Source organism: Camellia sinensis, chromosome 12, assembly GCF_055761805.1.
Source record: "Camellia sinensis isolate YWXY chromosome 12, ASM5576180v1, whole genome shotgun sequence".
NCBI classification, from domain to species: domain Eukaryota; kingdom Viridiplantae; phylum Streptophyta; class Magnoliopsida; order Ericales; family Theaceae; genus Camellia; species Camellia sinensis.
This window is the reverse complement of record NC_138972.1, coordinates 140,853,192-140,925,280: the sequence shown is the minus strand read 5'-3', so window position 1 is coordinate 140,925,280 and position 72,089 is coordinate 140,853,192. Positions and strand designations below refer to the sequence as shown.

Below are 72,089 nucleotides of genomic sequence, written 5' to 3'. Positions count from 1 at the left end.
CGTGTTTGTCATTACTCAATATGATAAAAACGTTGCTCCTGCAGATGAGCTCACATTCTTCCTTCTTCCTTATGATAATGCCACTTCCAATATCACAACAGGCGCTGCCATTGGTCTTCCAGCCAACCAATTCACGGGCAAAATGATCAGTCCCTCTCTTGCTGTGGAGTTTGATACCTTTCGGAATGACCAGTTCGACCCAACCGGCATTAATTGGGAAACTCATGTAGGTATCAATATCAACTCTCTCAATTCTAGTGCTTATGCAATATGGAACAATGACATGATACATGGGTCAGAAAATGAAGCTTGGATTAGTTATAATTCTAGTTCAAAAAATTTGAGTGTTATTCTCCGTACTGTTTTTGTAAATAATGGCAATGTCGAAAGTGCCCTTAGTTTTCGTGGTTGATCTGAAGAAACACTTACCAAGCAAGGTTGCAATTGGTTTCTCAGCTTCAACAGGATCTAATTTTGAGAGAAATAATGTTAAATCATGGACTTTCAATTCGACTTTACAAATCGATGAGCCAACACAACCAAGTCCTAGTCCAAGCTCCAACACAGTTACTCCTAGCCCTGGAAAGAAGATAGGTGAAAACAACAAAAAGGCACTGATAGTGGAATTGACTGCCAGCTAATTTGTTTTGGTTGGTGGGTTGGTTTTTCTTGGCTTTGCCCTGTGGAAGAAAAGTAGTAGAGCAAAACAAGAAGCTGAGTTTTCCATTGAACTATCCATGGACAATGACTTTGAGGCAGGTACTGGGCCAAAGAAATTTTCATAGGGAGAATTGTTTCGTGCAACAAATTACTTTGCAGACGAACAGAAGCTTCGAGAAGGAGGATTTGGTGGGGTTTTTAAAGGTTTTTTTAGGGAATTGGATTCCTACGTTGCTGCGAAGAGGATATCAAAGGGATCAAAACAAGGAATAAAGGAGTATGCATCCGAAGTGAAAATCATTAGTCGGTTGAGGCACAGAAATTTGGTGCAATTACTTGTTTACGACAAATTAGGTCTTGAATGACGAATTTTTTTTATCTCCAAAGAGCTAATTTCGTCACTATATATATTTGTGAGGAAATATTTTCCTCACCGGTTTCGTCATTGAATATTTGTCACTAAAAATGTCTGTGACGAAAAATAATTTCGTTACCAATAACATTACTTTAGTGACGAAAATTTTTGTCACCAATAAGACAACATTTTATCGTAAAAAATCTTCATTACCATATATAAAACTTTAGTTGACGAATAAATTTGTCACATGTTGATCATTGGTGAGAAAATAATTTCCTCATAGTAAGATGTAAAGTTGACGACATTTTTCGTCTTCAAAAGTTAGACATGGGTGACGAAATATATTTCGTGACAAAAAGATATATACGTGACAAAATTTTGTCACCAAACTACAAAATCAACAAAACTTATCATATATAAGCCGCGATAAATTTCGTCACAAAAATTATTGTTCCATATTTTATAATTTAATTTAAATTATTATTTCACAAATATCGCTGCTCATATCTCAATAGCTTTCAAATATACTAACAAATCCAGTAGCTATTATACACCACTCCACAAAACAATTCAGTAACCAATATATATTATAAATCAAAATATATCCATCAAACAAATTTAATAATAATTCATTAAGTATAATAAAAACACTATCACAGCTAATCTCAAAATGAACTAAGTATCAGTTGACAAAAAAAAAATAACATTTGATCTTGATTTACGAGTAGAACTAAGTATTAGTCCACGAAAAATATCAACACTTGATCTTGATTTGCAAGTGTGCTTCCAAATGTCATCAAAAACCAATCTGCAAAGAAAATAAATAAGGAAAACATTAATATATTATTAATTACAACTAAACTAATATATAAATAATTTTATTTTATAAACCAATTTACCAAAAATGCATTTTTTTAATATTGAACTTTCATCTGTCCTAAATCACAAAAAACAACTGATCTAATTGGGGCAAGTGAATCATGTGAAATAAACACATATGAGCCTACCAATGTTGAAAACGCGAATGAAGTGACAATCAATTTTGATGTGTTTGGAGCGAGAGTGAAACACGGGATTGGTGGCAAGAGAAAGGGCTGAGAGATTATCACAGTAAAGAAGAGGAGCAGAGGACTAAGGAATACCAAACTTAGTAAGCAACATAGTCAACCAAGTAAGCTCAGCAGTAGTATTAGCAAGAGAACGATACTCGGCCTCAGTTGAACTACGGGACACAGTGGGTTGCTTCTTGGAAGACCAATAAATGAGATTAGACCCAAGAAAGACACAATAGCCAGAGGTGGATTTGCGATCCTAAAGGTCACCAGCCCAATTGGAATCAGAATAAGCCTGTAAAGAGAAAGAACCAGGAGAAAAGGAGAGACCATGAGAGAGAGTGCCTTTCACAAACCGAAGAAGACGTTTAAGAGCAGCAAAATGGCCAAGAGAAGGGGCATGCATGTGTTGACAAGCATGATTGACAGCATAGGATAAATCAGGTCTGGTGATAGTCAAGTATTGCAAAGCACCGACAAGGCTGCAGTAAAGAGAAGGCTGAGAGAAGGGCAAAGAATCACTAGGAGACACAGGAGACTTGACAGCAACAAGAGTGGAACAGGGCTTACAAGATTGCATATCAGCCTTGACTAAAATCTCAGAAGCATATTTTTGCTGGGAAAGAAAATACCCCTAAGAAGAAGAGTGAATAGCATCCCAAGAAAGTAAGAAAGATCACCAAGCTCCTTCATAGAGAAAGCAAGATGCATTTGAGCAAGAAGAAACTGAAGCTGAGTGGGATTGTTGCCGGTGAGCAAAATGTCATCAACATATACCAAGAGATAAGTAACAGAACCAGCAGTGCGATGAACAAATAGAGATGTATCACATTTGCTATTGACAAAGTTTTGAGACAACAGAAAAGAGCTAAAAGTAGAATACCAAGCGTGCGGGGTTTGTTTCAAGCCATTGAGAGCCTTATGAAGCCGACAAACATGAGAAGGGAGAGAAGCATCCTCAAAGCCAGGAGGTTGAAGCATAAACACTTCTTCATCTAACCGGCCATGTAAAAAGGCATTAGAAATGTCTAACTGTTTTAGAGGCCACTGATGAGAAAGAGCCATACAAAGAAAAATCCGAATGGTAGGTTGCTTGGAAACGGGACTAAAGGTATCATGGAAATCAAGACCCGCTTCTTGTAAATAACCCTTAGCAACCAAACGAGCCTTGTGTCGGGCAATGGAACCATCAGAATTGTGTTTGATGCGAAAGACCCATTTGCAGCCAATGACATTCTTGTGAGGTGGAAGAGGAACCAATGACCATGTACCTTGTTTTTGTAAGGCAGAGAACTCATCCCTCATGGCTTGGGTCCAAAGAGGACTGGTAAGAGCAACCATGTGAGAAACAGGTTCAATATCAGAAGAAGAAGAAGAAGAAGAAGAAGAAGAAGAAGAAGAAGAAGAAAGGGAAGAAGTAGATAAGAGACAAGTGGAGGCAAGAGTTTTGGACCTGGTTTGCATAGGATGAATATTTGGCAAGGATGGAGAAGAAGATAAGGGAGGCAAATGAATAGGAATGTTGTTAATAGGAATACCAAGAGGAGAAGTGGTAGGAGAAGCGGGAACAGAAGCTGCAGGGGAAGGTAAAATAAAAGATCTATAAAAGTAGCCCGAGATTGTGCTGCAGGATTGCCAAGGACAGGAGCAATAGAAGCTGGAGCAGGAACAGTGGCTGGAATGAGAGTTGAAAAAGAACCAATACCAGGAGAAAGAGGAACAGTAGAAGGAGAGGACCAAGAAAAGGAAGAAGGAGGACGAGAAGTGGAAACAGATAAAGAAGAAGATTCAGCTTTATGAAAAGGAAACACAGTTTCATGAAAGACAACATGTCGAGATATGTAAATACGACCGGTAGATGGATCCAAACAGCGATACCCCTTAATAGAAGGATGATAACCAAGGAACACATAGGGAATTGATTTAGGAATTAGTTTAGAGGGAAAATATGGTTTAAGCCAAAGAAAACACAAACACCTAAACATTTTTAAGATATTATAGTCAGGAGGACGATGATAATGCATGTCAAAAGGAGTGGAGTGAGCAATAGACGGGCTAGGTAAGCGATTAATAAGATAGGTAGCAGCTGCTAAAGCATCAAACCAAAACTCTAGAGGAAGGGAAGAATGATGTAAAAGAGCAGTAGCAGTCTCAGTTAAATGCCTATGTTTGCGTTCAGCGACTCCATTTTAGGATGGAGTATGAGGACAAGTAGACTGATGAAGAATGCCATGGGTAAGAAGAAAATCAGCCATTTTATTACTAAAATATTCACCATCATAATCTTGAAAATACCTTACTCTTGTAATGTAAGGGAAAAAGCCATGTAAATCTGCTATATTCATCAGTGAACAAAACATAGAATCGAAAACCAGATACAGATGGGGTAAAAGGGCCCCAGACATCACTGTGTATTAAGGACAGTGGTTTATTAACAGTAGAAGAAGAAAGGTGAAATGGAAGCCTATGACTTTTAGAAACAGAACAAGAGATACAATGTTTAAGAGAATTAGTAACATGCAAATGAGGATGCAAATGTTGAAATTTGAGATAAGACGGATGCCCCAATATGTGATGCCAAATAGAGGCTGAGCCAGATAAAGTGGTGCTGAGAAGAGGATGAGGAGAAGTCAAAGCTGGATGGAAGGCAAACTGGTACAGACCATTGACATGGAAGCCTCTATGAAGGATAGCTTTCGTGTGTTTGTCCTGGACAATAAAAGCATCATGATCAAATGTAATAGTGCAGTGATTGTCTTTAGTGAAATGATGAACAGACACAAGGTTAGAAGAGATGGAGGGAACATGTAAGAGAGAATTCAATTTAAATGAACACTGAGGTGTAGGAAGGATCCCTTTACCAGTATTGTGAATAGGAATAGAGGAACCATTACCCACAGTAACATGCTCAGGTCCTGAGTAAGGATGGTAGACACTCAGATTGTTGAGATCATTAGTAATATTGTCTGTAGCCGCAAAATCAAGAAACCAAGGAGAGATAGGAGACTGTGAGGAAGCACCATGACCATGCTCAGAAGTAGAAACAAAAGCCCTAGAACCTGGCCCCTGTGACTGTGAAGCAGAGGATGAGAAATCGGGAGGTTGATAGCCAGGATCAAGCTGATGCCAATAGTCAAAGGCACTATGACCAGATTTGCCACAAATTTGACAAGAAGAACCATAGGAAGCTCGACCACGATTGGGAGATCGACCACGGAATGAACCACGACCAGGCTTATAGAAGCGCGATTCACTACGATAAGAAGAACCTCTGCCCCTCTGAGTGGAAGCAAAACGCCCGCCAGTAGATGGAGAAGATGAACTTGGAGAAGGACCTTTGAAAGCAGCATAAGCAACAGTAAGATCAGAGGAAGTTACCTTACTCTCAACATGTATTGCCTCAGACAAGAGCAAGGAAGATAATTCCTCCATGGATATACTCTTCAGAGGGCAAACCGTTTAGGGTAATCAAAACAATGTCCTCATCATCAATCGAAGCAGTTGCCAGATGCAATTGATCAACAATGTCCTTAATGCGATTCAAGTATTGCTCCATTGAATCTGATTTCTTGCTAATGGAGTTCAATTTGTTCTTCAATTGGTGGATATGGGATTGTGAAAGAGAAGTAAACCGTTTATCAAGAGCGTTCCATATTTCGGAGCAAGAATGGAGATGAAGAACTGATGAAAAGATTGAGGGAGATAACGTAGCGGTGATACAGCTGAGAAGGTGAGCATCGATTGATTGCCAATGAAGATACTCAGGATTGAATACCTCATTTCCAGTTGCATCTTGAGCCTTAATTTCTGGACACAACGAAGATCCATCAACAAACCCTAGCAAATTTGTAGCCCTAAGAATGTTTTGAAATTGATTTTTCCAAATCAAAAAATTTGTGGAATCAAGTTTAACAGTGACAAACGAACTGAGATTAGAAATAAAGAGATTCAGATTTGAAGGTAACGAAGAATCAACAGTGGAAGGTAGGTTTGAAGGTAACTCAGCCATGAGAGAGAATCGAAGCTCGTGGGAGCATTCACTGCTCTGATATCATGTAGAAAGAAACTATATTTTCCTTTTATTTTTAAATTCTGAAATCAGTAATACAATTGTTTATGTAGTACAGGACTAGCACTAACTATACCACTAACTGTTAGGATTAACTAACTCTAATATAACTACATACTAACTCAAGCTGAGTTGTAACAGAAAACAGTTACACAAGATCTTTAGGCTCTGTATTCTCTTCACACTACTATGCAAGCATCATACCCAATTGATGAGCAACTAACCAAAAACATAATAAAACAACTACAAATAAACATAGGAAGAAACAAAACCAATATACACCCCCTAAGCTGCCATCCCTTGAACTAGCATACATTCCATTCATACTGTGAGTTTCCAAACCAAAAGTCTCGTGCTTATATTGTGTGTTTCTACAAGTCAGTTTTGTCCTTAATAAGGTGTTCAAACCAATTCCTAGGCATTTTCATGATTATTACACTGTTTTCCATATTTTAAAGCTAAAGAGTTCAAAAAATGCAAGTTTGATACTCACCCAAAAAAAAAAAAAAAAAATGCGAGTTTGAGCTAAATTTTCAAATCGGGATTCTAGTGCTTGTTCAGTGAGTTTGTATAAGTCACTTTGGTCCTCACTAAGGTGTTTGAACTGATCATTGGGTATTTCTATGGCTAATTCAAAATTTTCCCTTTGGATGCCAATTTTCAACCTCAAGTGTACAAAAAATGTACCCAAAAAAAAAAAAGGTGTTCAAAAAATGCAGATTTGAGCTTAATTTTAAAATAGGGAATCCTATGATTGTTCCATGAGTTTCTACAGGTTAGTTTAATCCTTACTAAGTTGTTAGTATTGATTCTTGGGCATTTTCCGTGACTATTTCATGATTTTTCCCTCTAAATGCTTATTTTCAAGCATAAATACTAAAAAAAATATTTTGTTCTTACTTCTATGCTTACTTTTGGTTGGCATGAAGTCAACTACAACAAAAGACAATCAAAACAACAAACACTAACAGAACCTTGCTTCCCCTATTTCAAAGTCGAGCTAAAAGCAACAAACAATACTTAAGACCTAAACTAGCAACATCAAACTTGCCATATAAGCACCACAAATCAACACCCAAACACAACAATCAAACCAAACCCAATATAGTAGCAATCATGCCACCAAGTGTTTAATGCTACTTGGATATTTTTGGTACTGTTGCTGGTAACATCAAGCATTTGGTTTTGTTTATTCCCAGCTAGGTTGCGTCCATACTAAAGGTTGCTATGGACTACACAGGAATAAGGTTAGAGTGACATGTGTTGGGTCATTTGTTAGAGGTGGCTGCTTATGTGTTGTGTCTTGATACACAGTTCTAACTTGGATTCTATTAATTTCCTTTTAGTTTCTTCATTTCTTATTTCTCTTAAATTTTTTTCTTATTTTAATTAACCGTATACATAAGCGATTATGAGATTTTATTAGCAAAAAATCAAGATTAATATTGAACTTGATGTTAGCATAATCTCAATGTCATTGCCCTTGAAGCAGTACTAAAACTAATTTTATTTTAATTTTTTGGTTAATTTCTTCACTAAGTGGATAATATATTGATTCCAAATAATAAAGCTGTAATACTGGAAAACAAAAGGACTAAAAGTGAAGTCAAAGATATAAGATTTGCAAATATGAAAATTTGACCACCATCTGACTAGTAAGCAAATATAATGCTAAAGACATAACTGACTGATTTTAATGGGTTCTAGCAATTGATGGGGCTTGCTTTGGGGGTTGTGTTTAGGTGGTGTGAGTAGGGGTTGCTTTGGGGGTTGTGTTTAGGTGGTGTGAGTAGAGGCTGCTTTGGGGGCTGTGTTTAAGTGGTGTGAGTCTTGTCGTAGTCTAGATTTGTGTCCTATTTTCAAACCTAAAGTGTTATGTTTTACATTGTTATAGAAATGTATTGTGAAAAATCTAGAAATCTCCTATATGTTGATTTGTGATTATGTATCAATTTTAAGTAGTAAACAACAATCCCAATCAAACAATCAAGACAAATCGACACAACAATTTTATCTGGAAAAACCACAATTAGACACCTCCAATTGTGATAAAAAAAAATCACGGGCAACAGTCACAAAACAATCCACTAAGAAGATATAAAGAAATTACACAGGTATACTCTCAATTACCTAGCGAATCCACGTCCGAATTGAACCAACCCCTATGTGTCTCTTCCAACCCCGTCGTCACCTTGGAATTGTCTTGACGATGAGCCACTCCAAAATCCACTAAAGCTTCAGGCTCGTATTCTTCAGAATCCACCGAAGAACAACTCTCTCTTTTGTATAGAATTAAACAAACAATCCTTTGATGTGAACTTCTAAAACCATGAGTTGAATACTCAATCAAAACCTCAAAGAAAACTAGCAAAATAACCCGAGAGATAAACCTTAATATCCAAAAAGAAGATCTGGAGAAGTAATCCTAAAATCTGACAGAAACCCGTACTTATAGAAATCTGGGACTGCGAAGCTCGCTCGAGCAAAGACTCTGTCACTCGAGCGAAGAACCAAAAACGCGTGTTTTCCATAAGTGGCTTCGCTCGAGCCAAACAACTTGCGCTCGAGCGTAAAATCATCATTTTTAGGTTTTTTCCCAGACGCAGCCTTCGCTCGAGTGAGAACTCCTTCGCTTAAGCGAGCAAGGGCAGACATGCAACTTCAAATGCAATTTTTCATTTTGCTTCGGGGGCGCTGCCCCTCGACCCCGCCATGGCGCTGCCCCGGACCCACCAAGGGGCGCTACCCCCTCGACCCCCGCGAGCTGACCGAGCAGCTCGATCCCTGTCATAATCAGCGAAGTGGCAATCTTGAAAGCATTAACATTACAAACTTCTCTGCAAGGTACAATTTGGATTGGATTCGCATCTAAAAACTCATAGCCTCACTAAAATAAAAGTGCAAACAAAATTACAACTCAAAGGAGTTTTGTCAAACGGGATTGCCAATAATAAAACCTAACAATCTCCCCCTTTGGCAATGCCGTGACAAAACACACCTAACACATAAAATCCTAAACACCCCAACCCATTACAGCCAACAAATGCAAACTTCTTTCTCAAGGTCATGATTTGCAAAACAGCTATTAGTGCCACAATCTCCAAAACAACTATTAGTTCCACAAGAGTATATGAAAAAGCAATAAACATATGGCTAGATTATCTTGAAGCATTTGAAGCATGAGATGGAAAATATGAATAGATGCGACTTGGAGATTTTAAGAACATGTAGCATGAAAACCTGAAAACTAAGACACATGCACCTGACACATGCACCATATATCTTGAAGCACTAAGTTTATATAATTTTAGGTTGTTGACACATGTTATTCAAGTTAAATAAAATAAATCAGTTTAATGAGGTGTTAAATTTACTTCTAGTTCAATCGAGAGAAGTTTTATCCTTCCTTACACTCGATGCATCCTCCCCAACACTGTTGCTAGGAACTAACTCCGGAATGCTTGCTAGATCTATCCCTTTGTTTCACTTTCACAAGCATTATAGAATATGAGTAGCCATATAGAAATTGTTGGGTATGTATGCAGACAACCTTCCTTGTGGAGGGATTCAAATATATGGTGGACACTGTAGCTGATTTAAAAAATAAGATAAGAAGTCCAAGAAAATAAACATGATAGTTTTAAGCCAAGTAACTACAAGGAAAATTGTGTACATAAAGCACAATAACATATGTGAAAAGAGAGAAGATTCTAAAGCATACACTACTACAAAAACAGTTAAAGATCACACTTTTTTTGTGTGATGTAAGTTATTTAGGATGCTTTGATCTCTAATGAGGTCTTTCATATACCTCATTACATAAAACCCACATTCAACGTTTGTGGGTTGTTGCGGGGACTATATGAAAGCATTTTCATTATTATTACAAACTACATATAAAGTGTTATGATCAAGCTAAACAACCATTAGCATAAATATAAGAGTGGTAAAATTAGAGAAAAGCATCTTTTAATGACACTCAAAACTAAAATATATACAAACTAAAACAAGAAAAGCATCCACTTTCTATAACATATGTATAACCAGCCGCTTGCATAAAATGAAAAACATTGTGAACCTAAAAGGAAATGAATAATCAATAATTTTCAATTCAAACAATGTCAATGATTTAATTTAACAAATGAGACCAGAAGAGTGCAACAATCAACATAAAGAAAAGAACATACAAAATGAGCCTTATCAAATCAAAATTCTGCATACCCGATGGCTTCTCAGGTTCAAACATTGTGTGCCACAAATCTTACTTCAAACTCCTTATACTTTGAGGACAGAGTTAGATTGAACAATTTTTACAACTAAACTTGCATAAAAGAATGTAAAGTTGCATACCTCAGACTAAACTGTGAGACCGCTTTCTATTTATCTACTTTCAGTAATTGAGGATGAAGTTAATGGCATAGATTCAGCATGTTGAGACTCATCAGAGGAGCCTCGAGAAGCTTACTTTTTCAGCTTGTGGTTGTTATATGCAGCTACACCTGTAATGGCTGCATAGAAAACCATATTTCTTCGCTAGGTCAATAGGCATCTAAGAAACACAGATGTAAAAACAAGATGCAGATGCAACATAATACGGACATACTAAAACTACAATTTTCAAAAAATGGAGACAAAAAAATTGAAAATATAACAGAGAACACCCTAAAGTATATTTTAAGAAGGCATAAGGATTCACAAACAAATTGGAAATTATTAGTCTTTATGGTTTGAAAAATTAAAAAGCCTGAAGGAGTAATTAGTTGGTATAAAAAACTTCTTTTCATTTTACTCTATTTTTTCCCAAACTTGAACCAAGGCCACAGATGTGCCTTACACATGCTAGCATGTCTGTTTTTTTTTTTTTAAAAAAAAAAAGGCTTAATTGGACACATGTTAGACATAGACATGCTGGCCTAGGAGGCATGTCCATGCTTCCTAGATAGCTAATCTCTATTTCATGAAATCACATGTCTAATCAAAAACAAAATTAAATCACATATCTTTTTGTCCTGCACAAAGAGTATTAAAGACAGTAGAAACATTATTGCAGTACATTAAAATTGAAATTTCTTTTCTGAGTGATCAACAGGGTTCTCATCTAGATCCTAAGCACGATCACTATCTGAAATGCAGATGAAATAAACAACAGTATTTTTTTTTTATCAAAGAATGGAAAAAAAATAATACATTAAAAAGCAGAGGAAAAAGAGAAAACCAAATGCAACACACAATATGCTAAGCATTGCCCCAGTGGAAATATGAAAAAAAGGCATATCTCAATGGTTGGATAAGCAACAGTACCCACATCAAGAAAATGTGAATTCCATAACATTGAAAATGCAAATTTTTTATAAAGCTCGAGAAAAATAAATTTTTATGGATAATACAAAGGATAACCACCTATACAATGCCCTTTTTAAAGTATGACAGGCTGCAGTTTTTTGTTGTACTTTCTTGGAATTGATTTCCAATGTGAACAACCTATAATACTAGAATATAAACAGTACAACATTGAGAATATAAAAAGGACATACTGAATATACAAATAAATATCATAATACTAATGTCAAATTTTGAGACAATAAACTATAGTGAAAACCCAAAACAAAAGTACTTGTTATCGAAAAATGACCAATGCCATAACCAAACAGATTTATCATTGTCAGCATTGTATCGGCAAACAGAAGGGCTGATAGTGACCACCCAATCCTTGACAACTCCAGCAAGACGAATTGTCAAAGCACTTGTATGCGAGATCACAAGAAAAACTGATAGATTGAGTGCAAAAGTACAGAGAGAGGTTGAAAGCTCCATGTTCCTTGGGCATCCATCTTTGGCTTCTCTAGAAAATCCACAGAATGAACAAGCAAAGAGCACTACACAAGAACTATGATTCCGTTCACATGGAAAAAAGGTTCTGTATACAAACATCACATGGTGAAAGAAATAATGATAACAATTAAACTTTGGCAGATGAAAATACGTGCCTGCAGGGACTAACGTCGTACATGATAGAAATAGGGTTTAGTTTGAGACCCTTCCTTTTAACAAAAATCTCCATGAATATAAGCCTCAAAGCTTCCCCGACAACACCTCCCATTTGGTAAATCACACCAATCCAGTTAATATCAATCTCCTCATAAACCACTAGAACACCAAAACTTATCACTGACATTATTAAAAGCATTCTACAGCTCAACATTTCAAGTCCAGTTGCAACTCCAAGAATGAAAACAGCTACTGGCACTGCAGATCTTAGTCAGAAATCAAACGTGCTATCACTAACAGAGGTAACAACAATAGTTATATGAATACTCGAGTCAACAATCATTTCTAAGGAGAATGATTAATTAAAAAAGCGGGATAGTCAATACTTACTAATTGCTTTCAACATTTGAGCAAAGGCAACAGATATATAGAGATATGCAGTATTTCCCAGCAAAGAGTCATTGCAAACATTGCACCAATTGGGATGACTGATGTAACATATCTGAATGTTAAAACTTAATTAGATTTATTTTATTGTATATTGAAGGGGGAAGGGTTGTTGAAGAAAATATTAAATATTAAATTCAATTTTTTTAATAAAATAATAACATATTTAAAACTAACTAGCCATTGAATAAAATAATAAAACAAGGGTAAGATTTATTTAAAATAACAAAATAGTAAATTCAATTTTTTTAATAAAATAATAACATATTTAGAACTAACATAGATAAGATTTATTTAATTTTAAATTTGATTTTTTTCCCTTTAGAAATAATTGTAACTAGTATTATTAATCATAGTCCATATACAGTTCATAAATTTGGCAAACAACCATCCATTAATTTCAAATAACACGTCAAATAAATAGGCTTTTCGAGTTTTTGAGGTAAAAACAATCATCTATTAGTTTAAATAATCCACCACATCAACCATTTATTTGTTTTGAATCTTTATCAAATTTTGTCGAGTCCTAAATTTAGGCAGATTATTTTGTGTACTAGTATAATAGCTAAAAATATTTTGGAGCCTTTTTTTTTATAATCAATTTTCGGCACCCGCGACCCTATATTCTTCAAATATAGAATAGCAATTTTGGGCATTTAAAACCCTAGAAATCATTGTCATCTTATATCCTTTTCAATTTACTACATTCTTTTTAATTTTTGTATGATATACAACAAGTTAATCTATTTCCTAAACAGCGGGCCATTAATCCATCTTCATGGGTGATCTCATGCTTAAGGATAAGATAGCACCAAGTCAGTTCCATACAAATTCTTATCAAATCTAGAACTAGACAAACCTGGGTCAATACTAGAATTCCAACCCAAAACTGAGTGGCGGAACAATGTATTAATATAAATAAAACCAAACCAAAATTCCTTGGGTGGGAAACAGAGCAAAGAGGGACCACCTACCGAAGCAGAATGAAGTAGCGAGGTGTAGCACAATGACCGCAACGGCAAACGGCAGAAACCGTGAGAGAGGGAGAACTTCCAATCGTGAGAGAACGAGTGAAAATCGTGGAGAGAGATTAGGGGTTTTTACCTACAAGAAAAAACAAGATAGGGGAATTTGGGAGGGATTGTAAAAGAGGTCCCTGTTTGGTTTTCAATTTTTTTTTTCTTATTTCATTTTTAAATGTTTAAGAATTATTCATATCCTTTCCAAAATTATGTAACAAAATTTTACATATTATTTTTATTTATTTTTTATATGTGACAAAATTTTATTATTTGTCACGGATTATTCTTATCTAGTGATGAAATTTATTTTTTTCACTACTTTTCGTCACCATAAGTTACTTAGAGAGCTAATTAACTTGTGTTTTGTTTTGAGAGAGAGAGAGTGAGAGAGAGATAGAGTGAGAAAGAGGGGAGAGGAAAACTGATAAACAAAAAAAAAAAAAGGGATGGAAGTTAGTAGTCTATTTTTTTCATTACCGCCTAACATGTCAAAATTTTTCCTCCAAAATTAGTGACAAAATAATTTCCTCACTAAAAAGCCTCAAAATATTAAAAATTATTAGTGACAAAAATATATTTCTCACCAAATGGTCTTAAAAAATTTAAAATCAAGTTTCTCAAAAAATATATATATATACAAGTATTTGTGATGAAAATATATTTCTCACTAATAATTTTATAATTGGTGACAAAAAATTTTCTCACCGAAAGTCACAAAATTTTGACGCCACAAAAAAAAAAAAAAAAAAATTAGTGGGAAAATCTTCGGTGACGAAATTTAATCTTTCCTCACCTAAAAAGAAGTATTTGTTGACGAAAATAAATTCCGTCATCTATTATTTTTATTTTTTTATTATATGTGACAAGATTTTATAATTCGTCACGAATTATTCTTATTTAGTGACGAAATTTATTTTCTTCATTACTTTTCGTCACCATAGGTTACTTTTGTTGTAGATTGGTGTCATGACAAAAGAGAACTTCTACTTGTTTATGAGTTCATGGAAAATGGAAGCTTAGATTACCATCTCTTCAAAGAAAAAAGCTTGTTGACATGGGCAATGAGATACAAAATTGCTCAAGGCCTAGCTTCGACATTGCTCTATTTACATGAAGAATGGGAACAATGTGTGGTGCACAGGGATGTAAACATGTTGGATTCTAATTTCAATGCCAAACTTGGGGATTTTGGATTAGCTAGACTTGTCGATCATGGAAAAGACTCTCAAACAACTATTTTGACGGGGACTAGGGGCTACATAGCACCAGAATGCGTAATCACAGGAAAAACGAATAAGGAATCAGATGTTTACAGTTTTAGAGTTGTGGCATTGGAGATAGCTTGTGGAAGAAAACCTATCGATTTGGGTGTTTCAGAAAGTCAGATGAGAATGATAGAGTGGGTTTAGGACCTCTATGGTACCAACAGGGTTCTTGAAGATGCATTAGATCCAAAGATATGCCCAAATTTTGTTAAGGAAGAAATGGAATGCTTGATGATTGTTGGGCTTTGGTGTGCTCACCCTGATCACAATCTTCGACCTTCAATTAGGCAAGCAATACATGTGCTTAATTTTGAAGCTACATTGCCCATTCTCCCAGCAAAAATGCCTGTGCCAACATACTTAGCTCCTCCAGTGAATGCTTCATCCTTGGTCTATGGCTCTACTACTGTTTCTAATAGCAACCAATTCCAATCTTCAAGCTATAGTTACAATACAAATTTCTCAACGTTCAACTCATCATCTGCCACTTCTTCTCCATCTGCATCACTTCTGTATACATGAATACGTTGATTAATAAGTACTATGGTGATCCAATTAGGATACCATATATAAGTTCATTAAAAAAGTTTCTTGTAAAATATTTTAATATATTTAGTGGTTATCAATTCTTCTAGCCAATTTTAATATTGGTACCATGTGTAAGTATGTATTGTACCCATGTATTCCAGTGTTTGTTTTGACTTTATCACCACGTATATATATTTTGTTTATGATTATCAAATGTTAAATACACTTGGAAAGTAATATAATGCTTCTTTTAGTGATAATAACTATATATAACATATATTTGTCAAAAGAGGATTTTTCCCTGACTACACCCGAGGTATGCAAATGGATCAAGTTCACTTTGCCATTCAATCTACATAGATGTAGCTTGCGTAAAATTTAAAACACAAAGATATGACAAAATTAAATAATAAATTTAAATGCTAAGCATGAACATTTGGTCGCAATGTGTTAGGTTTTTGTAATTGGCAATCCCGTTTGACAAAATTTCCTTCAGTTGTAATTTTATTCACTCTTTTGTTTTAGTGAGACTGTGAGTGTTTAGAGGCAAATCTAACCAGAATTGTGCCTGTATAAAGGAGTTTATGCTGACATTTCGTGTCTTGAACAATCATTGTTTGCTATTTTGCTATGCTCGAGCAGTTATGTAGTTCATTCAGTATCTTTGCCTGCAAATTGATCTTCTGGGAAATATGTTTTACCACTCGAGCAATGGATGTTGCGCTTGAGCCGTTGGCCTATATGATTGCGTTGCCTTTTAGTCACATTGCTTGAGAACTAAAGTGTGCGCTCGAGCGGTCTTTGCTACTTCGTTTAGTATAATGTGTCATTTTTAGGGTTGAATCCATCCAGATTCTCCGAAAGGAGAGCTACCAAGATTTTTTACATTAAAGGGTATTTACACATTGGTTTCCTTGATGATTTGAGAGTAATCGATGGATCTACGAGTTTCATATTAGCATCGTCAAAGGGTTTGTTTTCATTATTTCATTCACAAAAAAGAGAAATGTTCTTTGGTGGATTCCAAGAAACTTGGGCCTAAAGTTTTAGTGGATTCCGGAGTGTCTCATTGTTGTGGATTCAATATCGGCGTTGTAGATTATGTTGGCAAAATAGTTTGGTGAAGACAGTGGTAGAAGAGATAAATCGAGTTTGGTTCAATTCGAGCGTGGATTCGCTAGATAATTGAGGATACTCGTGTGTAATTCGTTTTTGTCTTCTTAGTAGATTGTTTTGTGACTTTGGCTTGTTGTTTTTTTATCACAATTGGGAGTGCTTCAATTGTAGTTTTTTTTCATGTTAAATCGTTTTGCTAATTTATTATTGATTGTTTGATTGAGATTGATATTGATATTTATTGTTTACAAATTGAAACATAATCACTAATCAATAGCTCAAAAGTTTTTAAGTTTTTTCAAAATGTTTTAAGATTCATGTGATTCAAGTTGTCCCTTTTTGTTTTTAATATTCTTTAACTGTATATATGCAAAATATCTAAAAAGAATGTATTAACCTATATTTCAATTACGTTATCATTCAAGCAATTGCTTCATGAATTTTCTAAACATATTTACAAAATAACTATTAATCAAGCTGTCTAATTTAAATATACTTTGTGTATCTACAGAACATCTTAAGTACATAATTAATTGGAAAAATTTTATGTTGATTAACCGAATAATGACATTTTCATACTGTATTGTTTCTTCTATGGCTCTTCACCAAATCCTTGATGCGAAAAATTTATCAACATACAGTCACGCAATAGCATCACGGGCGGGTTTCATACGAGAAGAATTAACATTTGGGTTTATTTTTTATGCCAACAAACTGGCTTTGCAAATATTATTTTTTTGTCATTACAAATACTAATTTTTTTATCAGTAAAAATGAAAATTGTATTGATGCAATATGCAAGGATTAAATCAATAAAAACACCAAGGTGCAGAACAGCATCATGGTGAAGTTAACATATCACAACTAGGTCAAGACATGAACACACACAAATCATATGCAAGGACTAAGAAATGACAGCCATTGGCGAGAAACCAACCAAATTAAATACGAACCGAATACAAAGGAACACCACAGAGCAAACCCAATGGAAAAAATCAAGCTCCAATGCCAATAATCATCACAAGTACTTATGTAGTGTGGGTCCACGTGTTGCACTGGAAATCAAATTGATAAGATTTTGTTATTTACAACTTGACCCAATACATTCTCTAATAAAATTTGGACCCTCAATTTTATTTTGTTTTTTTGAGAGGGGGGTCTTTATGTGTTATGTTGTGAAATTAATGGATATTTGGCCAGGCTTCAATTTTGAGTTACTTATATTACACGAATTTAAAAAAAAAAAATGTAGCCCTCGAAGTGTCAGTAAAAATCTTTAGCATTCATGTTGTAGTAGCACTTAAAAGTGTTACTGAAGTGCCAAGCAGTGGCGGAGGGAGTGAAATCCCAGGGGAGGGGTCACGTGCCCCCCCTGGATTTTGGGATTTTTTTTTTCAAACATAAAAAAAATATTTTAAATAAAAAAATTTACAAAAATATTATTAGAGTGAAATGTCAATGACATTTTAAAAATTATGAGAACAATAATGGTTGTTTTAATTGAAAATGAAAAGACTATTATAAACCATACTATCTATGAAAATTTTTGAATGTAACGGTGATGTCATTGACATGCAAGTATAAGTAATCTCACTATAAAGATATGAAATTTATTAGATTGTTAGTTACATTTGACATGTGAGGTTCACTTTCTATGTGTTTATGTACCATTTGAATGGTAGTTGACCAGTTGACCAAGTCTGCGCACTTCTTACCTATGTGCGTGAGTGATTCGGTAGACTGTCTTGCCGACTTGTATATTAGGGACATAGTGAGGTTGCACAGGGTCTCTGTGACGATTGTTTCAGATAGAGATCCGCATTTTACAACTCGGTTGTGACAGAGCTTGCAGAGTGCCTTGGGCACTAGATTGACCTTTAGTACTGTGTATCATCCTTAGACTGACGGGCAGTCCGAGCGTACTATTTAGATCCTTAAGGATGTGCTTCGAGGCTGTGTCCTTAATTTTAAAGGGTCATGAGAGAGACACTTAATGTTAGTGGAGTTTGCTTATAATAACAACTTCCAATCGAATATTGGTATGGCACCATTTGAGACCTAGTATGGCACCATTTCAGGCCTTGTATGGTTGACCGTGTAGATCTCCAGTGTGTTGGGCCGAGGTGGGTGATGCACCTTTGTTGGGTCTAAAGTTGGTTCGGGAAATGATGGAAAATGTGGCACTTATCCATAAGAGGTTGGTTACGGTTCAAAGTCGCCAGAAAAGTTATGCCGATCGTAGGAGGATACCCTTGTCTTTTAAAGTGGGAGACCATGTGTTTTTGAAAATATCACCTAGATAGGATTTGATGAGATTTGGGAAGAGTGAGAAGTTATCCCCTCGATTTATTGGGCCTTTTGAAATCCTTGAGCGGATTGGAGAGATTGCCTATCGTTTGGTGTTGCCACCACAACTTTTCGGAGCGCATGACGTGTTTCATATTAGCATGCTTCGGAAGTATAAGCCGGATCCATCACACATGTTGGATTGGACTGACTTGGAGGTAGACCAAGATGCCTCGTATAAGGAGAGACCGGTGAGGATCTTGGATACTCGGGACCAAGTTTTGTGAAGCAAGACGATTCCCTTGGTTAAAGTATTGTGGAAACACTACGGAGTTGAGGCAACTTGGGAACGTGAATTGGAAGTCCGAGTGAAGTATCCGAACTTATTTGTTGATGTTTGAACATGTATTGTATTGCGATTATGATTGGTAGAATGTAAGGACATTGTATATGTTGTTTACATTTTGGAAACATGAGTTTATAATAAACATTGCATATGTTTGAGAATATGGAATATCATATGTATTATATCACTCTTGGAAGCATTGCCTATGCGGCGTAAATTTCTTGAAAACTCGAATTTTGGTTAAACATTGTAAATGTTTTGGGAAATTGTAAATTTCATTTTAATATGGGACTTGTGTATCGAGTTGATGAGAATGAATGACTGGAGAATGGGTCATGGTGATGGACTTATAAGAATAACATTGTTATGGATGATCTAATGTTGATTTTCGAACTTAATTTGTAATTTCGGGGACGAAATTCTTTAAGGGAGGGAGGTTATAGCAATTCCAGTTTTGACCCGTCACTTGTTGTACTCCAGATTCGGGTTTATGGTTTCTGAATGTTGTTCATTGTCTTTTGCTCTTTATTCTTCCTTAAATTTGGTTATTTGGGCATTTTGAGCGTGTTTGGAACAGGTTGGTTACTTAGTTTTCAAACCTTGTGTTGCCTAGAATTTTGGCCTTCCACTCAAGCGAGCCTTCTTGCGCTCAAGCAGGGTTTGCAAACACTCAGTACTTTGCACGTCTGCAAAATACTAAAGGAGTGTTTTCCACGCTCGAGCGACGTTTCCTACGCTCGAGTGGGTGGGCGTTCAAGCATCCCTTCTTACGCTCGAGCGGTTTGTCTGTTGTCTGCAAAAGTACTAAAGGTATGTATTCCGTGCTCAAGTGTGTCTCTTTTTGCGCTCGAGTGGAACAAATTTTTGTGTCTGACGCTCGAGCGTTGCGTATATCAGATCGCAAAAGTAACATTTTATATCACTTTTTCACCCATCTCTCTCTCTCTCTCTCTCTCTCTCTCTAAAACTTTCTAAAAACCTAGATTAAGACTCTCTCTCTCTCTCTAAACTTACATTCCCTCTACATTTCTACATAGATTTAATGATTTCTCCACCCTACTCCCTTTTGATAAAGAGGTAGGGCTTCTTAAGATCTTCACTTTGATCTGACTATAATTGATTTTCGGCATCTTTGGGGTTTCTCTCTTGCTTGGCTCATATTTTCTCTTTGAGGTAGGGATTTTTTACACTTTGTTGTGATTTTTAATTTAGTTATTTGTGATTGTGTAACAATGGTGGGGTTTGGGAGTATTTTGAGCCAAACCTAGGGTTTGGGTGAAATGTAAAAGAGGGGTTTTTGGTAGAAATGAAATAAATGAACATGGGGTTGGAAAATGAAGTCATGTTGTGTCAAAATGGGTGATTTTGGTATTTGGATTGGTGTTTTGAAAAGAGGGATTTTTGCCCTAAATTGATTGTCATATCTATTTTGTATAAATAGTTGAAATTGGTGTTGCAAACATAGAATTGAGTGAGTATTGAAATAGATGATGAAATTGAGTATATAATGCTTCACATCCTTGGAAATGTTGGACAAATTATCTATCTTGAGATTGTATAACTGTTTAGAAATATCTGTATTGGGCTATTGGTGGAGTTTTGCTTGTTGTAGAAATTGTATGTGGATTATGTGAATTGAAACTAGTCCATGGTTGATTATCATTAGATATAATTATGTTATGAATACATTGTATATGTATGATTATTTGAGAGAAGAAAGGGGATGTACTCCATGTATGATTATGCGTTTAAATACATTGTATATGTGTAATTATTTGGGAGTGGAAAGGGGATGTGCTCCATTGTTTAGGAGGAGAAAGAGGATGGACTCCATTATAATTAAGTTGACCGGAGTGTCCTGGGTGAAAGTCCCGAAATTATACATGGGTGCCGATCCCGCGGACGAAATATCCGTAAAATGACAGTTGGAAGTGTGTGTGTTAATTGTCAAATTGTTGAACCATTGAGTTGTAGTCTCATTTGGGTTAGTAAGAAAGAATGAAATTAGCTCATGTAACGAAATGAATTGAAGAAAAGTGAAATGGAATATGAATTTGTTGTCCTTATGAACATGTATAAAGTGTAAATGTTTTATCCCGGGCATTGTACATGCACAATGCATTTATACCTTTGTTAAATTTCATATATTGTGTTAGATTATTCCCACTAGATTGTGGCTCACCCTATTTGGAAAAAATATTTTCAGGTAATGATGGCATGCCTCCACCAAGGCAATAGCATTGGAGGGACCTTTGGGAAGCAAGAGCTTCTTGTTTTGTTTTATTTTTTTGTATAGCCTAAGGCTAAAATTGTATGAGCTAGTCTAATTTTTGTTGTAACTAAGCTAAGACTTGGAAAGGTGTAAGCCTAAAGGACATTTATTTATGTTAAACTCTTTTGTAATATTAACTTTGTAACGCCCTCAAAAAAATAACAATAAACCCATCAGATAAGACATGCATTTACATTTAAACTAACTGCATTCCTTTCATTCATTAGAATTCCAAGACATAAGTATTACATGTTAACCTCATAACAAAATGCCCTACGGGCTTACAGCTTTCCAAGTTAACACTTGGTTACAACAAAGAGTTCTAAGTCGTTTACACATTAAGCCCTTGGCTTGAAATTACATGTAATACATCAAAAGAAAAACGACAAAACTATGCCCGCCACTAGCCTTCCAGCTATGTCCTTGGAGGTGGCATGCTTCCTGCACCTGAAAATGATATTCCCATATAGGGTGAGCCACAGCCCAGTAGAAATACACTAAACCAACCATGGACAATGACTAAAACATTAGCAATTGATAGTTGGTCAACACTGATTCAATCACATAAATTACATATTTATGTCAACGACTTACAAGTCCCAATTACTTTTCATTTTCCCTTTTTCAACAGATAAGCATGCTAGCTCTATCATCATTTCCACAGATATGTATAAAAACTATATCTCACATTCAGATAAGCATAAAAGCTATATCCACATTCTCAACAGATATGTATATCAACAATATCCACAGATAAGCATACAAGCTGTATCCACACTCTACAACAGATATGTATATCAACAATATCCACAGATAAGCATACAAGCTGTATCCACATTCTACAACAGATATGTATATCAACAATATCCACAGATAAGCATACAAGCTGTATCCACACTTCACAAAGATAAGCATATGAGCTCTATCTTCACTTCTCTAGACAAGCATATGAGCTCTGTCTACGGAGTTCATCCCCTATCTCCTCCCAATACCTATCCGGTTTAGAGGTACATCCCCTATCTTCCCCTAAACCGCGGAGTACATCCCCTATCTCCTCCTCTACACATAACGTATATAAACACATTGGTTCTATATACAATCACACAATACAAACAATTAATGTATTCTAGCAACTGTCAAGTTCCATAACACATTCCATTGATTAGTTTCAGTTTGCCTAATCAACATACATTGTCTACAACAATCTCGACTATCCTCCACCGATAGCCCCAAGCAGTTATTTCTAAAACAGAAAATAAATGCGCAAATGGATATTCAATCAACATTTCATTTCCTCATTTCTCACCAATTAATTATCCCAATTAATTAAACAATGTAATTAGGCCATTTTCCATAATTACCATTTCAACCCTTAGGTCCCATTTTCATCAATGATTCAACAATCATTCTATTTTTCTATGCCAAACATGCATCTAGGTTTATTATAAATAAAACCCCAACTTTTGTAAAATTACACAAAAGCCCCAAACTTTCACAAATTTACCAAACCAAGCCCAACATCTCAAAATACCAAAATTTAAAGACAAAACCCATAGAGAGGAGTAGGTTATCCCTACCTCAAATTCGGAGTCCCAAAGGAGAAGACGACAAAACCCAATGTGCTCCAAAACCCGAGATTTTCAGATTAAAATGAAGCCCTCGACGATCAACAACTTTTTTGTAAAGGCCAAAGGTGAGTAAATCACTCCTACTAGATCAAAACCTAGAGAGAAGGTAGAGTCTAGAGTGAGAGGCTCAACAATGGTGACTTTGGAAAAGTAAGAGAGAGAAGAGAAAGTGAAAAAGTGATTTGAAAAGTCACAATTTCGGGATTTAAACCCAGGTCTCCGCTCGAGCGTAAAACACCCCGCTCGAGCGGCCACTCACAGACTTCCGCTCGAGCGGCCAACCTCCCGCTCGAGCGCAGAATGCTCTCGCCCAGCACTTTTGCAGAACCAGGCCTCCGCTCGAGCTCACAACACTGCACAACAAGATACTGGATGGATGTATTCCCCGCTCGAGCGCCAACACCTCCGCTCGAGCGGACAGGCCAAAAATCTGGGCAACTAGTTTTGGTTTCTAAACTCAACCAACCTGTAACCAACCCGCCCAACACATCCTATAACTCAAATACAAAGTAAGAAAGGATGTAAACAAGATAATAAACAACTACCAACATCCACGGACACATGTCCGGATCACTGTACAACAAGTGTAAACCCGGGATCGCTATAACCTCCCCCCCTTAAAGAATTTCGTCCCTGAAATTAAGCACAAGTTTTCAAAACAAGTTTTCCTTCATTTTAGACAATGTTACAATTTAACATTCAACAATTCGACCCATTACCGGTCATCCCATCCCTTTAACAAGAGACATATCACAATATGTAAACAACATATGTATTTTCAACATGCATTAACATTATGCACTATCTTTCCAATTTCAACAATATACTTAACACATATAATGTTACATTCAACTTCCATATGAGGCAAGTTCCAAAACATACTTCCGATAATCAAAACGTTTTCAATGTTTCACAACTTAAGACATATATAAAAGCTCTTAAGTTCAACAAAAATGTAAAATTGAAATATAAGATTACATATCAACAAACAAGTCCGGATATTTCTCTCGGACTTCCAACTCACGTTCCCAAGTGGCTTCCTCCACTCCGTGATGTTTCCACAAGACTTTCACCAAAGGAATGGTCTTACCACGCAGGACCTGATCCCGCCTATCCAAGACCCGAACCGGTCTCTCCTCATACGAGGCATCCTCATCTACCTCTAAATCAGTCCAATCCAACACATGTGATGGATCTGGCTCATACTTCCGAAGCATACTCACATGAAACACGTCATGCACTCCGGACAACTGCGGCGGTAAGGCTAACCGATAAGCAACCTCACCTATCTTCTCAAGGATCTCAAAAGGACCAATAAACCGAGGGGATAATTTCCCACTCTTCCCAAACCTCATTAGGCCTCGCCTAGGTGATATCTTCAGAAAGACATGATCACCTACCTCAAACGCCAAAGGCCTCCTCCTGCGGTCGGCATAACTCTTTTGTCGACTCTGGGCTGTAACAAGCCTCCTACGGATAAGCTCAACTTTTTCCGTCGTCTCCCTAACCAACTCCGGACCCAACAAAGGTGCATCACCCACCTCGGCCCAACACACTGGAGACCTACACGGTCGGCCATACAAGGCCTCAAACGGTGCCATACCGATGCTAGACTGAAAACTGTTGTTGTAGGCAAACTCTACCAATGGCAAGTGCCTCTCCCACGTCCCGCTGAAGTCCAGGACACAACCCCGAAGCATATCCTCGAGGATCTGAATAGTACGCTCGGACTGCCCGTCAGTCTGAGGATGATAAGCCGTACTAAAGGTCAACTTAGTGCCCAAGGCACTCTGCAAACTCTGCCACAACCTAGCAGTAAAACGAGGATCTCTATCTGAGACGATCGTCACTGGGACCCCGTGCAATCTCACTATGTCCCGAATATACAAATCGGCAAGATGATCTATCGAATCTCTCACGCGCATAGGAATAAAGTGCGCCGACTTAGTCAACCGGTCTACAACCACCCAAATAGCATCACTACCCCGCTGAGTCCTCGGAAGACCCACAACGAAGTCCATAGTGACATGCTCCCACTTCCACTCGGCAATAGGCAAGGGTTGCAACAAACCCGCTGGCCTCTGATGCTCGGCCTTCACTTGCTGGCAAGTAAGGCACCTTGATACGAAAACAGCCACATCTCTCTTCATACCCCGCCACCAAAACTGGCGACCCAAATCCTGATACATCTTAGTACCTCCCGGATGCACCGCAAGGCGCGAATGGTGAAACTCTCGGAGTACTTCCTCTCGGCAAGACTCCGGTACAAACAAACGGTTTCGGTATCTCACACTCAGGTCGGGATACACCGTCAAACCCTTCTCAACTTTCCCACTGGAGATCTTCTCTCGGAGGGATTCTACCTCAAGGTCACCTCTCTGTGCCTCTAACACTCTAATCACAAGTGTAGGCTGCGCAACAACAGAAAACAAGGCCGCAGCCTCGACAGATTCGCCCAGTAGCAAATCAAACTCGCCAAGTGCTCCCAACATCACCCATTCCCGGATGGCTATACAAGCTACATCACTAATGGTTTTCCTACTAAGGGCATCGGCCACAACATTGGCCTTTCCCGGATGATAATGTAACTCAAAATCATAGTCTTCGATGAACTCCATCCATCTCCTCTGCCTCAGATTCAAGTCTCTCTGTGTAAACAGATACTTCAAACTCTTGTGATCCGAGAATACCTCGAACCTCTCACCATAAAGGTAGTGCCTCCAGATTTTCAAGGCAAAGATCACAGCTGCTAACTCTAGGTCATGGGTGGGGTAATTCTTCTCGTGTATTTTCAACTGACGTGAGCCATAAGCTACCACTTTCCCCTCTTGCATCAACACACAACCCAAACCCTCTCGTGAGGCATCACAGTAAACCGCATAACCCAACCCTCTCTCCGGAATAATCAACACCGGAGCGGTAGTCAATCTAACTTTCAGCTCTTGAAACGACTTTTCACAAGTCTCACTCCACACAAACTTGACTCCCTTCCGAGTCAGTCTAGTCAACGGTGACGCTAACCTGGAGAAATCTTTCACAAACCGACGGTAATACCCAGCTAATCCCAGAAAACTGCGGATCTCAAACACACTCTTAGGCTGTGCCCAATCTTGCACTGCCTCAACCTTGGATGTATCAACAGACACCCCTTCCCCGGATACCACGTGGCCTAAGAATTTGACTTCCCTCAGCCAGAACTCACACTTCCCAAACTTGGCATACAGCCTATGGGCTCTAAGTAACTCAAGCACCACTCTCAAGTGTGCCTCGTGCTCCTCCTCAGAAGACGAATAGATAAGGATGTCGTCCACGAAGACAACCACAAATCGGTCTAAGAACTCCCGGAAAATCCGGTTCATCAAGTCCATAAAGACTGCCGGTGCATTGGTAAGCCCGAATGGCATCACCAGAAACTCGTAATGGCCATACCGCGTACGGAATGCCGTCTTAGGAATATCTTCCTCCCTGACCCTCAACTGATGGTAACCCGATCTCAAGTCTATCTTAGAGAAACAACGGGAACCCTTCAACTGGTCAAACAAATCATCTATACGGGGCATAGGATACTTATTCTTAACCGTAGCCCGATTCAACTTCCGATAGTCTATACACAATCTCAAGGCACCATCTTTCTTTTTAACAAAGAGGGCCGGTGCTCCCCACGGTGAAACACTAGGGCGAACAAAGCCCTTATCTAGCAATTCCTGGAGCTGAACTTTCAACTCAACCAACTCTGCTGGAGCAAAACGGTAAGGTGCCATAGAAATCGGCGCCGTACCAGGCACTAAATCAATAGAGAACTCTATCTCTCGGTGAGGTGGCAAACTAACAAGATCTTCGGGAAAAACATCCGAATACTCACAAACCACCCTCGGCAATACATGCTGGGTCTCACCACTCTCACCACTCTCAAAGCTAGCAAGTAGACTACTAAGCTCACTTCGCCCTCGCGAATCATACCCCGGTGGCAAAACACTACCAACCCGGTCTCCCAAGAAATGGAACCACTCCCCGCTCAAGGTACACAATGTAACCCTCTGGCGGTAGCAATCAATAACAGCCCGGTATGACGATAACCAGTCCATACCCAAAATAACATCAAAACCCTTCATGGGCATGACAACAAACGGAAAAGGAAGCCTATAGTCGGCGACCTCTATATCACATCCTCTAACACCCTGTTTCAGAATCAACTCACCACCCAAAGGCGATACCACACAAATAGGAGATGCTAACTGTGCTAACTCCAATTCCAAAACAGATGCAAATGCAGCAGATACAAAAGAATGAGATGCACCCGTGTCTATCAACACATTAGCAACTGAGTTGCAAAACAGAAAAGTACCTCTCACTACTGATGGAGCCGGTACTAAATCCTGCGCGGTAACAGCATACACGCGCCCCGTAGGCCCCTGGTCTACCTGCTCACCTCTCGGAGCAAAAGACTGCTGCACAGACTGGGATGACGAAGCCCCCGGATTGGCCCTCGAGGCCTGCACAGACTGAGCTGGCTGAAAACCCTGCGTCTGCCTAGAACCAGACGCTCCCGAAGTGGCACTCAACTGTGGGCAAAACCTCTTCATGTGCCCAGGTTGTCCACACTGATAACAAGTCAAGAGCTGCCCCCTGCCCAAACTCTGACTCTGCGGTCTAGCTGAAGAAGAAGCAGCTTTCTGACCCCCACCCTTCTGCGGGCAAACAGATACCTTGTGACCCAGCTGGCCACACTTGTAACAGGTGAAATCCCCCTGACCACCTCTCCCGGAGCCTGCACTCGGCACTGGGAAGGTCGATCTAGCAACACCACCCTGCGACTGCTGAGGGTTATAACCCTTCTGTCTCCTGCCATCACTCTGACTATCCTGGCTCCTCTTGGAGCCTCTCTGGCCCTCATCCTCCTCCTGCATCATAAGCTCCATATGAGCTGCAGCGTCCACTAGGTGTCTATACTCTCGAATATAAGACCCACCAATTCTCAACTTGAGGCCCCGCCTCAACTTCCGCTCAAACTCATAGCAACGGCGTTCCTCAGACGCCACCAGTTCAGGTGCAAACCTAGACAGACTGGTAAAAGTAGCCTCAAACTCGGCCACTGACAAGCCCTGCTGATTAAGCCGGCTAAACTGATCCCTCAGCTTCTCCCTAGCTGCTGCTGATAAAAACCTCTCCTGAAAAGCATTCACAAACGCCTCCCAAGTACCACCAACACGAGCTTTCTCGTACTTCCACCATTGACCCGCATCTCCCTTCAGTTGAAAGGATGCCAAGGTCACTTTCAGTGCTCCGTCCTCGATGCCAAGCATCTCAAACGTCTTCGTTGTCTGTTCGAGCCATTCATCTGCCTTAAGCGGCTCTTTAGGATCCCCGATAAACTCGTCCGGATTACACCGGAAGAACTCCCTCTTCAAGAAGGAAGGCCCTGCCTCAGCTGCCTGATTCCCAGCTCTAAGAATACCCAAAGCTCCTGCTATCTCTCTGGCCAAGGCACCCATAGCCTGCTGACCCACTGGCTCGGCCACATTGGCCTGCCCAACTCCCTCCTGCACTGCCGGAATCTCACCCTGTAACGGTACTTCCTGCCTCGCAGGTCTACCACGCCTAGCACCTCTTCCTCGTCCTGACATCCTAATAAAGGCAACACAGAACGTTAGCACATTCATAACTGTGCCGACACTAAACACTCACGTCCTAATGCCTGGACAACTGTAATTCACTCCACATAAGCACATAAACACATAAGCACTTACGAATTTCATTTCCGGATAATGATAGTCCCGAGGCGTTACTAGAGTTCCGGTTAGAAACAGCATTGATCAAGTGCTTTTCCAACAAGACTCCCAGAAACTCAAGGATCCAATCAACATCCTAGAAATTAAATCCCATACCCACATAGTCACATAAGCATGTTATCAAATGAACACATAGCATATGGTACTACATCTACGTCTCTATCAAGCGAGACAAACCCATTGTGATCCTAATCACTTCCCACGTACCCAAAGTATTCGAACCCGGTACGCTCTGATACCAAGTTGTAACGCCCTCAAAAAAATAACAATAAACCCATCAGATAAGACATGCATTTACATTTAAACTAACTGCATTCCTTTCATTCATTAGAATTCCAAGACATAAGTATTACATGTTAACCTCATAACAAAATGCCCTACGGGCTTACAGCTTTCCAAGTTAACACTTGGTTACAACAAAGAGTTCTAACTCGTTTACACATTAAGCCCTTGGCTTGAAATTACATGTAATACATCAAAAGAAAAACGACAAAACTATGCCCGCCACTAGCCTTCCAGCTATGTCCTTGGAGGTGGCATGCTTCCTGCACCTGAAAATGATATTCCCATATAGGGTGAGCCACAGCCCAGTAGAAATACACTAAACCAACCATGGACAATGACTAAAACATTAGCAATTGATAGTTGGTCAACACTGATTCAATCACATAAATTACATATTTATGTCAACGACTTACAAGTCCCAATTACTTTTCATTTTCCCTTTTTCAACAGATAAGCATGCTAGCTCTATCATCATTTCCACAGATATGTATAAAAACTATATCTCACATTCAGATAAGCATAAAAGCTATATCCACATTCTCAACAGATATGTATATCAACAATATCCACAGATAAGCATACAAGCTGTATCCACACTCTACAACAGATATGTATATCAACAATATCCACAGATAAGCATACAAGCTGTATCCACATTCTACAACAGATATGTATATCAACAATATCCACAGATAAGCATACAAGCTGTATCCACACTTCACAAAGATAAGCATATGAGCTCTATCTTCACTTCTCTAGACAAGCATATGAGCTCTGTCTACGGAGTTCATCCCCTATCTCCTCCCAATACCTATCCGGTTTAGAGGTACATCCCCTATCTTCCCCTAAACCGCGGAGTACATCCCCTATCTCCTCCTCTACACATAACGTATATAAACACATTGGTTCTATATACAATCACACAATACAAACAATTAATGTATTCTAGCAACTGTCAAGTTCCATAACACATTCCATTGATTAGTTTCAGTTTGCCTAATCAACATACATTGTCTACAACAATCTCGACTATCCTCCACCGATAGCCCCAAGCAGTTATTTCTAAAACAGAAAATAAATGCGCAAATGGATATTCAATCAACATTTCATTTCCTCATTTCTCACCAATTAATTATCCCAATTAATTAAACAATGTAATTAGGCCATTTTCCATAATTACCATTTCAACCCTTAGGTCCCATTTTCATCAATGATTCAACAATCATTCTATTTTTCTATGCCAAACATGCATCTAGGTTTATTATAAATAAAACCCCAACTTTTGTAAAATTACACAAAAGCCCCAAACTTTCACAAATTTACCAAACCAAGCCCAACATCTCAAAATACCAAAATTTAAAGACAAAACCCATAGAGAGGAGTAGGTTATCCCTACCTCAAATTCGGAGTCCCAAAGGAGAAGACGACAAAACCCAATGTGCTCCAAAACCCGAGATTTTCAGATTAAAATGAAGCCCTCGACGATCAACAACTTTTTTGTAAAGGCCAAAGGTGAGTAAATCACTCCTACTAGATCAAAACCTAGAGAGAAGGTAGAGTCTAGAGTGAGAGGCTCAACAATGGTGACTTTGGAAAAGTAAGAGAGAGAAGAGAAAGTGAAAAAGTGATTTGAAAAGTCACAATTTCGGGATTTAAACCCAGGTCTCCGCTCGAGCGTAAAACACCCCGCTCGAGCGGCCACTCACAGACTTCCGCTCGAGCGGCCAACCTCCCGCTCGAGCGCAGAATGCTCTCGCCCAGCACTTTTGCAGAACCAGGCCTCCGCTCGAGCTCCCAACCCTACGCTCGAGCTCACAACACTGCACAACAAGATACTGGATGGATGTATTCCCCGCTCGAGCGCCAACACCTCCGCTCGAGCGGACAGGCCAAAAATCTGGGCAACTAGTTTTGGTTTCTAAACTCAACCAACCTGTAACCAACCCGCCCAACACATCCTATAACTCAAATACAAAGTAAGAAAGGATGTAAACAAGATAATAAACAACTACCAACATCCACGGACACATGTCCGGATCACTGTACAACAAGTGTAAACCCGGGATCGCTATAAACTTCATGTAATGAAAGGACTATTTACTCTGAATTATATAGTTACCAATGAATGTTTTGGATGGTATTTACTATATTATTTTGGGGGCGTGACAAAAAAAAAAAAAAAAATTTTAAACTCATTGGGTCAATTACAAATGTTTACAATTGAAATGAATATTTAAATTTTTTGGTTGGGCTTCTCTCATGTTAAGATCTCTACACGACAGAACTTGAGGGGCTCATAAGGCCCAACACAGGTCTCGTTTCGATAATCCAAACCATTCATTTTGTAGGGTTCGCAATGTGTAATATCCATGAAAAGTTTTAGAGCGATCCGATAATCATAAAATTTTTATTTTATCACATTTATTTCTAAAAAAATGAATGGTCTATTTCAAAAGTATATTTGTCGTCCATTTTTTCGAACATAAATATAACAAATTAAAAAAGTTATGAATATTAAATCAAACTAGTTTTTTTTTGAATAATATATATTGAGAGCTCTACAAATAAATAGTTCAGATCATTAAAATAGAACCCATAATGAGCCCTATAGACCCCTTAAATTGTGTCATGTTGAGATCTCAACCTGAGATAATTCTAACCCTAAATTTTTATACTTAACATTACCTCAAGAAATTATTATTACTATATATCTTCTTATTGTTGACTAGAGGAAGAAAAAAATTGTGCTTCGAATTGATAAGCCCAAATGTTACTGGTTCTTCGGTTACGAAACTGGCCCGTGATGTCACTACCAATCGCTTCCTTTCTGATGTAACTTAAAAAAAAAAAAAAAGATGTCACTACCAATAGGAGTGTAAAAATGGCCCGCGACCTGTGGATGGCCTGAAGCCCGCCCGTTGCCCGGGATGGGCCTGGCTCGTTTAGGCTCGCTTGGGCCCAAGCCTGAACCCAGCTCGACCCCTTGGGCCAAGGCCTAGACCATCGTTTTGAAGCCTGACTCAGGTCGTGGGACCAGCCCGCTTGGCCTAGCCTATTGGCCACTTAAGGCCCACTTAGGGCCCGCCCCGTCCGGGCCGCCCGAGGCCCAGTGTATTTTTTAATGGAAAATAATAAAATTTTGGTAGAAAAAATATTAAAAAATAAAAAAAAGATCAAGCCCAGCCCAAGCCCGAGCCCATTGGGCCGGCTGGCCCAAGGCCCGAATACCCCTAGGCCTGGGCTTAATTTTTTTGGCCTGTGGATTGGCCCAGCCCGACCCGAATTTTGGCGGGAGCTCACAAGGCCTGACATGGGCCGGGCGGGGCCACATTTACACCCCTCACTACCAATCATAGTTGTGCAGCTATAGGTTCAATTAGCAATTTAGGTAAGCTCAACTGGAGCAATTCGAATCTAATTCATTTTTTTTTACAATTTGAACTATATATTTTTAATTTGATATGGACTTAAGTAAGAATTTAAAATTTTGTGCACTCCTAGCAAAAGCCAAATTTTAATGTCAGAACAAGTATGGGGCAATGTCATTATGTCTCCAAATGAGTAGTGTGAGATCTGATCTTGTTTTTCACTCAAGCAATTCATTTAAATCTATTCATTAGTTAATGATAAAAATTTTCCTCGAGTCCTCAAAACTAAAAGGATCCAAAAAAAAATTATCAGGACTACGGGTATAACTTGCTTCTTATACCGGTAGTCAGACCCGATCCTAAACACAGACGATATAAAAGGGGTGTTTTGGGAAGTGGCTTTTTTGGCTTATTTTCGTCTTTAATGATTTTTTTAAAAAAGTTTTAGTGATTTTTTTTAAACAATCCAAAAAAAAATATATATATATAGAAAAGACAAAAAAAAAAAAAACAATATTTTTGGCTTATTTTTGTCTTTAGTATATTTTTTCTCAGATTTTTTTTTATAAAAAAACATACTTTTTAGATTCATCTCGACAAGACAGACTGGAAATATAAAAAATTTTGACATAATGTTTATAAAAAAAATCACTAAAAACAAAAAAATTCAGAAAAAAAAAATGTGACTTTTTTTTTTTTATTGCCCAAATAGGCCTAAGGCTCTTGTGCCTTGGGCCCTCAATTTTTGATGCCAAAGACAAAGGCCCAAACTAATAAAGAGGCCCAATATGAGGGACCCAAAAAGAAATTTCAGACCTATATCTATTCTATTATTAAAAGCCAACACCAATTTTGGTGTCATGAAGCCATCCCTAAAAAACTTTTCTCAAATTTTCCTAAAATGACCTTAACTTTTTACACTTACATCAATTTTAATTAGGGGTAAAATGATAAATTCAAACACCAATTCCACCTCCCACTTCCCTTACCTCCACGTCTGAAGCAGTTACAACATCTTCCTTCAATATTTTGCATCTTCCTTGGTATGTTCTCTGCTGAAAGTTCACCCGTCTCCCAATGCTGAAAGTTCACCCGTCTCCCAATCAGCCCAAGAATCAGCCTTATCCTTCTCACCATCTTCTGTGAATATCGCATCTTCTGTGAATATCGTGATCTCTGCAGTGTTCCTCTGCCTCACTTCCTCTCCCCAACACCAGCACACCTCCACCACCACCGCCGCAACAACAACAACAACCACCCACATTATCTTCCCTTTTTAATTTGGTAAGCATTTCTATATCCAAACCTGATAGTAGAATGGTTTTGTTTGGAAGGTTTTGTTTGGATCACAATTAAAGATTCAAATCCTTCCCCTGCACCCTCTCTGTTTTTCTTTGTTCAGTTCACTGTCATCCACTCAAAACACTTCATCTTCATTGAGTAGGCATTTTAATATGACAATATTTTAAAGAATCATTATTTCAAACCAAACTTACTAGAAATGTATGGGTGTGAATGTATATATTTGTCTTTTTCATGAAGAATCATTATTTCATATTTTTCCAGGTTCATATTTTTTCAGTTCATGTTGGGTCTGAATAGAATAGATATAGATCTGTTTGTTGATATTTTTTTTCCCAATTTTCAGTTCATGTTGGTGTGTTAAAATTTTCTGAAATTTATTTACGATTGGAATTTGATAAGTGATTGTGCATTGTTGATTTTTCCCCATTTGTTCAGTTCACTGTCATCCACTCAAAACACTTCACCTTCATTGAGTAGGCATTTTAATATGACAATATTTTAAAGATTCATTATTTCAAACCAAACTTACTAGAAATGTATGGGTGTCAATGTATATATTTGTCTGTAAATTTTTTTTCATAGAAACCGCCATGTTAATGTAAATTGTAAAAGTAAATGTAAACTACTTCACTCCCACTCCACCTACCACCTCCACTACCACCTTCACCTACTCCCAAATCCTCTCCTATATAAATCCTTGTAATATACACAATTCAATATATCAATCAATATACAATCAATCAATAATACATAATTCATTTGCTCTGTAATTCTCTCTCTATCAATTTATCTTACATGGTATCAGAGCTATAGGTTAAGCTCTTGGTGCTCTTCGCCTTCTGGCGGGCGGCAACCTTGCCTTAGCCGCCCGCCGGACCTCTACACATACCTTCACTCCGCTGCCACACATTCCATAACTAAACTGAACTCTTGTCTCTCTGAGGGAATAATCAACACCTTCACACCAGTGAGGTCTCCACCACCGGCCACTCCACACATCACACACACACAGACAGCACAGCTCAACCCACTGCTGCAACTCCACGACTGAGCTACCATACAGCTTCCAGCCGTGACCGAGCACTGCCGAGCCACCACCACCAGCACCACCAACAAGCCGCCTCTCCCACCACGGCCGCCAGCTCCGCCGCCGTCATGGACGACTTTCAGACCCTCAAGACCCGCCTCTGCATCATCGGCAGTGGCCCCGCCGCCCACACAGCCGCCATCTACGCGGCCCGGGCCGAACTGAAGCCCGTTCTCTTCGAGGGTTGGATGGCCAACAACATCGCCCCCGGCGGCCAGCTCACCACCACCACCGACGTCGAGAACTTCCCCGGCTTCCCAGAAGGAATCCTCGGCTTGGACCTAATGGCAAAGTGCCGAAACCAATCCCTCAAATTCGGCACCGAGATCTTCACCGAAACCGTGACGAAAGTCGATTTCTCCACTCGTCCCTTCAAGGTCTTCGCCGATTCCAAGGCCGTCCTCGCCAATTCGGTGATCGTCGCCACCGGTGCCGTTGCGAAACGGTTGAACTTCCCCGGCGCCGAAGACGGTCCCGGAGGGTTCTGGAACAAGGGAATTTCGGTTGATTGGTTCTCATGTATTTGTGTGTGCCCATTGGAGCTGGAACTCTGATTCCCAAACACTAATGATAGACAGACTACACCACACATAAAGCTACACACCATTCACACTGCCACATACACACACATGTGATGAAAACATTTTTTTTTTCTTTTTAAATCCACCCACTCCCTCTCTCTCTCTCCCTTTAAATCCTCTCTTTTTCTTTCTTTTTCTTTTACTGTTGCCATCCACTACCTTTTGTTTTTCAAATCACGCCACCACTTTTTTTTTTATTCGTTTTCTTCTTCTCCTCATCCTCCTCATGTCCCCCACTTTCTCTCTTTATTTATTTATTTATTTATTTTTACTTTCCACCCACCGAGTCACATGCTTTCGCCATTACTATCTTATTATTCTTATTATTTTATCAAAACAAAAAAAAAAAAAAACAAAAACAAAAACAACAACAAAAAAAACAACAAAAACAGAAGAAGAAGACGACCTGCACACCGCTGTTTTTCTTATCACCCATCCACCAATATATATATATATATTTTTTTTTCTCTCTTTTCTTTATCCATTGTTTTCTTTTATTTTATTTTTTCTTATTCAACAAAACAACACCACCAACTCACACCAACCACATTTCACAACCTTGTCCTTTTATTCATATCAGGGGATCAACCCCGATCACACTTTTACATTAAAAAAAAAAAAAAAAAAAAAAAAAAAAAAAAAAAACAAAAACACACAAAAACAAAACAACCTCATCCACAGGCGAGATTTTTCTTCTCTACTCTGCCGCCGGTCTTTTCTTCTTGCCTCCGTCCTGGGCGGCCCTTGCCGGTGTTGCCTCCGTGTTTCCCACTCCATTGGGCACGATCACTCCACCCTGCTCCTCCGCTGCAGCATATGGCGGACCTCCAAATCGGAACATCACGGTGGCCTTCCGCTTCAGTTCCTTGTTTTCCGCCTTTAGCACACTTATCTCTGCTCGCGCATCCTTATACATGCGTTGGAGCAGAGCCAGCTGGGCGTTTAGCTGCTGCACCTCATTTGTCCTACTCTGCAGCCGGTGCGACAAGTTTGTGACCGCCGTCATGGACTCCACACATGCCTTCAAAGTATACTGATTCGCCTCCACATCCGTTTGCACTGCCATTTTTTGCTCCACCGACTGCATCGGAAAGTTCAACGGAGCAAACCCAGTGGTGTTTGGTTGAGGTTCACGGGACACCGCACCCGTTATCTCTCTTGTTGACTCGTTGAGATCGGGAAAGAGAGTCAGCAGACCACGGGACGACGAAGCCATCTCTCGCCACAAAGTGTTACAGACTATCTCTCTCAGCACAACGAAGCATTTTTCAGAAGTTTTTCTTCGCAAGTTGTTTGTCTTCTGCCTCGGCCTCAGGCTCCGTCTTGGTTAAATAGCCGCGGCAGCCACGCGCATCGCGCGCCTCTTGACGCCCGACAACCTGGCACGCCTTTTTATGGCACGCCTTTTGATGCATTTGGGCACGCCTTTTGAGGGTGCGGGCACACCTTTTGAGGGCACGACTTTTGAGGGCTCGATATCTATATCCATGTATATCTTTTGGGCAGCCTATATACACACTCATACAGTGTCTTCTACACCGGTCAGCTTTATCAATCCCTTTGTTTCAACCTCAAATAGGTTTCTATCTTCACACCTATTTGAGTTTGAGGGGGGGTTATACACAGTATCATGTTCAAGTCACCTCATGGCGCACTCCCTAAGTCGCCCCCTAGGTGCACCACCACAATCTTCTACAACGGTCTGACACGACCACACAGTGTCTTCTACAAGCGGTCCGACATGACCCCGTAAACTGTCTGCTACATCGGTCCGACATGACCCCATAAACTGTCTTCTACACCGGTCCGACATGACCCCATAAACTGTCTTCTACAACGGCCCGACATGACCACATAAACTGTCTCGACATTGATTCCGGTCAGCTTCTACAACGGTCCGACATGACCCCGTAAACTGTCCCGACATTTATTCCGGTTAGCTTCTACAACAACGGTCTGACACGACCACACAGTATCTGCTACAACGGTCCGACATGACCTCGTAAACTGTCATGCTACAACGGTCCGACATGACCCCATAAACTGTCTGCTACAACGGTCTGACACGACCACACAGTGTCTGCTACAACGGTCCGACATGACCCTGTAAACTGTCTGCTACAACGGTCCGACATGACCCCATAAACTGTCTGCTACATCGGTCTGACATAACCATACAGTGTCTCCTATCCCATTTTTAATTTGTCAACTTATTTTTCTGTTTTGTTACTCTCTCCAAACTCAAGTTGGCTAGTATCTATCCTCCTTGAGTTTGAGGGGGGCTGTTAATGTAAATTGTAAAAGTAAATGTAAACTACTTCACTCCCACTCCACCTACCACTTCCACTACCACCTTCACCTACTCCCAAATCCTCTCCTATATAAATCCTTGTAATATACACAATTCAATATATCAATCAATATACAATCAATCAATAATACATAATTCATTTTCTTTGTAATTCTCTCTCTATCAATTTATCTTACAATATCAAAATCTTCATGTTTATAATGTGATTTTTTTTTTTAAGTTTTGTTGATGGAAACATGTAGACATTATGATTTGAAATTTTCCAACAGTAACATATATCCAAGAAGCTTGCTCACGGGGATACTTTCCAACAGCCCAATCAGCCCAAGAATTGGCCCTACCCTCCTCAGCATCTTCTGTGAATATCATGCACTACTGTGTATGTGATCTTCCCTATTTAATTTGGTAAGCATTTCCCCTGCACCCTCTTTCTTTTTCTTTTCCCACTGAATTTCTAAATCACCGGTTGATATGTGTGTATGTGATCTTCCCTATTTAATTTGGTAATCTTTGCTTTTCTTTTCCCACTGAATTTCTAAATCACCGGTTGATATGTATATCAAAATGAGGAATTGTCAGTTGGGTTTCTCCTTCGGGTTATCGTCGTCTTTCGGGGAAGAAGAAATCTCAATTTCGGTCTGCTAATTACGGCCTACAAAACTCAAACATTCCAAGCGGGAAACAATCTTCGTTTGGGTTTTCATTGGGTCTCTCTTTGCAATGAAATGCAGTTTCTGGGGAATTATATTTCAGAGTTGTTGTGATGTTTATAGGTTCTCTGTTGCAAAAAAAGAAAAATGGGTTTTGTGCCATTTTCTTCATTTTCCCAGAAGAGACGATGGAGAAGACACTGTAACAAAAAAAAAAGTGGAGAAGACATGGGAGTAAAGTCCCTTTTCATATTTGTAACTATTCTTAAAAAAAAACCTTCGTTTTTTCATATGGTTGTTTTCAACTGTACGAGGAAAGAAGCACCGCCACCTCTTTTAAATTTCTAATTTTAATTAATTATGTTTTTTTGTGGTTTTATCTATGATTTGTTGATCTGTGAGTAACTATCAACTATATATCCTCAACAATGTATGTGAATTTGTGTTGTTTGGGTTGAGTTTATGTTTGTGTTTCTTTGATTACTGGGTCTCTTTTACAGTACGTCATGGTGCCAAATTATTGAAACAAGCCTGCATAAATATGAATTAAGAACCTAAAAATTAATTTAATGAAAATACAAAAAACACTGCTTTTTTTCCCCCAAAAAATACACACACACACAAAATTAAGAACACTGAATTTTTTTTTTCCCCCAAATCACACACACAATGAAACCTTTTAATGAAGAATAAAAATACCTAATAGTGTTCATAATCAATATATTTTTTTCGCCACAGAACCTAATTACACATAGGTGTCAAACTGTTTAATTAAAAACCTAAAAATTAAGAACCTAAAAATTAATTTAATGAAAATACAGAAAATACCGATTTTTTTTTCAAAAACAGACACACACAAAATTATGAGCACTGATATATTTTATTTTTTTTCTCCAAAAACACAGACAATGAAAGTTTTAAATGCAGAAAAAAAAATACATAATAGTGTTCTGAATCAATATTTTTTTTCTCCACAGAACCTAATTACATAATGAAACTTTTTATTGGAAGCCTGCATAAATATGAATTAAGTACCTAAAAATTAATTTAATGAAGCTACAAAAAACAGTACTTTTTTTCCCCCAAAAAATACACACACACACAAAATTAAGAACACTTAATTTTTTTAGTTTTTAATTTATTTTTCAAAACACACACACAATGAAACTTTTTAATGAAGAAAAAAAATACATAATAGTGTTCTGAATCAATATTTTTTTTTCTCCACATAACCTAATTACACATAGGTGTCGAACTGTTTAATTAAAAACCTAAAAATTAAGAACCTAAAATTTAATTTAATGAAAATACAAAAAATACCGAAATTTTTTTCAAAAACAGACACACACAAAATTATGAGCACTGAAATATTTTTTTTCTCCAAAAACACACACAATGAAAGTTTTTAATGAAGAAAAAAATTACATAATAGTGTTCTCAGTCAATATATTTTTTTCTCCACAGAACCTAATTACATAATGAAACTTTTTATTGAAGAAAATAAAAATCTATACTATTATTAAAAGCCAACAGGAGCTTACAATTTATGTTTTCAAAAAATTAGGTTGTCTGATTGCTTAATTTTGTATGTGTGTTTTTCTTAAAAACAATTCAATGTTCATAAAAATTGTTTTATTTCAAATAAATTAAAAACAAATAAGTCTTTTTTTTTTGTGGTTTATTATTTATTTTTTACTGCAAGTGTTCCAAGAATATGGGTTCCTGTTTTGTTATTTTGTGTGTACCATTTTTACTTACACTTTTTATTTTCTTCAATAAAAAGTAAAAGAAAACAAAAGTATGTTAATCGATTTGTGTGAAAGAAAAACTGACTATTATTTTCCTTCGTTTATATTTTTGGCAGGTTGCTTTATAACTTTGTGTTGTTCAGAAAAAACTTCTCGGATTTTTCTCTATCGACACCTATGTGCTCTGACTGTAAGTATTATATACGAATGTTCAGTTTGTAATGCTTGAAACTTGAATAATTCTAAACAAATTCTATTGCATATTGTAATGCTTGAGTTTGTAATGCTTAAAATATATAATTTCTTTTTCTATGCTTCAAAAAATCAAATATGTAATTTTCTTATTCAATCTTTATTTTTATTTTTATTTTTATGTAATTTTTTTTATATTTATTTATATGAATTTTTGTTGTATATTTTTTTAGTTAACATTCATGAAAGTTTGGCCAAATCTCATGCAATTTGGAAAAATCCATGGGTGGCCAAAATTCAAAGAAAGTTGTAGGTGTCTAATCTTTTTTATTGTAACTTTTCTAAAAAATCATTTGTTTATTCATATGTTTGTTTTGAAGTGTATTTTTTTGATAAGAAAGAATTCAGTGATCCAAAAATTTCATATGATTTTTTTATATTTATTACGTAATCAGTTTGTGATTGTCATAACAAATAACTTCTACAGTCGTGTTTTATTAATACTTATCTTCTACTTCTCTTTTGATTGTAAGTATTTTTAATTCTATTTTTTATTTTTTTTATATTTAATCGAATGTTTTAAAAAATTATATTCAGTTTGTTTTTAAATCATATCTCAAGTTGCACACGCTTTGGCTCATCATTGCTAGGTAATCTCTTTCACTTGCAATTTTATTTAATTCTCCACAAAATGAGATTAGTACTTAAAATAATATGCATTATAAAAATATAAAAATATAAAAACAAACATATGTAAACACTTACATAAAAATATAAAGCTTATTATATTGTGAGTATACGAGTCACATTGTGAATATACTATTACTGCCTCTTACATAATTTTATATAATGTAGGTACATTTTAAAGATAGCCGGATTTCATCTACGTGAGTGTTAGTTTGTTAACAATCTTAGGAAAAATGAATCACGATTACCCTGACACATCAAATTTGAGACATGTACAACAACAAAACCGTGAACGACGTCGTTTATACCTACAACAGAGGAGGCAACGCTCAACTTCGGAACCAAATGCTCAAACTGAACAACCGCAAAGAGAATTCGAACAGTTACGCCTTCAAAGCTTAAGCACTGAACAACGCTCAGCAAGATTGGAGCAACGTCGTCTTGCTCAGTGCAGGCGAAGATTGTTTATTCGCGAAGAAAGTGCGACCTCTAATGTGCAACAAAGAGAAATTCAAAGGGAAAGTTGGCGTAATTATGCTAGACAAAGGAGGGCTGCTTTGACTATTGAACAACGCGAACAACAACTTGCAAGGCGACAAACAAATTATCGACAAAGAAGGCAAATATCTGAAAATCTCGAACAAACTACTCATCCAAATCAAGTACATAATATGACCAATGCACAAACAAGTAGTAAGTATTCAAATGTTATAAACATTATTTTTTTTTTGTAAGCTTTTACACTTTTGACATTAATATTCATTTAATTTATTATTTATAATTTTAACTGCTAGGATGCATGTTAAACTTTTTCGATGCAATCCCAAGAAGAAATAGAACAGGATGGCGTAGGCCGCGAGCAACAGTTTTGCCAACCATTCACGAAGAAGGCAATTTGGTTGCGACTAATGTTTTTAGACGGGAAAGTAGAATGACTGCACTCGCACGTATCGACTTACCCCGATTTGCACCTACTAATTCGACTTATGAGCATGGAAGCACAAGTGGTAACAGACAAGATCCTCGCGAAGTTCAGATGGAAGGTACAAATAATTTATTTAGTTGAAGTACTTTTACAAAATAAACAACCTTTACAATAAATGTAAAAAATATGATTATGCAAATATGATATGCAGTACAATTACATTTAATATTGAACATGAAACTCAAACACTTTCAAATAAAGACTATTGTGTTAATAATAAACCCATACATCATACATGTATTGTCATAGGAAATATCCCTCATGTCGACCACAATCAGGATGCTTTGAGTGATGAAGATATTCCAGATAATCGATCATTTATCCATAGGAGATATCATAATTGTGCAAGAAATTTTCATGAAAGTGAAAGGTTCCAAAGAATGCAGTTCCCTGCTCCAACTACATGTAGACATTGCAATGCAAGATTGTTCCACCGTGAAACATCTACCATGTGTTGTAATAACGGAACAATTATTTTGCCACCAGTAACAGCTCCAAATGAGATGATTGATATTTTCTCTGACCAAACAGTGGAAGGTCATCATTTCAGACAACATATTCGAGCCTATAATCATGTTTTCTCATTCACTTCAATGGGTGTTCATGTTGATGAAAACTTAGCAACAAGAACTCGAGGTGTGTACACGTTTCGTGCACAAGGAGCAATATATCATAAGATTGGGAGTCTCTTACCAAATTCTAGCGACAGACCGAGATATTTGCAACTGTATGTTTATGACACTGACCACGAGAATGAGAATCGAATGTCCGAAAATGAAGAATTGCACTTGGATTTGCTTGACAAGATAAAGAATATTTTAAATACTCATAATCCATTTGTACACACGTTTCGCCAATTGGCTCAGCGTCCAGACATATATGAATGTAGACTTCAAATCAAAGAGCAACCACGTAATATGCCCCAATACAACCTTCCTACTGCTCCTGAAGTTGCTGCAGTTTTAGTAGGTGGCGAAGAAGCTGGAAATTTAAAACCGAGAGATATCATTGTCCAATCAACCAGTGGTCACCTCCTAAATATTTCTGATATTGTCGGATACTATGATCCATTACAGTATCCTCTGTTGTTACCCTACGGTTCATATGGATGGGATGCAAATACCAGAAGTAATGATGGCAGAAAAGTAACATGTTGTGATTTCTATTCTTATATGTTACAGGTAACGACGTATACATAATATTAAAAAATTATGTCGTCGAAGTTATTCAATCTATAATTATTTCATATAAAATCTTTACTTTTAATTATTTATAAGTATTGAAATACTATCAATTCAGATTCGCCCTGGTGATCAAGCTCTTTTTCTTCGAGGAGGTCGTCTCTTACAGCAGTATGTCGTAGATAATTACGTGAAGATTGAGTCCAACAAATTAAGATGGATACGTACTCATCAGAATCACATTCGAGCGGATTTTTATCAAGGTCTTCTAGATGCAGTACATGCTGGTGAAAATTATGGAGGTACAAATTGTCACGTACAACATTACAATTACATGTACGCATGTTTGTTTATATTCATACATACAATTTTTTTTTTTCCTTTTGTGAAATATTTGTTTAGGTAATATTGGTCGTAGAACAATATTGCCATCGTCATTTGTTGGTAGCCCACGAGACATGTATCAGCGATATCAAGATGCAATGGCTCTGGTCCAAAAGTATGGAAAACCTGATCTTTTCCTTACAATGACCTGCAATCCAAATTGGCCTGAAATTAAAGCTGAGTTGTTACCTGGACAGTCACCACATGATCGTCCTGATTTGCTAACAAGAATATTTCATTCAAAATTTGATGAGATGAAGACCGACATTCTTACAAAACATGTACTCGGGAAGGTTCTGGCATACGCATATGTTATTGAGTACCAAAAAAGAGGCTTACCACATGCCCACATGGTCATTATTTTGGATGAAAATGATAAGTTACGCACTCCTGATGATTATGATAACATTCTCAGAGCTGAAATTCCAGACAAGAGATTAGAGCCTAGATTATACAGTGCAGTTCTGAAACACATGATACATGGCCCATGTGGAATGTACAATGAACGGTCCCCGTGTATGACAAATGGTCGGTGCAAAAGACGTTTCCCAAAGCCATTTTCTTCAATTACTACACTTGGCAACGATTCATATCCTGTTTATCGAAGAAGAGAAGGGGAGTCAGTTCCTTTAGAGAGTAATCCAAGCGTCTTGGTGGATAATAGTTGGGTTATTCCATACAACCCATGGTTGCTCTTGAAATATGATTGTCATATCAATCTTGAAATTTGCAGTAGTGTTACAAGTGTGAAGTATTTATACAAATATGTTTATAAAGGGCCTGACCGTGTTGCACTAGAAGTTCGTCAAGGTCCTAATTATGACGAAGTACAACAGTTCATAGATGGAAGATGGGTTTGTGCTCCAGAAGCATTGTGGAAAATATTCAAATTCCCAATGACCAAAATGACTCCTAGCGTAGAACGCCTCCAAATACACTTACCAAATAAGCAGCAAGTGAGGTTTTATACGTTCCAAGACATCACAAATGTTTTAGGCGATGAGTATTATTCCAGAACAATGCTTACCCAATTCTTTCAATTAAATGTTGATGATGAAACTGCAAATCGATACTTATATCGAGAGATACCGCAACACTATAGATGGTGCAATAGCGCAAAGATTTGGCAGTTGAGACTGAACCATCAAAGAGTAATTGGTAGAATTTACACAGTTTCGCCATCAGAAGGGGAAAGATTTTACTTGAGAATTTTACTCAATCATATCCGAGGACCAAAGTCATTCGATCATTTGTTAATGGTTAATGGAATTGCGTACCCAACTTTTAAACAAGCAGCTGAACATCATGGTTTGTTAGAGCATGATGATAGCATACGACAATGTTTGTTAGAAGCTGCAACCATGCACATGCCATCAGCTTTAAGGAGATTGTTCGTTACAATTTTGGTTTGCAGCTACACTTTTACCTGGTGGAAGGACAGCTCATTCAAGATTCAAGATCCCCTTAAATCCAGAGGCTTCGTCCGTGTGTTCCATTACTAAACAATCAGATTTGGCAGAACTGATTAGACGTGCAACAGTCATCATTTGGGATGAAGCTACAATGACAAATCGTTATGCTTTTGAAGCCTTGAATCGAACACTCATAGACATCACCGGTGTTGATTATCCATTTGGTGGCAAAATTATGGTGTTTGGTGGTGATTTTCGACAAGTACTTCCAGTTGTTCCTAAAGGTACAAAAGCTGAAACTATTGCTGCATCGATAGTCAAATCACCTCTTTGGAGTCACATTCAAATACTTCGTTTAAAGCAAAACATGCGCTCTATAAATGACCAACAGTTTGGTGAATTTCTTTTATCTGTTGGAAATGGTGTACAACCTACCATTATAGATGAAATGATCAAAGTACCAACATCGATGGCAATACCATGGAATGGCGAAGAATCAATAGTTCAACTATTAGAAGAAATTTATCCTGCTGTCATAAACCATTCTTTTGACGCCGAGTATATGGTTAGTAGGGGCATAATAACTCCTCGCAATGAAGATGTCGACAAGCTCAATGAGAAAATCATTCAGATATTTCCAGGAGAATCAAGAGTGTACCACTCATTTGATAAGGTTGAAAATGATACCCAAAATTTGTATCAACAAGAGTTTTTAAATTCCATTTCACCAGGAGGAATGCCCCCACATGCATTGCATTTGAAAGTTGGAGCCCCAATTATGCTTTTGAGGAATCTTGACCCTTCTTCTGGTTTGTGCAATGGCACAAGGCTACTGTGTCGAGCTTTGAACGATAATTTCATAGATTCAGAGATTTTAACAGGACATTTCAAAGGCACGAGAGTTTTCCTACATCGCATTCCATTAAAGGCTCCGGAAAACTTAAAACTTCCATTTGAAATGACTCGCACGCAATTTCCAGTTCGCCTTAGTTTTGCTTTGACGATAAATAAATCACAAGGTCAAACAATTCCACATGTGGGAATTTACCTTCCGGATCATGTATTTAGTCATGGACAACTATATGTTGCTTTATCTCGAGGGGTGTCAGATCAAACAACAAAAGTCTTGGTTAAAAAGGGTTCAGTTAATAATGAAGAAGGAGTGTATACCCGCAATGTGGTCTACAAAGATGTTTTGTTACCAAATTATTGATACATGAGGTATGTACTAAATATGTTCTTATTGAGCTTATATTATGTCATTTTATAATTTATATACAATTAATATACATATAATATATCTTCATATAATTATTGATTGTAGGATTACTTGAAAAAATAAAGCTACTTCAGCTTTGGGAGAATTATCAAGAGGAAGCAAATATGGTTGCAGATAAGAAAGTTCAAAATCAGGTATTGGCTTCACTTATGTTCAAAAAATAATGTTTGTAAAATTTTTGATATTTAATCTGACAATATTCGCATATATTTTGAGTTTGACTATACCTTTTAAATTAATGTAGGTCAAACAGTTCTCCATATACAGTCTTGGATGGAAGGTCTCTATTAAAGTTGATAAAAAACAATTGGGAAAATTAATTGTGCGAAAGCTTTTGAGGCAACGACAACATCGGTATGATAATGTGTTTGTGGCATTTTATATGAATAATTTCAATATGTTACATTTGCTAATAGTTATTGTAATCTTTTTATAGAAATCCTATCATATCTGATAGAGCAAGTATATGCAGCAAAGACAATATGGACATATATGTGGTAAAAGATCAAGTCTTTTGAACGTTACTACTACGATCCAAATATTCATATTTGTGAATTTACAAATTAATTTTAGATTTAATAAATTTGTCGAACAATCAACTTACAAGGACGTGAGATATTTTTCCTCAGTTTTATAGGCAACGAATGATACAAAAATTGAAAGCTTACAAATATATGTGCAACATTGTTACAAGGTAATCTACTTATAGGTTTGTATGTATACTAACTAAAGTTACGTCCTTCATTTTCGGTCTATTCCATCTTATTTTTGGTAGTTTAATGTTGTCATAGATCTATGGCAAAAATTGCATCAAAACAATTTGATGAGATCATTGAACGTGACATTTGATATGAACGATGCCAATCTATGTCGATATGTAAGTTTTTAATTTTTAGATTTTGTTTACAACAAATTAACACAAATAATTACCTTTTGTGCCTTTATACATAATAAGCCAATTATAAAACCAAACTTATGTATAATTATGCCTCATAACGTAAAATATAATTTCAATCAATGTATACTATTACCAATCTTATGATAAATATATCTTATATATATATATATATATATATATATATATTTTTGCAGGATTTGCAAGATCTCCGGTCTCATGTTACCAAATTTAGATTTTATATGAATTTTTATTGTAGAGTTTTTTTAGTTAAGATTAGTAAATATTTCAATTTTTAAAACACGTGTACATATTGTAATGTGCATATGCTTTAAACATCAAATACGTTAATATCAAATGTTACATTGTACATAATTATTCATATAGTTTATATGTATATTATTAAAAAAAATAATATCAAAATTATATTATAATTTTAAACGAGTTTGCACACGCATCGCGTGTGCCCCACCGCTAGTATATATATATAGCAATTCATATTGTCGACGGCGAGAATACAAACATTGGTCTGGTTCTGGCGACGAGAATCAGCCGTGTATTGGTCGGCGCGAAATCAATCTGTGACTTCTTCTTCTTCTTCTTCTTCTTCTTCTTCTTCTTCTTCTTCTTCTTCTTCTTATGTCTCTGTTTCTGTTTATCAAATTTTAATGGAAGACTATAGTTGTTGCCCTAATTTTTTCAATTAGCCCCAATCTTTGTTCTCTAATTTGTGAGATATAAAATTGTTTGGCCCTAATTATCACTTAGGACTATAATTGTTTAAGCTACTAGTACTGTTAATTATGGCTTTTTGCTTGCCCTCAGTGGGCCCTAATTATAGTTGTTGCCCTAATTTGTGTTGTGTTATATATGGGTATGCAATAAATCAATTATAATTCTATGCTTGTTGCTATTTTTAATTGGTTTGGTGCTTCAATGGAAATCTCTAATCTTTGTTGTGCTCTAATTTGTGAAAACATATTATTTGGCACATATAAGTCATTGTGAATTTGTGTGGATTTTTTTTATTATATAACCATGCCTCTTAGAAAGTATATTTCAGGATCTGAAAAAAAAAAAAAAAAAAAAGTAACAAAAAGTGGAAAAATTTAAAACTCTAAGGACTAAAGTTACATTTTGGAATAATAGTGCAATTAAAAATTTTTTTTGGCAAGTGTTATAGGAGGCTTGCAACTTCTAAGTCAACAAGGCTCACAAAAATAGACAATTATCTTAGTTAATAATGTCTTTGTAAGATTGATATTTAAGTCTATAGAATCAGATTGTAATGAATTTTCAAGTCGGTTTATGAAATAGACTGTCGTTAGGAATGTTACTTGTGGTTGGCCTGTCCCAGTGCCATTACTTAATATATATAATAAAAATTATATATTTTGTATGTATATATATTAGATACATATATAATTTACTTAGTATAAGAAAAACATGTATTGAGCAAACAATTACCACCGGGGGTAGTGGTCTCGTGGACAATGCATTATGTTCCATAGGGATCAGTCAGGGTTGAATCTTGGGGGGCGCGCTCTCGTTGTGGAGAATTTGTACTCTGATTGATACTTGGCTCATTTTGTGGTGCGGGGATGAGGTCCATTGGGTGTTTCGGTGGGAGATCCCTTCTTATGGGTTAAGTTAAATCTGACTGACACTCGGTTACTCTGGAGCCAGGGCCCGTGGATACCATAATGTCCCCACAGGGCATCCTTTTTTGATGTCACAAAATATTTAATTTGATTATAACATTTTTGTTATATTAAATTATGACGAGATTATATATTTTATGGTTAATGTTATAAAATTATATAATAAAATTATATATTTCTGTGGTAGATTGCATATGATGTGGAGGATTTTCCTCTATGGAGTTGTAGGCAGCTCGTGTTATGACCTTAGGTACCTTACAACTGTCTGTTATCATTTTTTGTTTTAGTTTTTTGTTTTTATGTTTTGAAAAATCAAATACATATTGTTCGAATTCTTAGTGGAAGGTTTCCACTTCATTAACTAATTTGCTGGACTTTTGTGCACATCCACATATCAATGTAGAAATTGGCCAGGGCAAGAACTCTTACTCATTTCCAATTCTCTTTTTATTCCTCCAACCCTTTTTATTAATTTTTTTTTTTTTTAAAATATGGAAAAGTATGTAGGTGCAATAATGTGGCCAACATTGTAAATGAAAAGGAAAAAATGCATGCTTTTGGCTTATTTTAAAAAAATCAAAAGGCAGCTTATTTGAGTAAAAAGCCATTTGAAAAGTTAAAAATAAGTCAACAAGTGAAATTACCAAAATATTCTTGTGTGAATAAGCCAAAAAAAAAAAAAAAGAGTAAAATTGCATAAGGGTAATATGGTCAATTTATAATTTTGCAAGTGATGTAACATCATATTAAAATAATTTTGAAAAAAAGTAAAAAAGTTACTTATTTCCATCTTTCCAAATGATTTTGTGAATAAACCAAAAAATAAGAAAATAAGTATATATAAAAAAAAGCTGCTTATTTCCATCTTTCCAAAATAGGTCTATATAACATTCAATTATTTATTTGGAAAATCAAAAAACTCTTTTTATGTGATCCAATTTCGGATATTAACTTGACTAATCTAACGATATGTTTCTTCCCTATTGCAAACGAAAGGTAACTAAATACATACATTCTAGATGTAGCAACCGTTCTTAATTTTTGAACTGCACTGTTTAGTAATTAAAATAATAATAATATTTTCTATTGGATTTGGAATATATAACAATCAGTGTGATTGGTTTGAGTTTTTTGAATTAAGTTTTTTGACAATTGAATTTTTTATTTTTCATGTATTTTTGTTTTTAATAAATATTTTTAAAATTTTAAGCATTTTTTTTAAACTTTTTTAGATACATCTTACTTAGATGTGTCTAAAAATTAAAATATTCACAAATATTTTAAAAAATTAATAAATATATAAAATATGAAAAATGTACTGAATTTTTGTATTTTTTTGTATTTTTGGTATTTAGTGAACTTTGTAAAGATTTTTTTCACAAAAAGTATACTTTTTAAGTGTATTTATGTTAAGTGTGTCTAAAAATTAAAAAAATTTAGTAAAAACAAAAAATACAAAAAACAAGAAAGTAAAATTTTCTGAAAAGTGTTTTTAGCAAACTCAAACCAAGGTAAAGTTTGAATTACTTATATTAGCACTTCTCTTTCATTATAATTTTACTTTGATCTATTTATTTTTAATTTTAATGTTCAACTCTTTATATTTTAATTCAAGTTCTAATGTCATCCTTTCATATATTTACCATTAATACGGCTGACGGAATTTGTCATATGAGCTCAAAGTGCCAATGTTTTCTTTGGGGTCTTATTAGAGTTCTTACACTCATAAAAAAACTCGCTTTAATCCTCGCAGTTTCAGAGTTAGGGAAATAAATCAAATAGGGCACTTATTAATTATAATATTAAAATTTTTTACAAAAACATTTCACATAAATTTTTTACGATTGACTTTGAGAAAAATCAAAAAAATAATGTTATTTGTAACTAGTGTATCATGGATAATACGAAAAAAGACATGGATATAAGTCTTAAAATAAATTATATAATGATAAAGTAATTTTTTTTATACAAAATTTGAGTAAAAATGCAATATAATAGTAATATTACGTCACCATTGGCATGTTATATCATCAACCAATAATAAAGAAACATACATGGAGGGTAAACCCTACATGTCAAATGTAATTAACAATCGAATAAATTATATATCTTTATAGTGAGATTAATTATGCTCGTATGTCAATAATGATAGACATCACCGTTACATTGAAATTTTTTCATAAATTTTTTATAGATAATATTATGGTTTATCGTAATCTCTTTATTTTCAATCAAAACAACTATTATTGTTCTCATAATTTTAAAAATATCGTTGAAATTTCACTTTAAATAATATTTTTGTAATTTTTTATTTAAAATATTTTCTTTATGTTTGTTAAAATAAAATAAAAATCCAAAACCCAACCCCTGGCCCCTCTATACCTCCACCCTGAATACTTAAATTTTTATTAAAATCTCATTTTAGTCCCTTTATTTTTAATTTTTATTAACGGTAGACAGGCGGAAAAGTAATATTACAATTTGACTTAAAATGTAAAAAATTAACTGTTGCAATTAAAAGTGAAGAGTTCAAATTATTATTTCCTTTGTTGATATATAAGTATATTTTACCTTTGATTCCCTCTATAAATCTCACATTTTCAATTGCGGTTTCAATATGATCTCTCTGTTAATTGTTGCTAATAGTTTTTACAAGAAAACATGTGGTCTTTCTACTTTCGTAGGTGTTGCTTTTTTGTCTATAATGCTAACGGCAATTGACAATATTAAAACATAATTGAAAATATAAAATTTAAATCAATGCAATTGCATTTCGCTAAAATTAGAAAAAGCAACGGTGTAATATATGCTTATTTTTGTTATTTCTATGGAAGAGTTAACAAATATTATTGTGAACAGATATGAGTATTTCTAGAGTTGTAGGTGGCTCGTGTTATGACAATTAAATGCCTTACAGTTAGGGATGAGCAGCAGATATATCGATCCGCCCAAACCGATCCGCCGCATTTTAGACGGATGTGTGATGACGAGCGGACGGTTGCAGATTGATTTTTTCCAATCTGCCTAGTTTTGGACGGATGGTGGATTTAAGGTACCTTTGACCGCAACTGAACCGCCAAATTGCAAGCACCCCTAGTAATTTGTAAGATTTTGTGTTTTTAATCTGTTTAGATATTATGTTTGTGTTTTTAATTGAAAAAGAGTCTAAAATTTCTGTTGAATATATTCTGTTGAAAAAGAGTTTTTAACTTGTATATATATTTTGAATTGAAAAAAAATAAATGTATTATTTATCTATATTTTTTTTGTTTTTAAATCTAACTCTAAAAATAATAAATAAAAAAGATGATATATGTTGGTTGATTTTTGTTTTCAAAAATAGATATTAATGTAATAATACAGAGGCATACAATCTCTACTACCGCTCTGTTAATAATTTTGGTGGTTTGAATTGTTTTTATATTTTAAGAATTACCGATTGTAATACTTTATGTGGATGAGGTATGTAGTAATTGTAATATTCTAAAATTTCAAACTTTCTTTCTTTGGATAAGGCGTGCAGTAATTGCAATACTTTTTTATGTCGTTGATTGTAATTTATTTTTTTTCTTTTTTTTTAAGGAAGTGCACAAGTTGAATTATGTTGAAAGTTTATAAAATTTTAAACCGCCAAATTGATTCGCATCCGTCCACCAATCCACCAATTTGCTCAATCCACATCCGCCGGATTGACAGACGAATGCGAATTGATTTTCTCTAATCTGTCAATTTGGCGGACGAATGGCAGATTAGAGGTTCTGTGACCGCAACCGACCCGCGCCCATCTGTAAGTTACAGTTTTCTTTTTTGTTTTTATGTTTTGAAAAATACAAATGGTTCCAATTCTTTTTATCTTTTTTTTTTTAGGACAAAACATCACCTAGCTATATGTATTATATCACATTACACTTAGTTACATCTTTTGCCAGTTTATGAGCTAGTTGAACTACATCTCTTTCCTCTTTCTCAATGGAAATGTAATCAAAACATTCACTATAATACTTAATATCACCAATAATAGGCTGAAGTTGCCAATCATTTGGTTTTCCATTAGTTTGCAACAACCTAAGCAAAACTTGATAATCAGTCTGCAAAATAAGATGTCTGATCCCCTGATTCATTGCCCAACACAAAGCCTTCAAGCTAGCTGCAGCCTCAGTTAGCAATGGAGAAGGGAATGGTGGCCCTGCAAATGCCATGTGAGCAACTTCTTGATTATGCTCATCAAAACAGACCTAGGCTAGTCCCCGTTTGATCTTTTGTTGACTTCCAAGACCCATACACCATTAGTCGCCATTTACCTGAGTCCTCTCGAGTGGGTGCCTTGTTTTGCAAAACATATTGATTAGAAAACAAATTATGTTCAGAATAAGTATCTTGATCTATTGCATGTGGATTGTTGTGTTGTTTTTGAATGACTGCCGCATATAATTTATTTGCCTCCTCTATTGTGTTTTTAATGGTTTTGGCAGTATGCTTAAAGTCAATACAATTCCTTTGCAGCCAAATTGCCCACAATATTGCCACGGATTGAATTACGATGTCTCTTTCCTTTACTTGCGTAACCTAACCCTTAAACCCAGGGTCAGCCCTAAGGGTAGGCAAGAGAGGCCTATGCCTTAGACTCCAAAATTTGGGCTAAAAATAGGGGCCCCTAAATATAATTTTGTGTTTTAGATATAAAAAAAATAATCCGAATACTATAGGCCCAATAGAACATGGGGCTCAAAAAAAAGCAACAAGACTAGATTTTTATTTTTTTTTAAGTATTTGTAATGATTGTTTCCTATCTTAATATATGAAAGTAAATTTTTATTTATAATTTTAATGATTATACGTGTAAGTAATTTTTTTGTGGCTACAAACAAATCGAAAAATTGTAACTTATCGTTTTATTTATGAATTTTTTTTTCAATGTAAGAGGGTCCTATTTCTAAAGTTCGCCTTAAACCCCCTAAATCTCAGGGCTGACCCTGCTTAAACCACATGAAGAATGACAATGGGTTACCCAAGCTAAAATCAAGACCCAGCGCTGACCCTCTCCAAACCCTTCGGGACACGGGACAATCAAAGAACAAATGTTCGAGGGTTCCATCATGAGTGTGACATCGCGCACATAATGGATCAACAGCCACTCCCATTTTTTTTTTTTAGTTCCCACTTTACTGGAAGAATATTGTAGAGACATTTCCAAACAAACAAAACCCACTTAGGAGGAATCTTGGGTTGCCACAACGTTTTCCACACCAACAAGTTCGAATCTGGCCTACAGTGATCTGTGAATTGCCTAATCAAAGCTTGCTTGTATCCAGATTTCATGGAATACTCTCCACTCTTAGTCGGTCCCCAAACAACCCTATCTTCTGTAATAACAGTCAGAATGTGGATGGCCATTACATGAGATATAATGGACTTAGGGTAAAAAATACGAAGCAATTGCTCTCTCGCCAAGATTTATGTTCTTGATCAATATAATGCTCAACTCGCATGTCTGGAAAGAACCTAGTCAATCCCCTGCCTTTCTAGGGATTTGAAACAACAGGAATCAATTGATCCTCAAATGGATTAATGCGGCTTCCATTCCCTACCAGACATTGAAGACTTGAGTTTAATAACTCCCAATCCTATTGAATGCTACGCTAACCCCATGAAGTTGAACGAGACTGTTTGATGGCTAGAAAAGTTTGTCTCAGACAATATTTACCCATCAAAACTCTAGATAATAGTAAAGTGGGAAGAGACAGAATTTGCCAGGCCTGTTTCGTTAATAAAGCTTAGTTGAAACACAGAAGATCTCTAAACCCCAACCTGCCCCATTCTTTAGGAAAGAAAACAAATTTCCACTTTTTCCAAAATAACCCACAACCCAGTTAGATGCCCAAAGAAATTCTCGAAGGATAGCTATAAATTTTTTCAAGAAAGATGAGGGTATTCAAAAAACAAACATTAAGTGTACAGGAATAGACTGTAGAACATGTTTAATCAAAATCCCCCGTCCTGCAAAATTCAATAGGTCACATTTCCACCCTTGCAGTTTGGATTGTACTTTGTCCAATATGGAATTAAAAATCTCCGATTTGGATCGCCCCAAAAATCCTAAATTGGCACCTAAATATAACCCCGGCTTCGTTACAACTTTAACACCCAATAGGGATACAAGTCAATCCCTATCTGACCTTGAAAAATTGGGACTGGTAAATAACTCAGATTTTTTAAAGTTAATACGCAAGCCTGAATAGAAACAGAAGGCATTCAAAAACCAATGAAGGCATCAAATCGCCTCCATCTTGTAATTTTGAAAAATAAAATAGTCATTCGCAAATAACAAATGTGATATTGGAGGAGCCTCTTATTCATGGAAAATTATTAAGTATTCTTGGAGTATTACGTAATCATACTTTCTCATTAACTATCATTCATTATGCCTTTCACGTTTCTCCATTATTTAACACAAATAATTAATACCCCACTTTTTCCACAAATTGTACTATCATAAAGTACCACGTGACCACACTCTCGGACTATTGAATAATCACTCGTCATGCATTTTCAATTCTCTTTTTAATAATTCCTCCATTTCTATTTTAAAAAAAATTAAATAAAGTAAAATTCACTTAACTCTTATGGTATAGTCTCAGAGAAGACAGGGTTGGGCCTTGAGTTTTTCAGCACCCAAAACAAATTTAAGCATTGATTACGTTCTTTATTTTGATTAGGTTCTTCATTCACAAAATCTTTAAATTCTTCATTAATATGTTCTTTATTATCAATTGAATTTGAACTCTCATCAATTTATTTTTGTTACGAAAAAAAATTGTTTAGAGCTCTCGCTCGAGACTGAATTAATTTTTATACTTTTTACTTCTTTTTCTTTAGTATACTTTTTAGGAACCATGATTGTAAAATTCAACCCATAGTGATTATCTAAAATTCAACAGAAATTCAATTCATAATCCAAAGTAGGGGTGAGTATGGTCCGGATTGGTCTGGATTGAGGTAAAATCAAGACCAATCCGTTATCTATGGTTTCTAAAAAATTGAAACCAATCTAATCTATTTAAATCATGGAACCAATCCGTTTAAACACGGATTGGATCGGTTTAGGACCACAGATCCACATAATTAAATATAAAAAAAATATAGAATATTTTAATTTTACAAAAACATAAATATAGTATTAAACAAAAGCAATAAACAAAAATAACAAACAAAAGCAATAAAACTAGATACACATTACACAAAGCAGAGTTCTCATCCGTATTAAAACTAAACATCATTGTATTCCTTAAGAGCTAATTCGGAAAAAGCTTTGAGGTCGTCGGCAATCTCATCGAAATTATAAAGAGGGGTCGTTGTACCGCAAGCAAAGGAGCGTGGGAGCGACATCACATCAAAGCCCTGTATGTATGTACGTATGTATGTATGTATGTATGTAGTAATTTAATATATGATTTAGAAGAAAATTGAGATAAATGAATCAAAGCGCGCAAAAACAAAAACAAACACACACTTACATCGCTTTGGGTGATCTATCGATTATATTCTTGGTATTCCCTATCAGTAAACTCATGCATTCCATCACTGTCATCTTCTACATCTAAATCATCGTAGTTATAGAATACAACTTTTGATCTAGGGTCTTCTTTTTCTTTTTCTTCTTCTTCTTCTGCTGATGAACAAAGCAGTGGTGATGAACCGTAATCCTCGCACCTTTGCCTCTTTGTCGGTGAATCTCTAATCTCCCGTTTGGAATCGTTCCTTTCGATGCACAAATCGGAAGCTATACCTTTCTTCAGCACAACAGATAATAATGAAAATGAACCACAACGGACAGGGGAACCCAACCCAACCTAAAATACAAACACCAGATACAAAATAAAATAGGGTCGTCGGCTCATCTTCTCTTAAATAGAATTGGAGTTAAAAAATAAATATATTTATTTAGATTATATTAAATATCTTTTAAAGTTGGGACTTTTTCCCTCTATAGACTCTCAAAAAATTATTTACACTTACAAATCATAGGGAATGCATACTCTCATATCTCACATCTAGATCTAGGAGTGTAAATTTGGCCCGCGGCCCGTGGGCGGCCCGAAGCCAGTTTAGGCCCGTTTGGGCCCGAGCTCGAGCCTAACCCGAGGCCTTTGGCCAGGGCCTGGGCCATCGTTTTGAGACCCGGCCTAACCTGTGGGCGCGGCCCGCTTGGCTCGGCCCGTCGGCCCACTCAAGTCTCACTCAAAAGCCCGGCCCGCGCCGAGGCCTAGTGTTATTTTTAATGGAAAACAATTAAATTTGTATGGAAAAAATAAAATAAAAAAAATTTAAAAATTGTTTAGGCCAGCCTAAGCCCGCCCAAAGCTCGAGCCCAAGCCTAAGCCCAGGGGCCCGCCCCACTGGCCCATCCAAAAGCCCAAATACCCTTGGGCCTGGGCCTAGTTTTTTGGCCTGTGGCCCGGCCCGGCCCGATTTTTGGTAAGAGCCCACAAGGCCTGACATGGGTCGAGTCCGACCCGAGCTCATATGGACCGGGCCGGGTTGGGCCAGGCCAAAATTACACCTCTATCTAGATCACCATACCAATCTTTTCAAAATTTTATTTTACCCTCTCATGATTTAAGGATACAGTATAATTAAGGATGGATCTAAAATATAAAATATAATTAAATTAAAGGAGAATTTAGTGAAAAAAAAAATCTTTTTATATACTTGTATCTTAATTAATCCATAAGATATTCTTAGTCAATGAAATTTCACTATGAAAAGTTTCAACGTAAATGTAAAGATATTTAAATTATATATTAACCTTTAATTGAATTAGTTAGTGAAATTTCACTAACATAATGAAAATTTCATAGGCGTTAAGGTTGTTTGGGGTTTGCTTATGTAGTACATTTTTAGACTTCTTAAGAAAAAATGTATTGAACAATAGGGAATTGGGGATGCTGCTGTGCGGGCTACGCAGTAGCAGCTGCTGTGCAGCCAAATGGGCCTATTTCAGGGTCCATTTCAATAATCCGAATTGTTCATATTTTAGAATACATCAAGTAAAACATGTCTGTAAAAAATCAAGTTAATCGGATATCATTTACTTATTTATCCACTCACATTTGTATCTACAAAAATAAAAAATAATTGTGATTTAAAGTATTAAAATGAATACAAATATGAGTGGATAAATGGATAAACGATATCCAATTAACTTGATATTTTACATGCATGTGCCACTTGATGTATTCTAAAACATGAATGGTTCGAATTATCGAAATGTGTCCCAAAATAAGCCCATTTCGCTGCACAGCATTCGCTGCTACGTAGTCCACACAACAGCATCTCCAATTCTAAAAAATAGAGAGGTAATGTGACTAAAATAAATGCACTTATCAAATAAATACCCTTATTTAATACATTTCCAAATAATGAAATTGTTCCAATCTTTTGCAATTTTAGTGGTATTAGTTAAAGAAATTTCACTAATTCAAAATCGGTGAAATTTCAAACTTTGTGCAATTTCATTGATGTTGGTTTGACAATCAATGAAATTTCACTTTACTATAAAGTTGCATTGGAAAGAGGTCACCAGTAATTGGTAGTCAAAGGTGTAATTGGTAGTCAAAGGGGGATGAAATTTTACTTTACTATAAACTTTACGGACAACAGCCGATGGTTGTTAATGGTAGTCAAAGGTGGATGATTAATAAAACTGCATTAAGGATAATTTTATCCCCAATAAAATTGTGTCCTCAAACTAACATGTATGTTTTAATTGTCCTTAAACTAATAAAATATAATCTATTATAAAAAAAAAATTTAAGGTTTTAAGGACTAAAATTTAGGGATAAAATTATTTTTTAAGAACTAAATATTTTTATTATGAAAAGTGTCTTTATTATATTTTTAGTAACGAAAATTGGATATTAGTAACGTATTATTATCTATTTGGGATCAAATTTTTTGTCTAAAAAAATTAACCATTTTGAGACCAAATTATTTTATCCCTAGAAGTCTATTTATTAGTGAAAATTTTAAAAGTTTGTTGCTAAAAGCCTTATTTTTCACTTTTCGGAACAACTTTTTAATGATTATTCTCATGATGATAGAAATTGATTCCTAAATATTTTTTGTAACAAAATTTTTAATTTTAAAGACCAAAATATTTAAAACTCTTATATGTTATAGTGATTAGTTATGTAACTTGAAAATAAGCCATTTTTTATTGGGGATTTTTTTTCCTAAGTCCTTGTTAATAGCTTTTATTAGTTTCAGGAGAACTAAAAAAAACTTTGCTAGTTTTAAGACGCAAAATATTATTTGGATAAAATTATTCTTAGGGTGTGTTTGATTGGACGAACTGGATAAGGAGGATTAGAATCTATGGTACTTAAATCTTGAGACTGTGAATCCCTAGATTATTTGGTTGTATTGAATGTGTATCCTGTATTTGTTTTCTCATTAGATTAGATATCTAGAAAGGACTATTTTTAGTAAATATAATGTAGTCGGACGGACTGGATAAAGATAAATATTTAAAAAACTATTTTACGCTTGCAATTTATAATTTATATTTTTTATTTAATATATAATTTTAAATTTGTAATCTATAATTTATAATTTAACAACACTAAAAAATTTTAATTTAAGGCCATAATTTTTAATTAAATTAAATTTATAATTTATATTTTTTATTTAATATATAATTTTAAATTAACAACACTAAAAAAATAATTTTATTTAACATATAAATTTAATTTTTTAACAACACTAAAAAAAAAATTTATAATGCCATAATTTTTAATTTATTATTTTTAATTAAATTAAATTTATAATTTATATTTTTTATTTTTTATTTAATATATAATTTTAAATTAAATCCACTAAAAAAATAATTTATAAATGTTCAAAAGACTATTTTACCCTCTTCCAATTGTTTACTAAGTAATAGCATGATAGTAAAATGGACATTTCATACATTAATCCTATGGGATACCAATGCCATGGAAATAATCCCACCCCATCCCACCCCACCCCCCCTAGGATTGTTTAGTCCCTCATATGACGGACTCCATGTCCAACGGATTGAAAATCCAATCAAACGATGGACATCTCCCTCTTGAATAAGCAATCCGAACAGTGAATAATCCCCAATCCCCCCAATCAAACAAACCCTTAGTTCACTACATCAACTACTATCACCTTTGGATGTTGTTGATAAACTTCAATTGCCAGCAATGATTTTTTGGTGACCTTCACCAATCGTCGATATTTCTTTTGGGGAATATCTAGCAAGGTTTTTAGCAACAATTAGATGATTTTTTTGGCGAAGTAGAAGTTTTTCAGATGCTGACGGTATGCCTCCGTCGAGATGAAAGCCATGAAGAATTTTGGGAGCCAAGGCTCTATTTTTGTGGATTTTTGTAAAGCCTAGGGCTTAAATTTATTTGGGGTGGAAATCCACTTTTGTTGTAATAGGGCTTCAGCCTGGAAAATTTGTAAGCCTATAGGACATATATTTTGATGTTATTTACTTTTGTAGTTATCACATTACATGCTATACATTCAAATCTTAGGGATTATGAATGTATACTTGCATGTAATTTACCTTTTGTAATCCTATAATGGAACATTGAATGAAATTTAATCGAAAGGGGAGACTTACTAAAATATGATTAACAATGTGTTTGAGATAATTTATCACTTCCCTATGTTTAATACAATTGATACTTGGAGTGTATGATGAATATGGACAAGTCGGGTCTTATGAAATTGAAGGCGTTACAGTTACTATTAATTTTTGTGTCCAAACTAACAGAAGTATCATACACATCATTTTTTAGGGTAAGTTTAGTTTCTTGAAAAAATAAAGGGTAATTCTTCTTACACCACTAATTCAACTCATAAAATTACTAAAATATCTTTCCACCTTAAAATTTGAAAACTTGAATTTTTCATTACACCCCATCACCACCACCTCAACCAGCCTACTATTGCCATTACCTTTCGCCGCTACCCAGTCCCTCACCGTCTTACCTCACCACCTCATTTCACCGCCATTCTCTTCATTCTCCATCTTTTTCTTCTTATTCATCTTCTAGATTTGAAAACCTCACCCTAGGTTTTCATCTGTCTATCGCTCTCACACTGGATGGGAAGGTGTTGAGTATACCTCCTTATTGGAGTGTGGGACCCAATTGATTTATTAAAAGAGTTTCAATTTGGCTTGGTTTAGGTATAATATATTTTTATATATTATATTTGTGGAGACCTAATTCAATTAAGATACAATTAGGGTTTGATTCCAAAACCCAAGATTTAATAATATATATATCCAATATATATATTATTTTGTTTGAACAAAAAAGAAAGGACGGCGGCTGCTATATGCCATACTATTGCACTACTTCGGTAACAGTGCCGAAGCTTGGCAGATTGGTTCAATTTCAGTTATTGAAGCTTGGTTTGGGGCATCTTCGGTTAGTGCTGGGTTTATTGTTTTGGGTCTTCTACAACTCTGGTTCTGAAGATTTTGGTTCTTCTATTTGGTGAGGTCTTTCCTCTTTGTTTATTTGTGATTATTTGGAATTCACCTAATGGTGGTTTTGTGAGACCATTAGTGTCTCGTTTGTAATCGTTTGGAACTTATTTGGTTGATAGTGGAATCGGATTTCGATTCCGTGGACGTACCTCACATTGAGGGAACCACGTAAAAATTCTTGTGTTGCTTTTGATTTAATTTTTCCGCATTAGTTTTTATTCCCATTGATTGATTTACTTGTGGGGGAATCACATCGATTTTCCCTAACAACTGGTATCAGAGCTTACGGTCTATTTGAATTTATTTATTTGTATAAATCAATGGATGGGAATGTGGGTCGCATGTCTAGCTTCAATGGAAGTAATTGGGTAACTTGGAAAACTAAAATGGAGGACCTATTATTTTGTAAAGATTTATATGGACCCATTGAGGGTGATTTTGGCAAACCCGAGGGTATGAAAGATGATGAATGGAATAGGCTTAATCGAAAAGCCGTTGGTGTTATCCGTCAATGGATTGATGACAGTGTGTTTCATCACGTTGCTACTGAAACTTCAGCACATGATTTATGGAAAAAATTAGAGGGTCTTTATGATAGGAAATCAGCCACAAATAAAGCTTTTCTGTTTCGTAAGTTGGTTAATTTAAAATATAAAGAGGGTAGCCCTATTTCAGAACATCTAAATGAAATAAAGAGTATTGTTAACCAATTTGCTTCTATGAAAATTGTTTTTAATGATGAGTTGCAGGCTTTGATGCTACTTAGTTCCTTGCCCGAAAGTTGGGAAACTTTGGTTGTGACTGTCAGTAATTCGGCACCTGATGGAGTTGTCATAATGGGCCAAGTCACTAGTAGCCTGTTGAATGAAGAAACTAGAAGAAAATCAGCGGGTTCCTCTCATTCAGAAGCATTTGTTGTGAGAGGCCGAAGCAAAACAAGGGGGAGGAGTAAGACTCCTCATGGTCGTGATCAAAGCCGTGACAAATCGAAAGATGGTTCTTTTTCAAAGAAAGACATTGAGTGCTATTATTGCCATGAGAAAGGGCACATGAAGCGAGAATGTCGAAAACTCAAGAATAAGGAGAAAATGCGTGATAAAAGTGTGGATAAGAAGCAAGAAGACACAACAGCAGTTACTACCAATGGTGATCTCATGGTCGTTTGTGAAGATGATTGTATCAATTTTGTGGGCCAAGAGAGCAATTGGGTGATTGATTCCGGTGCTTCTTTTTATGTGACTTCTCGAGTTGATTTCTTCACTACCTACACCAAAGGAGACTATGGTTTTGTTCGAATGGGTAATGAAGGTTTGTCCAAGATTATTGGCATGGGTGATGTTTGCTTGGAAACAAATTTGGGCTGCAAGTTGTTGCTTAAAGATGTGAGGTATGTTCCCGACATTCGCCTCAATTTGATCTCTACTGGGAAGCTAGATGATGAAGGCTTCAACAACAAATATGGTGATGGAATATGGAAGCTCACGAAGGGTTCTTTGGTGGTGGCTAAGTGCAAGAAGACTCATACACTTTATTCGATGCAAGGAAAAATTTGTAAAGGTGTTGTCAATGCACTTGAAGACGATACTTCTACCGAATTGTGGCACAAGCGGCTTGGCCACATGAGTGAAAAGGGGCTGCAAGTTTTGTTCAAGAAAGAGCTTCTACCCGGTTTGAAAGGTACACATCTTAAAACTTGTGTTCATTGTTTGGCAGGTAAACAACATAGAGTTTCTTTTCATAAAAATATTACCTCTAGAAAAGAAAATGTTTTGGAGTTGATTCATTCGGATGTTTGTGATCCTTTAAAAGTTAGAACACATGGTGGTGCACTTTATTTTGTTACTTTCATTGATGATTATTCAAGGAAAGTTTGGACTTTTCTACTAAAAACTAAAGATCAAGTTCTAGAAGTATTTAAGCACTTTCAGGCCATGGTTGAAAGAGAAACAGGGCAGAAATTGAAGTGCATCCGATCAGACAATGGTGGTGAATACATTGGGCCATTTGATGAGTATTGTCGCAGCCAAGGTATTCGGCATCAAAAGACAGCTAAGAAGACTCCTCAACAAAATGGAGTTGCCGAGAGGATAAACCGCACCATTGTGGAAAGAACAAGGTGTTTGCTTTCACAAGCTAAATTGCCAAGATCCTTTTGGGGTGAGGCATTGAAGATAGCGGTTGACGTGATCAATTTGTCTCCTTCCTATCCTTTGAATGGTGATGTTCCAGAAAGATTTTGGACCGGTAAAGATGTATCTTATGAGCACTTGAGAGTGTTTGGTTGCCGAGCTTTTGTTCACATTCCAAAGGATGAGAGGTCCAAGCTTGATAGTAAGTCAAGACAATGCATTTTTCTTGGCTATGGGTGTGATGAATTTGGGTATAGATTATGGGATCCGGTCGACAAGAAAGTCATTCGAAGCCGTGATGTTGTGTTTCTTGAAGACCAAACAATTGAAGACTTTGGCAAAGATGATCAACCGAAGCCAAAAACTAGTGATCTCATTGACATAGATCCATCTCCTTCATCTTCAGTTGATGATGAAAACGGGGGAGATGTGCAGCCACCTATTGAAGATATAGAGGATGATGCTAATTCTAATGAAGTTGAGCCAGAAATTGAGGAAGAGCATCCAACTCAAGAACCACCACCACAACTTGAGTTGAGGAAATCTACAAGGGACCGACAACCTTCAAGAAAGTATCCTCCCAATGAATTTGTGTTGATTTCTGATCAAGGGGAGCCGGAGAGCTACCAAGAAGCAATTGAGCATGCAAAGAAAGGTGATTGGAAAAAGGCCATGGAAGAGGAGATGAACTCCTTACTTGAAAATCATACCTATGATTTAGTGAAGTTGCCTAAAGGGAGGAAAATTCTGAAAAATAAGTGGGTCTTCAAATTGAAGAATGATGGCAAGAATCTGAGGTACAAGGCACGCCTTGTTGTGAAAGGCTTTGGGCAAAAGAAAGGTATTGATTTTGATGAAATTTTCTCACCGGTTGTAAAGATGTCTTCTATTCGGGTTGTACTTGGCATGGCTGCAAGTATGAACCTTGAAGTTGAGCAACTTGATATGAAGACCGCATTTCTTCATGGTGACCTTGAAGAAGAAATTTACATGGAGCAACCGGAAGGCTTTGTGGAAAAAGGGAAAGAGAAATTTGTTTGCAAATTGAAGAAAAGTTTGTATGGCCTCAAGCAAGCCCCGCGGCAATGGTACAAAAAATTTGACTCTTTCATGATGAATAATGATTTTTCTAAAACCACTTCGGACCATTGTGTGTTTGTGAAAAATTTCCCGGATGGTAAATTTATTATTCTTTTGCTTTATGTTGATGACATGTTAATTGTGGGTCAAGATTCTACCATGATAAACAGGTTGAAATTGGAGTTGAGCAAGTCTTTTGCTATGAAAGATTTGGGACTGGCAAAGCAAATTCTTGGTATGAAAATTGTTCGTGATCGCAAAGAGGGGCTATTTGGTTGTCTCAAGAAAGCTACATTGAGAAAGTTCTTGAGAGGTTCAACATGAATAAAGCAAAGCCGGTTGGTTGTCCACTTGCGGGTCATTTCAAGCTTAGTTCGAATCAATGTCCTACAAGTGAGAAAGACAAGGAAGAGATGCAGAAAGTCCCTTATGCTTCAGCAGTTGGTTCTTTGATGTACGCCATGGTTTGTACAAGGCCGGATATTGCTCACGCCGTTGGTGTGGTGAGTCGTTTTCTCTCTAATCCGGGTAAAGAACATTGGGCAGCGGTAAAATGGATTCTAAAATATCTTCGAGGGACTTCGAAGGTGTGTTTGTGTTTTGGGGATGGTAAGCCGATGCTTGATGGGTTCACGGATTCTGACATGGCTGGTGATGTTGATTCTAGGAAATCTACTTCGGGGTATTTGATGACTTTTGCAGGGGGAGCTATGGCATGGCAATCTAAATTACAGAAATGTGTTGCTCTCTCAACTACTGAAGCTGAATTTATTGCCATTACGGAAGCTTGCAAAGAAGAGTTATGGTTGAAGAAATTTTTGCAAGAGTTGGGTTTAAAGCAAGAAAAGTATGTACTTTATTGTGATAGTCAAAGTGCTATTCACTTGAGTAAAAATTCTACTTTTTATTCGAGATCGAAACACATTGATGTGAGATACCATTGGATTCGTGATGTGTTAGATTCGAAATTGTTACAACTCGAAAAGGTTCACACAGATGATAATATCTCGGATATGTTGACAAAGACTTTGTCGAGGGACAAACTTTTAAAGTGTCGAACTTTGGCGGGTATGGTTGATGTCTCCACCTAAGTCGGTAGGGGGAGAATTGTTGAGTATACCTCCTTATTGGAGTGTGGGACCCAATTGATTTATTAAAAGAGTTTCAATTTGGCTTGGTTTAGGTATAATATATTTTTATATATTATATTTGTGGAGACCTAATTCAATTAAGATACAATTAGGGTTTGATTCCAAAACCCAAGATTTAATAATATATATATCCAATATATATATTATTTTGTTTGAACAAAAAAGAAAGGACGGCGGCTGCTATATGCCATACTATTGCACTACTTCGGTAGTAGTGCCGAAGCTTGGCAGATTGGTTCAATTTCAGTTATTGAAGCTTGGTTTGGGGCATCTTCGGTTAGTGCTGGGTTTATTGTTTTGGGTCTTCTACAACTCTGGTTCTGAAGATTTTGATTCTTCTATTTGGTGAGGTCTTTTCCTCTTTGTTTATTTGTGATTATTTGGAATTCACCTAAGGGTGGTTTTGTGAGACCATTAGTGTCTCGTTTGTAATCGTTTGGAACTTATTTGGTTGATAGTGGAATCGGATTTCGATCCCGTGGACGTACCTCACATTGAGGGAACCACGTAAAAATTCTTGTGTTGCTTTTGATTTAATTTTTCCGCATTAGTTTTTATTCTCATTGATTGATTTACTTGTGGGGAATCACATCGATTTTCCCTAACAGAAGGTCACAATGGCAATGGATCACGGTGATAGGTACACAAATCTGAAAGTGTTGCAAAAGAAGGTGGTTGTGGCGGTGGAGCGACGGAAAGAGTGATGGTTGTGGCAGTGAGGGGTTGCGAAGGTGGTTGTAGTAGTTGGAGGACTGTGAAGGTGGTGACAGTGGCAGCTCACGATAGTAACAATAGCGTCAATGGCAGAAAGAAAGAAGGAGAGGAAAGTAGAGGAGACAGAGGAGATGAAAATGGGTGTAAAGAGAGGTAGGTTGAAAAGGGGTAAAATTGGTATATTGAAAAGTGTAAAAAAATAGAGTAAAAAATTAATTGATTGTAATGAAAAAATAAGTATAAGGATGTCAAATTGCAGTGTAAGTAGAATTACCCAAAACTAAAATAATATTAACACAATAAAATAAAATAAAAATAGAATTAATTATTAATCCAAAATATAATTAAATTGAAGGGAAATTTAGCAAAAAAGTTCCTTTCATTCTTCACCAAATCTTGTAATATTTGAAATCTATTAGTCATTAGATTAACACTGAGGGAGTTGAATGCCCAACCTCCCCCTTTCAATCATCTAAATGGCGCACCCATGCCACGACACCACAAGACCATAACCATAAGGTTTTTTCTAACCATAACCATAACCATAACCATAAGTTTATAAATAACTTTACCCTTATAAATAGTTTTTGAGTCCTTAACAACCTAATATGTGCTTATGGTGTGCATTAATTTTTGGATTATTTTTGACTTTTTGTATATTAAATTTTAAAAATTCATAACTTTCGCTATATATATATTTTTAAAATTTATTTAATGAGATCTATCAAACAATATATCGCTTTAATATGTAATTATGTAAAATTAAAAAAATTAAATTTAATAGTATAAATATTCACATTGAAATTATAGTTATCAATGTGAGATAATTTCACACATTTAATTTTGCATTTATTCATATTCAATTTTATTATTAAAAGCTTACATTCTTTTAATTGTCATTTAATTTCCACATGATTCACTGCGTTTGATTTTAATTTTCTGTATTCAATTTTTTGAAAATTAGATTTTTTATTTTTTGTTTTTAGTGAATATTTTTAAAATCTTAAGTAATTCTTTTTTTACTTTTTTAGACGCACCTTAGTTAGATGTATCTAAAAAGTAAAATAGTTATAAAAATATATTTAAAAAAATCAATAAATACACAAGACTACGAAAATGTACTAAATTTTCAATATTTTTTTTGTATTTTTGGTGTTTAGTGAATTTTTTACAGATTTTTTTTACAAATGTTATACTTTTTAAGTGTATTTATGTTAGGTATATTTAAAAATTAAAAAAATTGCTTAAAATATTGAAAACAATAAGTAAAAAAAAAAAAAAACACGAAAAACAAAAAATTTAAATTTTTTGAAAAGTAAATTCTAAAAAACCGAACCAAATAAGCTGAATTCATAATATGAATGTTGACAATGTCAACTCATAAAATGAATTTTCAAGATAATATAATGAGAAAATGTTCACGGATTTCATGACGATATTCACATGATCATTAGAGGTGTTCACGGGTCGGTTTGATTCAATTTAGCACTAAATTTATAATCAATCCAATCATGATCGGTTTCAAATTTTTAGACCTTAAACCAAATCAATCATGCACTAAAACTAACCCGTAGCGCCACTATGTTAAACTAAGTAGGTCAATTAATAATAAATAATTAAACAAATATTTAACATTTAAATATAACACAAACAAAAAGTAAAATATTGTTCAATGCAAGTCGACAAAAATTAAATTTATTAACACAACTAATACAAATTAAATCAATTGCAAAATTTAACTCAAGTTTTTAGTATTTCTTTTATTCACCTAATAATTCTTATATGTGATAATTATTAGGTGCAATCATATCCATTGTAATAAACCAGTTAAGTAAAAATATGTTAGTATAAATAAAATTTTAATATATAAATAGGTTCGGTTATTAGGTTAGTTCGGTTTAGGTGATGCCTAAACAAAGAACCAATTCAATCTTACCAGTTTGATAATTAGAAAATCTAGAAAAAACCAATACACTAAAAAATCAACCCTTGGTTTGATTCTTCGGTTTGTGATGTAATTTGAACACCCCTAATGGTCATACGAAGAAAATGTCAACAGATTTTATTACGTGAACATATACAAAAGTAATGCACGATGTAAAAATATTCAAAAAAATCATGACTAACAATAAGAAAATGCACCAAAAATATGATTAAAAAAAGTATACATTTTATTTTGCCTGTCAACTGTTTCATGTTTCTACTCTAAACATGCTTTTTATTTTAGCTATTCATCCAAATACTATTAACTTTATAAAATGTCACGTCAACAACAAAGATAGAGGGAAATAATCGTAATGATTAAATACATTTTGCCTAACCTTGAAGGCTAGCTACATGTAGCTAGTGAATGTGAACTGAGCTAAAATGCCTAATCATACGCCTAGTGTATTGGAGTTGAAAAAAATGAGTCACATTAGGTATTTTTACTAACAAGCATTATATGTCTAGTGGGTTAGAGATGCTCTCAATACGATGTGAAGATCAATAACATAAAATATTTTGTAAACACACATCGCTACAAATGCACATTCCATTAAAATTTTACCTATAATATTTGATGTTTTTACTGCCGAAATTGGGGATTTCAAAATAAAAATCATATAAACATTCACAATATGATATTTCACATTTAGTTTTTGTAAGTCATTGCAGATAATAACTAGGGATTAACATGGCACAAATAAAGAATGTGAATCGACTTAAAAAAAAAAAATCATGAGACTTTTTGATAAATACTTTTTTATTATGAGACTTTAGATCCATTTTAAATCTACTTAAAAAATAAAATAATTATGATTTTTAAAAAAAATAATAGATACAAAAAATATGAAAGTGTATTTTATTTTTGTATTCTTCTACTTTTTTAGTATTTAGTGATTTTTTTGAAATATTTTTATAATTTTTATATTATTTAAGTGTGTCTAAACTAGATTAAATAGATCAAAAACTATAAAAACAGACTAAAATGTTAAAAAAGTTCAAAAAAGAATAAATACAAATTTTTTAAAAAAAAATTTAATATTTGAACTTATGGATTTATACGTTATATAAAAATTAATAATTACTTGAAAATTATAATCCAATTGAAATTGCATTTTACTATTAAGCTTTTCCATACTGTTCCTTAAAGGCAGGCTGCCAGTTTTGCAACACCCACTCCCCCCCCAATGCGAAGGGAAATAATAATGGGAGCTATTATTAATCTTATCCGGAGGGTGCTTGTTTTAATTCCTTTACCTCTGTATTGGATTATTGCATACTGCTTCAAGTTTCTTTGCTGCAGTAGTTTTTTTTTTTTTGGTTGGCACACCTGTGTATGACAATATTCTTCATATCTTGTTGCTAATTGGTGTGATGTTGCATGTATCTGAATCCATGTGTTTTATGAAGAGTTACATATTTGTCTCTCTTTCTCAAGAAGCTGAGAAGCATCTTTCAGAGATGGTTGTCTCTAAAGCGTTGGTAGCAAAGATTGATCGGCCAATGGGTATAGTCTGTTTCTAGGCAGCAAAGGACAACAATGACATTTTGAATTCGTGGGTTATGAACTTGGAGAAGTTGCTTGACCTCATGGAGAAGAGTTGCCACCAAATCCACAAGGAAACTATGGTTCACAAAGCTGCCATGAAAGTTTGAAAATGCTGATGGCACTAATTGCAAGTAGACTTCTCTATTCATTGTGTCTATGCTATTAGCATAAACATATATATATATATATATATATATATATATATCTAATATTACATCAAATGAATTAAAATTTGCTACTTTGGTAGTAGTGATATAATTTGTTTTTTGACTTGTCTTTTAATTCTTTGCAGGGTGTGCTCTGCTGTGTTTTGAGGACCTATTGACAGAAACCAAAATGGGTTGGTCTTGTTGCAGCGGGAAGAGATTATTATGTGCTTTTATCTGTTTCCTCCATCCTTCGGCTTTATTAAAAGATTGATTAAAGATTCCACATGGCTTCTGTCTTTAAGTCTTTTGTGCTTTTTATTAGTGTTTTTTCTTAGTTGATTTACTCATTGGGATGATAGATTGGTAATTGTGATATGAAAATTAGCAGGCCTATGGTAATTGTTGTCTACAGTAAAATGATTTCTGAATCAGATGTGGATTATGTTTCACTTCTATAGTTCACAAAGTGGATATTTCTTTTTTTGTATACGGAGGACAACATTTTTGTATGATTACCTGTTTGTATGGAATTATTATTTTGGATTAGATTATATTTGGTTTGTATAGAATTTGATGTTACAAGACCAAATTTTTAGATGGTTGAAAGTGAAATAGAAATAGACATATGTATTGTTTTGTTTATATACAGGGTGCAGGTTGCACGAAATAAATACAGGTTGTGCAGAAATTAATAATAATAAAAATAAAAAAATAACACTAAAATAAAGTTTTTGGTGACTAAATGTTTAGTAGCTAAAAAAATAAAATAAAACTTGTTGGCTACTAAAAATTTAGTAGCCAAAAACAAACCAAAGATTTTTTGGCGACTAAAAATTTAGTAGTAAAAAATATATGAGACTTTAGCCGACTAAATAGTTTAGTAGCTAAAAAAAATATGAAAATTAATTTTTTTTGGCGACTAAATATTTAGTAGCTAATAATAAATGATACTTTGGGCGACTAAAAGCTTTTGTCGCTGAAAATGAAAATTAATTTTATTTGAAACCTTTTGGCGACTAAATATTTAGTAGCCAATTTATGACTTTTAGCTACTAAAAAATATTTAGTCGCCAATACGTCATACTTTTCCCTACTAAAACATCAGTAGCCATTTATATGACTTTGGGTGACTAAATTTTTTTTAGTCGCCAAAACCTTTCCCGACCGTTTTCCCGCGACAAATCTAGCGACCAAAATATTTAGTCGGGAAAAGGCTTCGGCGACTAAAAACCTTACTTTTGGTGACTAAAACTTTAGTCGTCAAAAGGACATTTTCTTGTAGTGTGATTCTCAGATTTTGTGTACTGTTGGATAGTATTTAATTCGAATGAAATGAAATGAAATGGAAGCTCAAAGGTTAAAGATCCATAAGCAGATCCTTCATGTCCCCCTTCATTTGTGTTACCTATGTTAGTTAAGGTTGTTAAGGGATTAGAATCCCTTTGTATTTCTGCTGTTTAGTGTTTTGTTTTGGGCTTTAGCCCCCTTTTGTCAAAAACAAAAAATCTAAAATTTTGACCCTTATAATAAAATAAATTTTAAGTTTCTACTCTTATTAATTTAAATCCTAAACTTTTGATTTGTTTATTTTCATGAAGTAAAATCGATGAGAAATAAGTATTTTAATCATTAAATTTAATGAAAAGTAATATTTTAGACATTTTATGTATATTTACATTGGGTTTACTAATTAAAAGATTTTTTTTTTTATGTTCTACTTAACAAAAATAAGCAATCAAAAAATTGAGATTTAAATTAACAAAATCAAAATTTTATTTGATAGAAGGGTCAAACTTTGGAGTTTTTTTGTGATTATTCTTTAAAATATTTATTTTCATATTTAGTTAGACAGAAAAAAATTAATAACAAATATGATACAAATAAAATCATCTTTCATCATTTTAAAAAAATTATTATTTTATAAAAGAGCAAAAATTAATATGTCTTTTCATTTCATTCCATCCA

The 72,089-nt window shown here is 35.7% G+C and overlaps 2 protein-coding genes, 3 long non-coding RNA genes and 2 pseudogenes across 5 annotated transcripts in view; 5 read left to right on the top strand and 2 right to left on the bottom strand.

Moving 5' to 3' along the window:
- The window catches only part of LOC114302518 (L-type lectin-domain containing receptor kinase IX.1-like), a 15,283-nt gene extending 278 nt beyond the window's left edge, over positions 1–15,005 (top strand). The window contains exons 1-3 of the mRNA XM_082897317.1: positions 1–367; positions 786–998; positions 14,538–15,005. The exon at positions 1–367 is cut by the window's left edge and continues 278 nt beyond it. Of these exons, the coding sequence (XP_082753443.1) occupies positions 1–367; positions 786–998; positions 14,538–15,005 (1,048 nt within the window). The remainder of the gene's footprint in view (positions 368–785; positions 999–14,537) is intronic.
- On the bottom strand, positions 10,496–12,610 carry LOC114294738 (putative sugar phosphate/phosphate translocator At3g14410; annotated as a pseudogene).
- Positions 15,006–34,939: 19,934 nt separating the features above from the next.
- LOC114294745 (thioredoxin reductase 1, mitochondrial pseudogene) lies at positions 34,940–35,425 on the top strand (annotated as a pseudogene).
- Positions 35,426–41,273: 5,848 nt separating this feature from the next.
- On the top strand, positions 41,274–46,799 carry LOC114323161 (uncharacterized). The gene is made up of 9 exons (XM_082897316.1): positions 41,274–41,733; positions 41,835–42,083; positions 42,275–43,206; positions 43,325–43,508; positions 43,609–44,898; positions 45,005–45,811; positions 46,327–46,415; positions 46,526–46,635; positions 46,718–46,799. Exons 1-9 carry the CDS (start codon positions 41,274–41,276, stop codon positions 46,797–46,799), a joined length of 4,203 nt encoding a protein of 1,400 aa, XP_082753442.1.
- An 880-nt stretch (positions 46,800–47,679) lies between these two features.
- LOC114294756 (uncharacterized) lies at positions 47,680–52,021 on the top strand. The gene is made up of 2 exons (XR_003640599.2): positions 47,680–47,757; positions 51,755–52,021. It is a non-coding gene; the product is annotated as an uncharacterized LOC114294756 (long non-coding RNA).
- Positions 52,022–55,959: 3,938 nt separating this feature from the next.
- LOC114294763 (uncharacterized) lies at positions 55,960–57,265 on the bottom strand. The gene is made up of 2 exons (XR_003640605.2): positions 56,352–57,265; positions 55,960–56,235 (listed from the first exon to the last, which is right to left on the bottom strand). It is a non-coding gene; the product is annotated as an uncharacterized LOC114294763 (long non-coding RNA).
- Positions 57,266–69,548: 12,283 nt separating this feature from the next.
- On the top strand, positions 69,549–70,670 carry LOC114294754 (uncharacterized). The gene is made up of 2 exons (XR_003640598.2): positions 69,549–70,106; positions 70,268–70,670. It is a non-coding gene; the product is annotated as an uncharacterized LOC114294754 (long non-coding RNA).
- Positions 70,671–72,089: the final 1,419 nt, after the last annotated feature.

Bases quoted from the DNA above. Each gene is read 5' to 3' on its own strand.
- LOC114323161 (XM_082897316.1), top strand. From the start codon at position 41,274: ATGAATCACGATTACCCTGACACATCAAATTTGAGACATGTACAACAA. The intron at 41,734-41,834 runs GTAAGTATTCAA...TTTAACTGCTAG, and splicing joins GACCAATGCACAAACAAGTA to GATGCATGTTAAACTTTTTC. The intron at 43,207-43,324 runs GTAACGACGTAT...CTATCAATTCAG, and splicing joins TCTATTCTTATATGTTACAG to ATTCGCCCTGGTGATCAAGC.